The sequence below is a fragment of the Saccostrea cucullata genome, unplaced genomic scaffold, assembly GCF_032062105.1.
Source record: "Saccostrea cucullata isolate Sc308-1 unplaced genomic scaffold, CSIRO_AGI_Scuc_v1 ctg945, whole genome shotgun sequence".
Lineage (NCBI taxonomy): Eukaryota > Metazoa > Mollusca > Bivalvia > Ostreida > Ostreidae > Saccostrea > Saccostrea cuccullata.
Window position 1 is genome coordinate 17,825 of NW_026940741.1, and position 72,089 is coordinate 89,913.

The 72,089-nt window shown below is 34.1% G+C and overlaps 4 protein-coding genes across 5 annotated transcripts in view; 3 read left to right on the forward strand and 1 right to left on the reverse strand.

Annotated features, from left to right (window-relative positions):
• Window positions 1-9,145: 9,145 nt before the first annotated feature.
• Window positions 9,146-10,040, forward strand: LOC134256217 (uncharacterized). The gene has a single exon (XM_062738881.1). It carries the CDS (start codon window positions 9,195-9,197, stop codon window positions 9,987-9,989), a length of 795 nt encoding a protein of 264 aa, XP_062594865.1. The 5' UTR covers window positions 9,146-9,194; the 3' UTR covers window positions 9,990-10,040.
• Window positions 10,041-17,252: 7,212 nt separating this feature from the next.
• LOC134256219 (ceramide glucosyltransferase-like) lies at window positions 17,253-46,847 on the reverse strand. Of its 2 annotated transcripts, none has more exons than XM_062738882.1 (11): window positions 46,702-46,847; window positions 28,983-29,116; window positions 27,610-27,725; window positions 26,993-27,134; window positions 25,159-25,261; window positions 24,123-24,224; window positions 23,863-23,978; window positions 22,701-22,879; window positions 22,464-22,550; window positions 20,748-20,940; window positions 17,253-20,498 (listed from the first exon to the last, which is right to left on the reverse strand). In XM_062738882.1, the coding sequence occupies exons 3-11, from the start codon at window positions 27,720-27,722 to the stop codon at window positions 20,307-20,309; spliced, it is 1,227 nt and encodes a 408-aa protein (XP_062594866.1). In that variant the 5' UTR covers window positions 27,723-27,725; window positions 28,983-29,116; window positions 46,702-46,847; the 3' UTR covers window positions 17,253-20,306. The 2 variants fall into 2 exon arrangements, with proteins under 2 accessions (XP_062594866.1, XP_062594867.1); XM_062738883.1 differs by lacking the exon at window positions 46,702-46,847 and adding an exon at window positions 31,922-32,066 and having other exon boundaries at window positions 28,983-29,104.
• Window positions 46,848-51,502: 4,655 nt separating this feature from the next.
• LOC134256222 (treslin-like) lies at window positions 51,503-68,680 on the forward strand. The gene is made up of 19 exons (XM_062738886.1): window positions 51,503-52,351; window positions 54,184-54,475; window positions 54,713-54,773; window positions 55,052-55,153; window positions 55,769-55,925; window positions 56,524-56,761; window positions 57,065-57,158; window positions 57,569-57,690; window positions 57,936-58,121; window positions 58,249-58,400; window positions 58,488-58,588; window positions 59,159-59,252; window positions 59,597-59,679; window positions 64,246-64,482; window positions 64,732-64,819; window positions 65,551-65,590; window positions 65,805-65,927; window positions 66,311-66,478; window positions 66,881-68,680. The coding sequence occupies exons 1-19, from the start codon at window positions 51,659-51,661 to the stop codon at window positions 68,611-68,613; spliced, it is 4,764 nt and encodes a 1,587-aa protein (XP_062594870.1). The 5' UTR covers window positions 51,503-51,658; the 3' UTR covers window positions 68,614-68,680.
• Window positions 68,681-71,237: 2,557 nt separating this feature from the next.
• The window catches only part of LOC134256220 (uncharacterized), an 11,262-nt gene continuing 10,410 nt past the window's right edge, over window positions 71,238-72,089 (forward strand). Inside the window, exon 1 of the mRNA XM_062738884.1 lies at window positions 71,238-71,456. Coding sequence (XP_062594868.1) covers window positions 71,238-71,456 — 219 coding nt within the window. The remainder of the gene's footprint in view (window positions 71,457-72,089) is intronic.

Here is a 72,089-nt window from a genome sequence, read left to right on the forward strand (position 1 = left end):
GTTTGTGGACGCTACTTCATGCAAGGGGGGGGGGATAAGTTACTCCTTATAGTATATTTTCTTAAGTCTTACTGTATTTCCACATTCTTGAACTATCCATCTGGTCAGTTACAATTAATCAAAAAGCCATTCGAACATCTACTACATGAAAGAAAAGGTAAAAAATGCTTTCATAACTACATGTATTTCGATTATCAAAGTTGTAGCAACAACTTTTATTTTATTAACTTATGTTACATTCGACTACTATAGTAAACAGACGTTTTGCTTGTAAAATATAATAAGTTCTAGTGGTCATGAATCCAGCAAGCTTTAGTGGTTGGGTCTTGTTTAAAAGTTCTTACGAAGTTAATTCAAATTGAATGGGAGGGGTGGGGGGCTAAACCATCAAATAAGGTAAGCCCCGGTTTTCTAAATTCAATGCCTATTTTATGTCTAACTTTGCAAAAAAATTCTGACACCTATGACGTTCACAGCACACCATAAACGTTTGGAAAATACTGTAATTTTGGAAAAAATGTGACAGAATTAAAAATAAGAAAACATTGCATGCGTAGAAATTGCGCGCGGTCCTGACTCAATTTCAACCACCTCCACCTCAAGACAGTATTTTATCAATTTATCAATCATTAACCTACTATAAAGCCTCTTTATTGTAAACCACTCATTTTAGTAATTTATTAGTATTCCTCGCAAATTACCTCACGTTTTAAGACTTCAGACGGGATACAAGAACTGGTTATTTCTATTTCTTGATCATGTTCGAAAGGCTCTGAAAAATGATCCATGCGAATCCGAGACGCTTGAAAATACAACATGGGCGGTACATGTCTAGTCACAGCCACATACAGATATTCCCATATGTACCAGTGCCTTGCTTCCTCTATTTTCCGAAAGTACCCATACAGTTGCGATGGTCAGGCATTCAATGGATGTAATTTGAAAAGCGGTGGAATATCTGACTCCAGGACAAACGCCCGTAATTGCTTTTGATCAGCAGTTTATGCAATGGCAAAAGAAATCCAGTGGAAATGGCCAGAGAAATATGGAGAACATAGGATTGTTATAATGTTTGGTGGCCTTCATATTGAGATGGCTGCTCTAAAATTTCTGGGCAGTTGGTTGCAAGGCAGTGGTTAGGTGCAGGCTCTGATACAGGCGGATATTACGACACCTGGGATAGCCGACTCATTCTTACATGCATCCCATGTTTCTCGTACAAGGAGAGCTCACGAGGTTACCGTCTCTACCTTGTATATACTTCAACAAAATGCTTATGACTCTTACCGTTTAACTTGCTCAGACAAGGGAAACGAAATTCTAGAGTTTGAAGACTGGTGCAAACAAAGAGTTCAATCATGCCCTCATTTTCAGTACTGGTCAATTCTTATGGAACTTGCGCTGTGTGTATTGACTTTTGTTCGATCTCTGCGACTTCGATCTTTTCCGATGTATCTGGAAGCTCTTACAGAGCTTGCAACTTGGTTCCATGCCTTAGATCACACCAATTATGCAAGACGGGTTCCTGTTCATCTCAGGGATATGTCGGAACTCCCTACAAAACACCCTGAAATACTAAATCAGGAATTTAATGATGGAAATTTCACAGTGCAAAAAACCAAACGGGTTTTCGCTGCTGTTCCCATCGACCAGACACACGAACAAAGCAGTGCGTATATCAAGGACGACGAATGAGCAATAGGTCTTACTATATAATAACCCTCCAGCCCTCCAGCCCTTCTTCGATGGATGATATCTGGGCCAGAGATTGCGAGATTGATACAGGTGTTTCAAGATGAACAACGTAACAAGAAAGGGTCAGAAGATACCCGTCATCATGATCAAACACCTAGTATACAGGCTTCGTTTGCTAAAGATGTTCGCTCTCTTGTTTGTGTGATCAGTGACCTTGGAAATCCTTTTGAAGAAAGTTAAGTAAAGATCTTCTAATTCTAGATACAAAAGAACTTGCAGACCAATCTGCAGTAAACGCTGTACAATGTGTTCAGAGAGTTGGAATTGATAAATTTACAGAGTTTTGCAAAGAACGTCTCATTAACAGGTCAAGACCAATCGATGATATTATTCATTGCAATAACCCGAGCTTACTCAAAAACACAAGCAGTTTAAAATCAAGTAAAAAGAAAGAGGATGTAATTTTACTCAAATGTAATGTGGCTCTCTTTTCTAGACTTTACATTGGTTGGTAAAACAGACAAGGTAACCATAGAGAATTCTTTCGACACGAGAATCAACCATGCCTGCCTTCACTCTCTGATGGATGTAACATCCATCTTAGAACTAAGAGTGACCTTCTTCAGTGTTTGGAGAAATTTGACGAGGTACAGTTTGAGCTCGAGCCTCCATTGACAAGCTGTGTAATTCTGGATGGTTCAGTTGTTGTTCAAATGCTTAGGCCAGGTACTGCTAAGACCTTTGAAGACTATGCTCATCAGAACTTCATTCCATATATTTCCTCACAGTTTCTAAGAGCTTCGCGTGTAGACCTGGTATGGGACAAGTATATAGACAATTCATTAAAAGGTACCGCTATAGCAAAGCGAGGCAAGGATGTACGAAGACGTGTGTCTGCCGAGTCAACAGTACCTAGAAATTGGCAAGATATACAATTTCTCCGGGTAGACAGCAACAAGACGGAACTTTACAGATTCCTCTCTAGATCTCTCATTAGTATATTTGATGAAGATGTCAACCAAATAGTTATCACCGATGGTGGATATGTTCTTTCAAAGTCCCAAATACAAGATATCGATTCGATTACTCCATGTAATCACGAGGAAGCAGATAGCCGAATGTTACTACACGCAGCACATGCTTCTCGCCAAGGCCATAACAGAATACTGATCCGCACGGTTGACACTGATGTGGTGGTCCTGGCTGTGTCTGTGGTGCAAAGTTTGAACGCAGAGACGAAACTATGGATAGCTTTGGAACTGGGAAGAAATTCCGTCACTTGGCAGCCTATATAATTGCACGTGACCTTGGACCCAGAAAAGCTTTGGCACTTCCAATGTTTCATGCGCTGACCGGATGTTACACTGTGTCAAGCTTTGTTGGGTATGGCACAGGAGTCTGAAGTTTTTATCGTCAAAAAAAAAAAAAAAAATCCGGAAAAAATTTTTCCTACCCTTAACTAAAAAAACCCCAGGATGGCAACGTGTTTTGGGTAGACCCACCTAAACAAATAGATCTGGGCTTGGCCAGAAAAATCTCGCGACTAATTCAGTTTCCGGAGCGTTTTTGTTATTTATTTAATGTAAAAAATTCAATCTGCTTGACGACTACGGGCCGTTCCTAGCCCCTTTTCCACTTTGACAGCTCATCCTGGACTCCATGCCACTAAACCGGAAGAGAATCTCGCAGTGTATATTTGACGTTTATAAAAACTTGTTCAAATGAAATAAAATAAGTAATTGTTCAACGTTATTTTATTCAGTTATTTTAAATATATTTAAGAGAACTTTAAAAAGTTATTTATTCTTTTTCTTACTTGTACGACGATGTGTACCAAGGACAGATAATTCAGTTTTTACAAGCGCCAAATTTAAATCACTGAAAAGCCATGTCGACAAAGAGCCAAACAGTTAGACTAAGCGCCCTTATTATGTTCCCCAAACGAAGTTGGGGAACATATTGTTTTTACTCTGTTTCTTATTATTATTATGTCGCCCCGAACGAAGTCGGGGACGACATATTGATATTGTACGCATGTTTTTTTTATCCAGGCTGTTTCTCGGAGATGGCTGGGGACTGAAACTTTCCTCAAAGGACAATCACTGGTTGTAGTTGTGCAGTGAGGTCGTTCAGTTCCAATATGTCTACCGTTGCCATGGAAACCTGTAAAAAGCGACGAATTTTGTCCGAGAGTGTTTTCTCTGGTCCATTAAACGTTCGTCATGAAACTCTTTTTATTTTAATGATTAGTATTTGTAGTTGTGCGCCTTGCATTTAAAATTTTCAAATAATCGATTATTGCCATGGAAACCAGGGGAATGTTAAAATTCTTTAATTTCAATTTTCTCCATAACTACTCAAGCAATCGTTCTGAAACGTTCAATGTTAATTCCTTGCAATGTGTCAAAGTGATTTATACTTTTGAGATAATTGTAATGAGTCGCTCACAGTTGTCATAGAAACGAAACAGAAAAAAAGGTTAAGATGTACACATGTGTTCTCCAAGGTCTAGGTCAAAGGGTCAAAGTTCTTTGTGTCCAATAAAAGTTCTTTTCACAAGGATTACATATTTGAAATACGAAAGCCCTAGCCCTTACCGTTCAAACGTAAGGTACTATGTTCAAAACGACCCCCCCCCCCTTCGAAGCGCACTGCCAGTTAGAATACACATATCTAACATATACAACTTACAACTGACGTTTTAAAAATTTCATTCATAAAATTCAGTTCTCCTGATGTGATTTCATAGTTTGCCAACCTTCATTCTTCTTCTGTCTTGTCTCTAGATGTTATAATTATTTTATTTTATCTATATATAAAATAACGATTGTCAAATTCATTTATTAGCATTTCGCATTTTTTTGTATATCTATTACTTGTATATTGTTAATTTCATTAGATAGTGCAAGTATAAATTAGAAAATTGGTACGTTATTTCCATAGTTTTTATTCATTCATAAATCCTGGGATCCGCTCCTATAGGTGGGCTAAGCCTTGATCACTACTGTAAACAAAACATTCATCTCGCCGAAAATGTTCACGATTCCGCTAAACTGAGAAAGTTTACACATGATTTATCATCTCATAAGATACACCAGCCCTGTACAATGAAGAAATGCTCGAATTGACGGTGGCATGTCAGATTTGTTTTCCGGCAGAACCTCTAAAAGTGAAAGTGAAATTTCAGAGTTCTCACTGGCGTTATAATACACGAAATAATTCGGCTGATCTTCTTAAAAAATTACATTTGCCAAGGTTTATTGGAAGGAAAGATACTGCCGATAAACAAGTATGAGGCTCAGTTCAGTACATCTGCCCAATTTCTTTTATACAAGTCTGCAAATTTAGGAACTTGTAATTTTTTCCTGCACTACTTTCTTCTCCTACCGATTCTAAAAATAAAATGGGATGTACCCAATTAAGGTCTTCCGTTTACAACGGAAAGGACTATTACGACTCGATGGTTGTCCAAGCTTAGCTAATGAACCATTGTTTTAGTGATGATAAAAATGAAAGTCTTGTCCAGTATGGGGCGACATATGCTATTGCTTGCAATAGCAGACTTTCTAGTTATTATTATTTTTCTTCTTCCTGGGAAAATTTTGTCCACGAGTGATCTTGTAAACTACACATCCGACTTAGGTGAAACCTTTTTAGGGTTAGTAGGCATGTTATGTAGAGTTGCCAAACAAAGGTCATTTTGCGCGCACGTGCTTGCAAGAGCGCGCACGTGCATTAGGTGAAATTACCAATATAATGGATATTGCCGTAACTTTTCTATTTTTTGATGAAATTTTTTGAAACTCATAATGTAAGGATACATTAGTAGTATAGACAAGATAGCATGGTCAAAGTAGCAAGATTTCACGCGCATGCACGTGCGCTTTGCTCTGATTGGCTGAAACTGTATCAATAACTTTCTTGTTTCTTGTCATAATCCTTTGAAATTTTGAACATAGTCCTACATTATAATGATCTACCGCATAATATATAAGAATTTCATGAAAGCATGCGCATGTGCGTGTGCTGCAAGCTGATTGGCTGAAACTTTAAATGGCTATATCTCCTTTGTTTTTTGACGAAATTCTTTGAAATTTAAAATATAGTCATGCATTGGGATATCCTACAAAATGATACAGAAAAAAATTATCATGAAATCACGCGCATGCACGTGTGCTGCAATTTGATTGGCTGAAACTTTAAATTGATATTTCTCCTTTGTTTTTTGACGAAATTCTTTGAAATTTAAAATATAGTCATGCATTAGGATATCCTACAAAATGATATTTAAAAAAATCATGAAATTACGCGCATGCACGTGTGCTGCAATCTGATTGGCTGAAACTTCAAATGGCTATAACTCCCTTGTTTTTCAACCAAACAGGATGGGATTTAGAACATAGATAGATGTAAGGCTCCTATAAGAAGGTATGATCATCATGCACGTGCACACACGTGCGTGCATTTGAAACGAGTATATCTAAAACTACTCTTGAAAGACAAGATGATATGGTCATAACGCACATGCATTCACATGCACTTGGGTGCAATGCTAAAAATTGAATATAATTGGTATCCTTTTGGAAAAACGTTGTTAAAGTCAAAAATGCACAGAGTTTGTCTTATTTAATGAAGCTTACAGGGAATATGGCACCGAAAGGGAGTTGGGGAGCGTTTGGGGAACATCTGTAACGGTTCCCGTTACAATTAGCACTAGTTTTGTTTGAAAAATATATATCTTTTTATTGATCACGTATGGTAACATAAAATTGGACATGAAGTTTTACATGCATTTTTTTGGTTCTTTTCTTCAATTACGTCATATATTCACCTCGGAGTTCACTTCCGGTTTAGTGGCATGGAGTCCAGGATGAGCTGTCAAACTGGAAAAAAGGCCATGAACAGCCCGTAGTCGTCAAGCAGATTTGATTTCTTAACTTGAATAAATAGCACAAACACTCCGGATACTGAATTAGTTGCGAGATTTTTCCGACCAAGCCCAGATCTATTTGTTTAGGTGGGTCTCCCCAAAACACGTTGCCATCCTGGGGTTTTTTTAGTTAAGGGTAGGAAAATTTTTTTCCGGATTTTTTTTTTTTTTTTTTTTTGTTTTGACGATAAAAACTTCAGACTCCTGTGGGTATGGCAAAAACCTGCATGGAAAACTTGGAAGGCCCTACCTGAGCTCACTGACGCGCTTGTTAAAGTAGTTTGTGCACCAACTAACATTCCAAGCGAAGTTATGCAAACCATTGAAAAATTTGTCATCCTTCTCTATGACAGGACCAGTACATCTTACGACATAAACCAAGCCCGACAAAAGATCTTCGCAAGAAAACCAGATGAGAAACAAATTCCGCCAACTAGGGCTGCCCTAGAAGAGCATGTCAAGCAAATAACCTACCAGGGAGGACATATTTGGGGACAGGTACTGCAACCAAATCCATTATTGTCCTCCCCTATCAAGTGGGGCTGGATTTTAATAGCTGGTCTGTATGAGCCCCCATGGACACACTGTCGGAAGCCTCTAAAGTCGGTTATGAGCTAATAAGATGCAAATGTGACTTGAAAAAGAAAGGATGTGTGTCAAAAAAAGTGTAGTTGCAAACTTTCAGATCTCAAGTGCACTAGCATGTGTGGATGTGAAGGAGCTTGCTGAAACTCAGGACAAACAACTTCTTTGTCAAAGCTTTTATTGTGGTCGCCTGATATTTTGTCTTCCATATAAAAACATGTTGTCTTTAATCTGTTTCATTACTTAACAGTACATTGAATTTATAATTAACCATAGGGTTAGTCACGTTGGGTGGTGGTTTTGTTCTGAATTAAAGCTGTGAATTAAGAAATTATTACAATGTTATTTTCAACCCAGTGCACGATGAGACAAAGTAGATATAGAAGTTTTGAGTCGAAGAAGGCGTTGGCGTGAAAAAAAGGTCCAACACTTATGAATAGATTGTGCCGCGTATATATTGGTATAATTTTGCACACACACACACCTCACACCACACGCCACGCAGCACTTGAAGACGTTAGTACGAATGAAAAATTCTGGAAGGGACAAATAATGCTCACAAATAAACATATCTAAATCATAGAGAATATGCACATCAAATGCAGATAAATGTCTTTTAATGTTAAATATATTAAAGAAATGTTTTAACCATTTTATTTCATTCAAAGCATTTTCTTTTTCTTTTCAAAGATCCAGAGAGTGTTTTTGTTTTCTGTATACCATGATAATCACTTATATTGAGAGACGCTGTCATGTCCGCTATGCGTTATTCTGCGATGGCCCAATATCCAGATTTGTTTAGACAATAAATGTCTATATTTGTACAAAAAATGGTGCTTTTATCACAAAATGCACAATAGGTTACCTATGCCGCCTGACTAATAGTGTAAGAAAAAACATAGACTTCACAAAAAAGTCAGAAGTGTCTGAAAACGAGTTAGGAATCTTGTGGCTATAATAAGTAGGGATGTCCTGTATACTAGTATGAAACAAATGTCGGTGAGGTCCACTATACTTTTTGTTACATATAATAAATGTTGGCGAATTGTCGTCTTGTGTCAAGGTGGTGTCCATTTTGCTCTTTCATACCGGTAAATATGAGCAAAGGAACATTTTATTGTTTTAATTTGAGTCATCCACAGAATCTTAATTACACCGTTTATTTGTGCATCTCTTAGTTACATCTTGATTTGATTCATTTTTGGAGTTACAATGACAAAACAAGGACACTCCGATTCTTTCTACAAAATTAGCGATACCTGTCTCATATCCGCTACATTTTCAAAAGCCTGTATCTGAACTTATCATCAAGCATTTCCTTAAAACTTTAGTGGTCTTTCATTATTCAGCAATATACCTTCATCAGCTGCATACGGAGTTTATATATCTCAGTTGATTCGATATGCAAGATCATGCTTTACGTATGAACAATTTCTAAAACGGGGTAAATTACTGACAAACAAGTTGATGAAACAAGAATATCAGAAGTCTCGTTTAAAGTCATCATTTCGTAAGTTATATGGTCTATACACTTTTGATCTTGAATACTGTTGGTTATCTCCATATGTTTCATTCCTTAAAACATACTAGTAATCAATGATTTTGGGGTTGCTAAGGATTTTTGCTTCCATGACAGTGGACCTAAAAGTTGAACAAATATTTTATTTGTATACTTTTTTTAATTCTTCTGTCTGCGGTTCATTTGCAACACTAAAAAGGTTAGCCGGGTTTTGATTTAGAATTATATGTTGAAAGAAATTAACCATTCTGGTATACTTTATTATATTTTTAAAATATGTAGGTTTTGTTCGAATTGTGTGCATACCTCGTTCTTGGACGTGTATCCAATTTTATGTGTAACATTAAATGTTTTACCTGAGTTTAAGAAGTAAGAACTACATGACGACTATCAAGATAAAATGTTCCTTAGTACAATCAATGTGTTATCTCTCTACGTCTTCACAGGCCTCGCTGGAATACAAACATGAAGTGGACAATTATTTTGTGCGTTTCTCTGTTTCTTGAATACGCACAATGTTCAAATCCCAATGTGCTTTGCATCATTAAGAACTGTGCAAAACAATCCGCAGAGTGCGTTGCAGACGAGGGGTGCAGATCAGCCATGATGTGTATAACAGGATGTGCCACCAATAACCAGACATGTCTGTTTGACTGCATTTATTCCTACGAAGATGACGCCTTCGATGCGTTTATGAAATGTGCCTCAACCGACCATCAGTGTATTACTAACGACCCACCCAATCCCCCCGTGGTCTGCCATCCTCCCCAAAAAGTGGAATCGAGCTTCATGATAGACCAGTTAAATGGCTCATGGTACATAGTAAAGGGTCTTAATCCCCTCTATGACTGTTTCGATTGCCAAATAACCACCTTCAATCCAAGTCTGAGTAGTAAGACAGTGTTCGATGTGTTTGAAAAGTTTGATGTTAAGACAGTTAAAGGTGGAGTTAGACATCGATCGGTTAATGAAACTGTTGCCCAGGTTTCCGGTGGTATTTTCAATTATACCAGCATGATGATGGGGCATAATACGCAATCTCAATGGCGAATTGTACATGTTGGTACCGGAAATGCTTTTCTCCTGGCTTACTATTGCGGATCTATCTCAGCTGATTACTTCTACGAAGGAACGGTAGTATATTCAAGGTCGCCAACCTTGACAACTAACCAACTCGTAGAACTAGTTGCCACATTTAAAGACCTTGGATGGGATTATTCTAAGTACTGTACTCCACGTACACTTAACTGTAACATGTGACTGAAAGATTTTTTCTTCCTTGAGGACGATTATTTGTCCATGAGATGAAATAAAATTAAACTAGTGTCTATTGTTGTGGCACATTACAAAAATGATCATGCAAGAACGATCGATGTTAGACGGGATTCTACTTCCCCCCCCCCCTTTTCGCGAAAGGGAGAGGACATTAAATCCTATTTGTCTGTCTGTCTTCTTGTCATAAAAAACATTGGTCATACTTTTTGATTGACTGATTGTATGTGTTTAACGTCCCTTTCGAGAATTTTTTACTCACTTGGTGACGCCAACACTTGTCGGTGAAGAGCTGCACATTTTGTTCTATACTCAGCACTTACGGCCATTGAGCAGTAAGGGATCTTTTTCCTGCCAGCACCTAATGCGACACGGGACCTTGGTCTTATCCGAAGGACTGGTCTCCACGTCCCACAGTGGGATTCGTACTCGCGGCGTAAGGATCAACTCCTTACTTCACGACTCTAGAGCAACTGGTGCTCTACGCTGGCGACCATAACTTTTGAATGAGAAGGAGATAGAGCTTTCATATTTCACATGAAATTTACCTGTGACAAGACCGTTCCAAGTGTTTTATGATTTATGACCCAGTGACCCTGAAGTTTGATCTACTTTTTAAAAAAATTAATATTATTTTGAATTGGTCATAACTTTTGAAAGAGAGAATATAGGGCTTTCATATTATACGAGACATGTACATGTATAATACATGTGACATGGCCTTTCTTTATATAATATGATTTTTGACCCTGTGGCCTTGAAGTTTGACCTGCGATTCAAAAATGTTATTTTTCCTTAAAACGTTTGGTTGAGAAGAGATACGTGTATAGCTTTCATATTTGACGTGCATTATCTATAACATGATATTTCCGAGCATGCTATGATTTTGTTCTCTTGACCTTGACCTAATTTTCAAAAATTTTAACTTTGGTGATTACTTTAAAAGACATATGATAGGGCGTTCATGATTGACAAAATATGTCATAACTAACGCCATCCCACCGAAACCGGGAACCACAATTCTTTGAATTTGCTTGTTTCTGTTATCTTTGCAAATACCGGGGATAACATAAACTTTGATGAAGGGAAATCATAGGAATAATTTCAATCGGGAAAAATTGATTTGATAGGAATATGGGGAAAGCTTATTAAATTTTTTTAGAAAAAAGGAGATTTTTTTAATGTAAAATGAATAGTTGTGCATGTGCATCAACTAAAGTTTGTTTATTCTGTCAACAAGAGAGAAAGGAATTTATTTCAGTTGAAAGTGCAGATACCATTAGATACAAGCGCAGTGAAAGATGCAGGTAAGATCTTCACTTTCAAAAGAGTATCACAGAAAGTTGTAAACAGTTTTTTTCTGTTCAGTATATACGTAATAATTCCAGAGGCTGCCATTGACAGAGATTTGTTTCAGTTGTCTACTGCCACCTAGCCCTCTGAATAGAGTTAGAAACTGAAAGTTTATTAGAAGTTCCTTTCCAATTCTTTGTTCTTTTTAAATATGAGATCAATATTCTTTCTTCCAATTCCTGTATTTTTCGTCTACTGTTAGATTTAAAAATGAAAAACTGGAAAGGAACCTAGGGGTCATGCTCCCAGTTTCTTTGTTTTTACTTTGCAATACTGTATACAGGGTTATTTTCGCCCCGTGTTATTTTCGCCCTTTTGCACTTGCGAAATATTTTGCTCCGTTTTAAATTCGCCCAGTCTAAGTTTTGTTTTAGAAATTATGCTGTGTAATTTCAATTTGCACCGTTTTAAATTCGCCCAATCAGGAAGAGGGCGAAAGGGGCGAAAATAAACCGGGGGCGAAAATTTCCCTGTATACAGTATTTATCTTTAAGTTATATGATTGTTCTTCTTTGCACCCCGAGACTGGTTGCATCTAAGTTTAGAATTCTCTGTGTGTCCTCTACAAATTAATTCACATGTATCATTAACAATTTTCACCTTTGACCATAAAGTCAACATGCCTGTTCCTCTGACCAGTGTACACTTTTGCAAATGTGGGATCGAAAGGTAGTCACACTAATACTAAGTATCCATACTAACTATCCATACCGAGTAATTTTGAATTCTCCAATCGCTATCTTTGACATTTCACCTTAAAATCAAGATTCTTTTTCCGATATCTTCCATTTATGCTGAAACTATGAGACTAAAAAGATCAAGTATTATTTGTAAATCGTAAAAACCACTCACTATGTCTTGTATTTCTTTTACGTAGGGATATATATATTTTTTAAATTTTAAAAAAGCACACCGTTAATCTAGAACGAAAAATCTGACGTTTTCCAGGCCTTTTCACGATTTTGATATTTTACGTTCCTGGCAAGTAAAATATCAAAATTTAAAAAAAAAGACCTTGGTAAGATACTTTTTTCATGAATAAGCATTTCGAGATATCAATACATCTTTGATAAAATCATAAGGAAAATATATACAGAGGACGCTGGATCCATCTTTGGAATTTGGCCAAAACTTTTGTATTGTTAGTGGTTGGTCTTCCATATTTCATGTGACAAGACCTTCGAATTCATTTGAACACCGTTATTAATTCTTTGATCTTAGAATTTGACTACTTTTGAAAAACTTGAACCTTGCCCATATATTTTAAACGACTGGTGTAAGGTTTATATTTCATAAATATATTCCAGTGACAAAAACTTTCTTTGGATATCAACATTTTTTTTATTTCTTCAAGTAGACCTTGGAGTTTGACTTGCATTTGAATCTTTAACCTTCGCCATGAGTTGCCTTACAGGAACGTTAAAGTTTCACAAATTCATTTTATTAATCCGATAAACATTCTCATGGTCACCTATTATTTTTGTTTTTATATTTTGCTGTACATAGTTGTCGATGCGTAAATTATAAACAACATTTAACAAATATCTTCTTGCAACTCTTTTGCGAAGTGTATATATTTTTTGATCTATCAAAAAAGTACAAAAAAATGTATTCCTTGTGACAAGACCTTTCTTTGGTACCCAAGTAATTGATCTCTTGACATTGATCCATTTTGTAAAAAACCTTGACCATAACTTTATAGCGGTTGGTGTTAAATCTATCATTTTTAGTGATTAGACCTTGGAGTTTGATCCACTTTGCAAAATTTCACCTCGGCCACTTTCATATTTCTAATGATAAGAACTTCCCTTGGTACCATTATTTTTTATTTTTGGAAGGGAATGATTATCCAATTTTTTTAAAATTAAAACTTGGCCATTAATTTTGAGCTGTCTTTGCTAGTGTTTTCATATTTCACAAAAGCCTTCCCTTGGGTACCAACAATTTTGATCGTTGAGTTTGATGTAATTTTGAAAACTTGGTCAGACTTTTTGTACGGTCTGTGCTACAGCTTTAAAATTCAAAGAGTATATTCCTTGTGACAAAAACTTTCGATTGGGTAGCATTTCACATGTACATGTATATTTCATGCAACAAGACCTTCTATTGGGCACCATTAATATTGACTCTTTGGTCGTGACCTTAGAATGTGACTACTTTTGAAAACTTATGCATCTCCCATTTTTCATATTTGATAAAAACATGAATAGTCTACGTGACATGATCTTTCTTTAGATATCAACATTTTTTATGCCCCCGTAAACGAAGTTGCGGGGGTATATAGTTTTTGTCGTGTCCGTCCGTCTGTCTGTGTGTCTGTCTGTCTCTCTTTCTGTCTCTCTGTTTGTCTCTTTGTCCGCAAAAACTTTAACCTTGCTCATAACTTTTATTTAGTGGAGCTATGACTTTCATATTTCACATGTGTATTCCTTGAGACAAGACCTTTCTGTACCACCAAATTTGACCTTTTGACATTGACTTTGGAGTTTAACCCCCTTTTATACAAAACTTCCAAATTTTTACTTTGGACATATCTTTTGAGCAGTAGATACCAGGACATTTATACTTCACATATATATTTTTTTTGTGTAAAGACCTTTTATTGGATACCAACAACATTGCACACTTGACCTTGACCTTCGAGATTTCAGTATTTATGCAAAAACTTTAACCTTGACCATACCTTTTGAACTCTAAGGGCTAGGGCTTTCATACTTCACGTATGTAATCCTTGTGAAAAGATCCTTCATTAGATACCAAGAATGTTGACCCGTTGACCTTGAACTTGGAGTTTGACCTACTTTTTAAAATTTTTAACCTTGGCCATAACTTTTGAAGAGTTAGGGCTAGGGCTTTCATACTTCACATATGTATTTTGTTGGCAAGACCTTTCACTGGATACCAAGTATCCTGATCTTTTGACCTTGACCTTGGAGATTTCCATTCTGTGAAAAAACTTTAACATACTTTTATATTTCCGAATTGTATTTCTAGTGAGTTTGCATTTAAGACAAGTTCAATCAGTGTTTTACAAACACATCTTGTTTTTGATTATTTCTTCGTCTAGACCTAGGAGTTTGACTTGCATTTGTATCTCTAACCTTCCCAACGAGCTGCCACTAATATATACGGGAACGTTAATGTTTCACAAACTCATCTTATGAATCCTGTGAACATTCTCATGGTCACGTAATATACTTGTTTCTAACTTTGTATATTTTGCTGCTATGATCGATGTTTCCTGTTTCAAAAGTTTTATATTTGCCATTATCAAATAATATAATCTTAATTCTGGATACATTGCAAACGATCTAACCTCATTCAATAAGTCCTTGGTTTTAATTTACAAGTTAGTTGGTTTACATAATTATATTTTTTAAACAGGAAGTTTTAATTACCTCCATCCTCGCAATGCCAGGGGTCGTGTGGCAATATGTTGACTCGGGATCCCTGGCATTGCGAGGGTGATTAACACCTACACAGGAAACCCTCAGAGTTTAACTTCTAAATCATCTTTATACCTATATGACTTTTCGGAAAAACCGTATCACAAATCCGTGTTTCCCACGAGGATCTGCGTTTTCAAATGGGGGGGGGGGGGGATTTGGAAACAGGTCACTTTTAGTTGGATTAGTTTATTCACTTAACATGCTTAATAACTCTGTAAATTTCGGGGGTGGTGGATCCGGATCCCTCCCTCTCTAGACCCGCGCATGCTTTTAGCCTCTTAGAATCTGAGATAAGATAGAAATACTTACAATTCAGTAAGGAATGAATTTTATAGCTACCCAAGTTTTAAGCGCAAAGTAACAACTGTAGTGAGCATGCAGGGTGAGAAGTGTTATAAGCGAGATAACTCAATTTAAATATGAAAATATAATATAGCGCGCTGAGCGCTGAGGTGAACAACTTCATGCACTTCGTCTTGTCTCCCTCCAATCACACTGGCGGATTTAGAGGAGGGTGGGTGGTTCCAACTCAAAGGAGGGTGCTAAGCTTGTCAAGCATTGAAAGAAATACTTAGACAGTACATGGACCATGTGGAACCTGATCTCCAGGATGCGCCATAGTTAGACTGACTTGGACAACACATGACCCATGTTGAACCTGATCTCTATTAGATACGCTATAGTTGGACAAATTATGGCTATAGTTGGACAATTCATGGCTATAGTTGGACAATTCATGGCCCATGTTGAACCTGATCTCTATGATGCGCTATAGTTAGACAATTCATGGCTAGAGTTGGACAATTCATGGCTATAGTTGGACAATTCATGGCCCATTTGGAACCTGATCTCCAGGCTGCGCTATAGTTAGACCGACTTAGACATACATGGCCCTGATGGGCCCATGTAGGACCTAATCTCTAGAATGCGCTATAGTTAGACAATGCATGGTTCATGTGGATTCTGAGAGGGCTTATAGGCTATGTCAGATAGCCGGACTACTATCGTTAATTGAAAAGTTTATCTTGTTTATATGGCACGCCGAATTCACAAAAATGAGCTAAACATAGTTTCGCAGTTGATAAACTAGGTGTATCGACTGTAAACTATGTTTACAAACCGTAAACTATAGTTAACAATTCGTTAACTATAGTTTTCATCTGTAAAACTATATTTAACGGTTGTTAAGAATTGTAAACCATAGTTTACAAATCGTGAAAATGTATTTATCAGATAATCTATGTTTTGCAATCGTAAATGATTGTTTTCAGTGTTAAGTATATAGTTTACTGTTCTGAAACATAGATTATCGCGTTAACTATGGTTTACAGATGTAAATTATAGATTAGCGTTGTTAACTGTAGTTTACAGTCCGTAAACTATAGTTTACAGCCGATAAACGTAGATTGTCGACTGTGAAACTATGTTTAGCTCGTTTTTTGTGAATTTGGCGTGCCATACGTTTACCATCAAGACGTGTACTAATTTTACAGAGAACAAAACCTGTACAGAAATATCAGTTTTTCGCGGTGCATATTCCGTTAAATGGATTAATCATATTGCATGGAGGAGTGAACTCCTTTGCACATATATTTATTTAAAAAGCAACGAGTAAAATAGACGTATTATACTAGTATATACATACGACTTCTTAGGTAGACACTAAACCATTCAGTATTGTTGTAAACGTTTGATATTAAAGACACCCATGCACATAATATTTTTTAAAAAATCACCACCAGAGATATAGAAAACGATTTTTTCTTTGGCCATTTATTAGTATTAAAGGGCATTTTGAAAGTTTTTCAATTTGTATATTAGAAAACTGTGTTTATGATTTCAGAAATTAAATACAATGTATTGAGATAACGAACAGTATTCAAGCTAAAAATCCATTCAAACAAATCGAAAGCATGGCAAACACAAGCCTCAAAAATATCAGAGACAGTACCAGGTGCTTTGGAGGGATGAGCATCAAGATAGATCGAGATCTTATGACATGATTTCAAAAGATACTGTTGATATCCTTGTTTCATCCAGTTTGTCTCATTTTAAAATTGGTCATACTTGGAGCATGCTCAACGTACCCAATGGAGACAATTAAAAAGCCAGACGGACGACAGGTGATCAGAAAAGCTCACTTAAGCTTTCAGCTCAGGTGAGCTAAAAATGTACGTTAACTGCAAATAATTGGAATCTTTCTAAGTCCAAGGGGCATAACTCTGTCACAAATTGCTCAATCTACCCCAAACTGAGCCTGACCTAGATATTCTTATGATAAATCTGTACACCAAATTTCATTTCAGTATGTGCAACCTTCTGCAAACAAAATGAACGGAAATTGTTTGTTGACCAACAGACAGACAGACCTACAGACAGTAGCAAAGCAATATGCCCTCCGTAGTCCCTTCTTCATGGAGGGGAGGCATAAAAAACAAAAAACACACTCTACATAAATAATATTTTACTCTCACTGTCATGTACATCACATATTTTCTCATATGAGGCTTGCAATAAAAGTAAAATATGTGGATTGGAATGTCTCAAGTTATCAAGGGTTCACATCAAAACAGAATGTATCCCTGTATTGAAAAAAACATACAAATAAATGGAAAATAATACCCTTCAAAAGTATATGATAATAACTATGTACGTGAATTTTATAAATATAATTCAATAAATATGTAAGCTTCTACTTACAAAGATGTCAAATATATTAAAATATTTCTTCTTTTAAGAAATTGATTCATGCCTCTAGGAAAAAATTAAAGCATTCTAAATCCTCTTGGGGAAATGAATATAGAAATATTATGCAATTCTGTCAACAGAGTAACTTGCATAGGATTTTCCACTCAAACTTTATAATGCCTCAATGGACAATGCAATTGTACAGGTAAAAGCACAAAAACATGCCTCCTGTTTATATATAGGAACATTTATTGACTATTTAAAAAATACCCATATCATTCACATTTATTGACTATGCTAACGAATACCCATATCATTTACAAAATCTCTGTGTTTTGCAGGTTAAAACAAAAAAAAAAGCTTTTCTCTGTGTTGAATGTTTCCCACTTGCATTGCTTTTGATGCATATTTTATGAAGCTATAGTGTGTTTCTATTCTGAGTTTCTCATTGAGACATTTGCACAGATAAACTAACAACATACTTTATTCCATGGGGTCTTAATTCTTCAGAATCACAATTTCTATTCAATTCACGAAAAAAAGATTACATGGATTTCTTGGAATGCCATTGTTTACCTTATTTTCAACATTAAGTACACTTTGGAAATTTTTTTACTGAAAAAGTGTGATTGCATACATAGCATAAATTAATCTCACCTGTAAAAAAAGTAATTCTACAGCAATATAATTTACTAATAGTGATACTATCAAGTCCATTTCCTATTAAAAAAAAAATTCAACTTCCCTAATATTAAGATGCAGAGATTCTGAAATGTGAGTGATTTTTTTCTTAACAAATTTTATTACAACTATGAGAAAAATAACTATTTGGCATTTTACCTTGTACATTCCAAAAACAAACAAACAAAACAAAAGTTCTCTACACTACATATATTCATTGCAAGTTACTATAAGTAAAAAATATATATATACTGTAATATACATACCACAACAAAATAGAAATTGTCATGCTACCCTTTAAATACATATACGTAACAATTATTGATATAAATATCAATACAGTTTGCATGGACTTGATAAAATTGAAAAATTTTTATACATGTAGCATATATACATGTATACCACTAAAGCTGAAGATTCTATCTGAAAGAATGTGGCATATTTGACAAGTCAATATAAGTATAAAGTTTACAGCTGTTGGTTTGACATTCTCATTTCATTAAAAAAAACTTATATTCAATTTCCATCTACTTACAATAGTTTATACATAAAACACTTTTTTGAGACACTCTCTAACATTCTACAACATCAAACCACTGGGAGTATTTTTTAATTACATTTATTTTGCTTTGCAGATAAAAAACATAAAATTAAACTGCAGTAAAACTTGCTTTTTACAAAAAACTTGGCCAGAAAGCAATTGTGGTAGAAGTTATTTTCAATTTTCCTGAAATTTCTTAAGGCATTTTTGATCACTTTATGAAGAAAATATTTAAGGAATACTTTCATATAAAATTCTTAATAATGTTACCCAACATTGTCAAACCTTGTTGTAAAGAACCTGCTGGAACTGACCAAAAAAAATTGAGATATCGAAGCTACTAGGTTACAAGACACTGGAGTTTAAATTATACACAAATGAAAAAAAAATGCTTTAATTTTCCAAATCACTATCCAAGGTGTTTGAGATACCAGTGTTAATGGTATCAAAATTCAGCTGTACTTCTAACAAAGAGGAGAAAATGAAAGTAATTTCTTCATCTTAATAAATTGAATGTTTTTTTTATGAAATCAGTTTATGAAGTGATTTTAAAATGCTTACATGTTATTCATTTGTCATTCTCTCTTTAACAATCATTAATTGAAAACATTTTTTTTTTCAATTTCCTCATGTATAACTTTGACATACGGTTTCTTAGAATCAATGGATATAAAGATCACCTATACAGGAATTTAATCCTTAAGCAATTTTACTTCAAGACTAAAACAAGTTATAGCTCAAACATTGGTGGCAAAATGAACAATTTTGTCATCTCCACTAAAATACAGACATTTTTACTTGCAGCTCAAAACACATGGCTAAACATTCTTAGAGATACATTTTAAGAAATAAACAAGATTGTCTTAATTAAGTGACTGCTGATAAGTATATGAAATATGGATTAAGGTGAAATAATATCAAAACTCTCAAAAACATTTTTTCATTCAATAAATCCTTAATTTATGCACTGATCTAATTTTTTCTCTCAAATTCTTTGAGTATTACTGACTGTAATGGGAAATAAAACCAGCAAATTATCCCATATACTTCATAACTTCAGAAAATTATCTGTCAACAATAAATAGAATTCTTGCAAAAATAGTTTTCTTTTATTTTATAGGCAGCTTGGTGTTTTGAAAATTCAACAATCAACCAATCTGATGTTAAAAATCAAAAAATAAATAGTTCTGTGACAAATCAATGCACCTTAAATATAAATATCATATCATAAGATCTACAAATACAAATGTAGTTACATATATATAAAAACAACTATAACAAAATATTGCTGATGAAGGGATTGAAACCCAGATTCCTTTGCTGCAGTTTTGGTTCCGAATCTGTCTTGAAAATGGAAATGAGTTAAATATGATAAAAGATTTCAATGGTTCTAAATGCTAACACATGCTTTCTACCTGTAGATCAAAATGATTCACATATACATGTTTCTCAATGATATGTCATCTAGTCTGCTTGACATAATGTTGGAATGCCACTCTGCTAAATCTACATAAATGTGTATCAAACACACCTCTAAATATCAGCTGCTGGACATGAACCTATGATATGACAATGTAATGAAGACACGGACAGCTAGGATTTGGACTTTTTGGTATCGTCCCTCATTAAAGTCACCAGTCCTCCTAGTCTTACTTGGTAAGTGCGTGCTCCCCAGGAAATAGTCCTGGGTTGAATGAATGCCTCTAAAAATGTCCATGCTGATAAAATTTCACGAAGTAACCATACAAAAATATACTGTAGCTTTGAAAATAGTAATGGTCCACCCTAAAAAGGAGAGAAAACAAATAAATGGTGCAAGGTTATGCAAAGATTCTGTACATAAACTTCTTTTAAAATGTTATATTCAGACAACTGTTTACAGTAAATCTGCATTCTTGCTGTTGCGATGAAGATACTATGATCAATTTCATATATTTGCCATTGCAATAAAGATATAAGGTACAAAAATGATTTTCAATTACAGTTTAAACATACCCGGATATAATTAGCTGGCTATAATTACAAATATCTTACCTGTATATTACATAGCTGAATGTAGTCCAACACACAGTTGAGTATGACATGGCATGTGAAAAAATAATATGGATTGATGCCGAAAAAATGATAGAAGGCCCAAGACGAATGAAGGGAGAGAATAAGAATTTCATGTAGAGGTTCCAGAACCCCACTTACTAATGGCATCATATTGATACGTAGTCGGATCCACCTAAAAATGAAAAGACATACAATTACATGCACAATAATAATTTGGTTTGCCTTAAAAATAAGATATTTTCAATATTGAAGTACTGCAAATTTTTCAAAGAAATTTTTATTCATTATTTCATTAGGCTATGAGATATGGTGTACGCAGTTTTGAATTAAGTTTAAGAAAATTTTTCAGATAAACACATCTCTCTGTAATCATCCAACAGTTTAGGTGCTATTTATTTGTCAAGATCAAAATATAATGAAGATATTCTGCATAGATAAAATGAACTTTCAATATACACAACAAAGCCACACCTTGGACTTGAATCGCTAAGTATTGCAGGGGACATGAATGCATATTTTGGAAGTTAGAGGATTTCTGTTCACTATAATATAATTATATGATCAGTTAAACAGCTAATGTCTATTAGTGAAGAGGAATATTTTCTGCTCTTTGTTTACTGTTGCTTTGAAATATTTGCTGAAGATTTTACGTTTTCAAAAAAAAATATCACATATATAATAAATCTCTACTAAGTACTACATAGAACCGACATATACTTGTATATACACTGTCCGCGAGTGTCTACTGGTACAATCAAGCATGCATTTGACCAAGCCCCATCCTTCTTTTTTAAAACTTACAGAAACATAATTTCAACCTCTGCATGTGCCAAAGGCATGTATTAAGAAAATTGATTCTTAATTACTTTTCACAGCATTGCATAAAATAATTGCTGGTACAATAAATACAAGAATCAAGAAAATATTCCTTGCATTACATTGATATTGCACCTAATTTTGCCCATTTATAGCATTATATGATCTCTGATGATGCATAACTTGGAATTTCTGACATAACAGTAATTTACACTATGTCAGTTGACAGGTTTTATTAACTGATAATGACATCAGACAATGCCATCGAGTCTAGCTCTGCTTGTGACCAATGATCCAAAATTGAATCCAAGAACCTTTATAATTTGCCCAGTAAAGAGATATTATAGTGATTTTTCTCTGGAACTAATTTTTTTTAATAAAATATAATACTGTGTGCTAAAAAGTTTGTGAAAAAGTGTCCATTTTAACAAATTTAAATCTAAGCTTATTCATGGGTTAGGAAAATTTCTGTTTGGAATTTTAAAAAGCGCAATGACAATGATTTTCACAATGTACTTGTTATTAAAAAGAGTGTATTAAATATAAAAAGTACCATTCCCCTAGAACTGTCTAAGATGGTATTAAAAAAAAGACAGCATATTGATGTATTAGGCAGTCTTTAAAAAATGTTTGTTAGCCCCCTACCAACTGACAGGTCCAAAATGGCCTGACTCAAAACTTTTTTAACCTCCAGGAAATCATTATTTTTTATGCATTCCAGAAAACAAATTTGAAAATTCAGCATTGTTGTTGAAATTTTTCTGGGGAAAAAAATATACATCTATTTTCAAATCCAAAATTTTCATCCTGAGTTGGGAGAGGCCAAACAAACATCATTTCAAAGTTTGCCTTATTACTCTGTATTTTTTGTGTACTGACCTGACCATACGATCCTTAAATGCTCTAATTGTCGGTGCTGCCACGTTTTGTTGGGCTGGAAATGCTGATAAAACAAGCTTATATCCCCTACAAAATCAAAATATTTTTAATTGCATATATTCATCTCATCTTTATACAAAAAAATTTTCTACATTAAATTGGATGTCCTTGATGAAACTCAAAACGGAAGCAAATTTTGAATGTTCAAATCTGATTAAAAATGTGACTAATTCTTACTTATTGTGAATAGCTTGTGTTAGGAAGAAGTCTTCTGCCAAGTATTTTCCATAATAAATCAATCCATTGACATCATCCACTACTGACTTCTTAAACATGTAGGACATTCCTGTACAGCAAGCCTGGCTTAACTGGTTCAGGGCAATGTAAAACCGGGATAAGGCACAACCAAAGTATACCTACAAAACGAACCATACAAGTAAGTCAACATATTCATCAACATTATTCACCTGTCTCTTACAGTCTTCACTCTTTCTATAAAACAAAAGAAGTGGGGACAAATGCAGAATTTGTTTATCTTTATTTCTGAGTATATAGAGCATCGCAACGTAAGACACCCCTTCTCCAGAGGCTCTTAATTACACACAATCATAGACATGAACCAAAATCTTTGACTTCCATCTTTCAGATTTCATTCTCAGGAAGCTGCCCCAACAACATACATTTTTATAGAATTTGCTTCTGCCCCCCTTAATGTACATGTGTCTTTAGATAGTGAACTTTAAACTTACAAATTTCACTGGTAATTAGTGTCTATTGCATCTAATGTCAAACCTTTTGGGGTTTGAATTCTTAATTTGACTTTGACCTATATAAATGAAGTCTTGTTTAACTCCAAATTCAATATCTTGTCCCTCTATACTTACTTGTATTTATATACAAGCACATTGATATTACCAGTACACATTTATATTGTACTCTACAATGCATAGCTGCAAAATATTTTGCTGATTTTTACTTTGTCTTATAACCCTTACATCTTAAGATCTAGATTAAAATAGGCTCCTGCTTTTGATATCATATTATTTCTCTAGCAGCCTCTGGGTTTTTATTTCCTTCACAAGACAGATCAGGCATATTTTTCCTCAAATTAAATTTTTTTTAAAGATAATGACATTTTTGGTGTTAAAAGATATAAAATATCTCTTTTTGTGCAATATGAAAGAAACTGAACATAATGGATCAAGAAATTGAATCAAACATTTTTTGCCCACATTGGTTGAAATAATTAGCCTATCTGACCCCTGTAAGGAAGGGGTGTATATTCAGTGGTACAATGTTAATAACAATGCCCATCAGGTATGATAAGTTATGGATAAGAAATTTTTTTCTTATTCAATTCCAGGGAGATTTTATTTTAGCTTTACATGCATATCCTTACTTTTTCTAAGCTAGCTGCAAATCCCTTCTGGTCTGTAACAAATGGCATTTGATGAACTAATCCTACGTTTGGTTTCTTTAGTTTACAAGCAAGATCTAGGATGATTTCTGATGATGCTGTAAATGAAAAAAAAACACAACATTTTTGGTCTTTCTCAATAACCAGCTTTTTGGTGAAATATTACTTATCTATGCCACATTAATTATTAAAACAGATACCTTCCAAACACAACAACCAAAAATAATAAAAATCCTTCTTACCTTTGATCCGACTTGTGCTAATCCAAACATTGGGATATTTGGCATTCTCATATGCTGGAGCCATGTTAAATACCATTGGATTAATTATTCCTTCCTTTCCACCTTAAAATATAAAGGGAGATAATTTAATGAGTATATAATGGTCAGGCTGGGTGAGGAAAAAAATGACCATTTCTTTAATTATGCATGTGACCAAAGCATACATGTCAATACTGATGTGAATTTCCACTCTGATTTGAATATACACAAATGCAGCTACAAACAGATATAGGGATAAATAGGATTGATTGATTGATTGTATACTGTTTAACGTCCCTCTCCAGAATATTTCACTAATATGAAGACGTCACCATTGCCGGTGAAGGGCTGCAAATTTAGGCCTATGCTCGGCACTTACGGCCTTTGAGCAGGGAGGGATCTTTATCGTGCCACACCTGCTGTGACACGGGGCCTCAGTTTATATGGTCTCATCCGAAGGACCGCCCCATTTAGTCGCCTTTTACGACAAGCAAGGGGGTATTGAAGACCTATTCTAACCCGGATCCCCACGGGGTGGGATAAATAGGAAGTTGACTTTGGATTTGTACACAAATGAATCATATGATCATATGGCATGCCTAAGCAAAGAGTGTGCTAAAAATTTTTAAGCATCTGATTAGTTGTTGAGAAAACTGACAGAAATTTGGTATGGACAGACACATGGATTAGCAGAAAGTTGACGTTAAAAATGAATCACACTATGCCCAAACAAAGGAGTCTGCTAAAATTTCAAGCATCTGAGATGAGTTGCTGAGAAAACTGAGACAAAAATTTGTTACAGACAGACAGACAAACAAGGGTAAAAAAAAGATACCTCCCCTCTCCTTTAAAAGTGGGTTTAAATATATTTTGTTGTGTGTTAACCTTGAAACAATGTTCCAATAGACCTTATTATACCAATCAACAGTTATAAACCATCAGGAACATCACTTTTTCCTGTCTGTATGCTTGCTCACCTTGTAAGTGATAAATGTACCTGACTCCCACCAGAACTTACCAATAAAAAGCTGTGAATCCACATTAGGGTATTTCTCCTGCAGCCTTTTCACAAGGTTAATGGCAGGATCTTGATCATCTGGCACACAGAACAGAAGTTCAAACTAAAGGAAAAATAATAATAAGTCATACATCAGCACAAAAATCTACAACTTTTGAAAAATTATTTTGTGCATACTTTTATTGCTATTATTCAAGTGAAGATTAATTTTTTTTTATTCACCCTCTAGTCATTTATAATACTTGCTTAAGCATCCTAAGGTTGTGTTAGTTTATGGCAAAACATGCATATAAATACAGTTAAATCTCATTATCTCAAACAGTGAAACTCAGTGAGACCAAAGAAACTTTGAATTGTCTAATGAATCAATGATGTCAAGGTTAAAAAATAAGTGGTTCAGGTTGGGACTTTCACATCACTTTGGTATCAATCTAGGTTTGTTAGTTTGTTTGTATGTTGTTTAATGTCCCTATTGAAAATTTTTCACTCATGTGGGGATGCCACCACTTGCAGGTGGAGAGCTGCAAATTTTGTCCTAAACTCGGCCATTGAGTAGGGTGGGATCTTTTTCGTACAAGCACTTACTGCGACACAGGACCTTGGTTTATACGGTCTCATCCAAAGGACTGATCTCCACACCCCACAGTGGGATTTGGACCAGCGACGTAAGGATCCTACACCATGTATTTGAGATATCAGATTTTGAGATGGAAAAAAAAAGTGGTTAAAACTTTCAATCACTTAGACATCTATATGGTATTTGAGACAACAGTGTTTTATGCAAATACAATCCTGGGTTTGTAATCACTCAAATTATAAGGTAATAAAATATTGGTAAATGCAGTTTATATATATATTTTTAATTCACATATATTCTAGCTGTGATATTTAATCTATTTTGTTCTTTGTAGAATGAAGTTCAGGTGAAGCTGAATAATTTAGTGTTTATAATATTCTGGCTGATGAGACACTTACGTATAATGAACATTTAAAATGTTGATGCAGTTACTTAGTCTTATAAGTCCCATGCAATTACATACAGCTAGTCAATAAAGACAAAACAAAAAGACAAACACTCTAAAAGGTTTGCCAGATGAAAAAAATCACAGGTTTCAAATGCAGTCTGCGTTATATGTAAAGTGTATTGATTGTAGCATCACTAATTTAGTTCATCCTTTTATAGCTGTAGCCTCTAGCGAAGTTTAAGCTTAGCAGTAAATGGGGTGATTTTCAAACAATTATTTTGTGTAAAGCAGAGCATTTAACCATGGAAAAAATGGTTGAATTATAACATTGGTTGGGATTTAGGCAAAACATGTCATTTACAATTTTTACAACAATCTTGCAATATTTTATTCGGTTTATATCACTGATATACATTAAAAAAAAATTTACTAAATAAAAGTTACTTGTATATTAAGCATGGAAGGATAAAGAAATATAAAATCTTCGTATCATACAAAGGTATGCAAAAATTGCATAAACTATTCCCTCCTCTTGTAGTACAGCTTTGGCCTATCTAAAACAATATTCATTTAATTTTAAAAAATGCTTTTAAGTTAATTGATCATGCCAATTTGATGATGGAATATTAAGACTTCACAAAAGATATTTAGAACTCAGAGAGGACATAGTGTTTGTATATGATTCTTTGATAATAGTACTGACCAAATAAGGTACAACAATTAAGAGCTGATCCAGTTTATCACTATTGGGGATTACTTTTAGCAATTCTAAAGAGGTGGAAAGGATGTATGCAAACATATTTCCTTGACCTGATGGTAAAATGCAAATAACCATCTTATGAATTCAATATGAAGCTATATAAGCTTACATTGGGATATTTCATAGTAAAATGGCTCTCTAGATTTTCCTCCAGTAATGGATCTACTCCCATCAGTGGCTTAACGACAGACACTCCTGCTAAATTCTCATCAAATGAGATCAGGTCCGACTTCCGATACAGAACACATTTCCTGGTAGAAAAATAAAATCAAGTTAAAAGACAGACTGCTTTCATTTCTGAATATATACTTGATGTAAATGAAATGAAAATGTTAAAAATCAATATTACAAAAAAAAATAAAAATGGAGACATTCTCAAGTTTCTATGATTTAAATTTAAATAGCATATATCTATTACTTTTTCTTTTATAACATTTTATTACCCCTTCTATAAGAGCTTCACGTTATCATAATGTCAAAAATGCACTATTGCAACGTCAATCTACCTATCAGTTGAAAATCAATTGTTTTAAAAATTAGTTATATAAAATTGTAATTAAATTTTTCAACCTGTACTAATCTTTATTTTGTTCCATTTTTTAATTAAGTGAAAAAAATGCTTTTAAACAGTAAATACGCTTCATTTTGATATGATGTGCGAAATATTGCACAATGGAAACCACAGTCAGCCCCCTTAAATCTGATGAAATAGTTTTAAATACTTACACTCCTATGAAAGACATAATGGTCATGAACCAGAAAATAACAAAGAAGATTATGGAGACCGTAGCCAGAAAGAACAAGATGTAGTCCAGGCTCTGTGGATCCAGGTAAAACATTGTCTGCGGAGGAAATACAATAGAAACACTTAATAAAATATGTTACTGAAGAAAATATCAGTGTTGGATTTACAGAGGAATATGAAATTTGCTACAGATAAATCTATAATTCGCATCTTTCTGTTTCATATATCAAAATAAAACTCCTAAATTCCTCTGTCAAATTCTCGTCGCATTATATTATATGCCATTTTCAAAAGACACAAATTATTACTATTGTCTGCATGGTTATAAAATCAATCAATTTATGCATTCAATGAATACACACCAATTTACAAAGATAATAATCCTTTTAAAATTGTCCATCTGTAACAGGCCAGACAGTACAGAGTCTTATAGACAAGATTTTAAATACCGAAACATACACTTAGAAAATCCAATTCTATTTATAAGTAGTCTTCACCAAATCATTACACGTCTCTGCTTGAAGCCAGTATTAAAGCTGAACACTTCTCATAAATAGGCACTGTCAGACGGGTATATAAACCATTCGCTTTCGTTACACCCGATTGCACACTCTAAACTCGTGGCCGACATGTAGTACTCCTATCGTGGTCTTAGATTTTTTACGTTTATTTCTTGTTTTTATGTGCATTTTCTGTTTGTAAATAATGTATTGACCTGCATTTTCCATAATATTTTGTCCTGTTTCGGAAAAAATGCGTAAAATTTGATAATTTCATCGATATTGAGTAGCACGCTTTGTAAGGTGTACGTCAACACTCTTCGGATCTCTATAGTGAAATACATTGAACTGACTAGCGATCTGCTCCTTATATACGAGTTGTAGGGAGAGCGTTGAAGAACGGGAAATATGGCGGACTATGCCTATTTACGAGTAGTGTTCAGCTTTAAAGAACTTTTAAAGTACCCATAGCTGCTGCACATTTTCTGAAGTTAAGTGATCTACCTAATACCCAGGTATATACAATCTGGAAATGTATGACCTTCCTCAATAGCTTAATTAGACATAATCTGGACATTTCAACTCTATCATGTACATGTATTAAAATGATCTGTATATCCTTCAAGTTTTGACTGATATGTGTGTTAATATAAGGACAAATATACAGTAATTATAGTACATTGGACATTTTAGATAATTTCATAATAATTGAACTATTGCAAGTTCAAAATTGTAATGATGAATCATCTTACACCACCCTCCCCTTTCCCAACACACTCTAATAAAAACATTGTATCATTCATTAAAAGTTAATAGTCATGCAAAGAGCTGGTTTCTAGAAGATTCTTTCTTACCACTTCTTCACAGAAGAACTGTAGATCTAGCCAGCTAATGGTGGTGATGATGGTCACTTTGTATACATGGACACTCCTGACATCAAACCAATTAACAGCTGTAGAAAATGTGTCAATGACGCCTCATTCTGTTTCTAAAAACATTAAAGAAATAAATCATAGCAAATAGTACAGGAACTGATGCGAAAGTATATTTTAATATTACTAGTACATGTATGTGCTCTTAAAACAGGATGCATCAAGTGAATTTTACAAGACCTCCCATTATAAAAATGAACAAAAAATTCTAGGTTATTACTTATTAAAAATCATTTGAATAAATCGAACTGAAAGTAATTAAGCTGATCAATAGAGCTGAATCTGCACACAACGTTGAATTAAACCAATTGCACGGTAAATTTGAAGGATTCAGTCCGATCCATTGCCTCAGGAAGTTAACGGAAGAGAATTTCATATTTATAACACAGTCATTCGATTAAAGTTTGAATTCCGATCCAAGTTTAAACAGGTAACAGAGCATGATCAATTAAGAACAGAAAAACCAATCATCATATCTATTTCTATGCTAGGATTTAAAACCTAAACAAACTTGGAAACTTTCCAGGTATGTTAAAACCTTCATCAAAGTGAAAGTAATTACGTGACATTTATACAGGTACTCGTTAAGTGTTTCAACAAGAAAGGTGTCGCAAGTAGAAATGACTTACAAAGTGATAATAATTTAATGGAAAAGGTCTTTGATTCAGATCACTTAAAATGATTTCCACATATCTATTAAATTGGCTTGGGAAAAAATCTTTTACATATATAACTGAATACATGATGTACATCTGTCAGTATACATGTGATAAAAAGGTTTCTTTTTTTAAAAAAAAAAATCATAATACAGACAATATAACCCCTTTTTAAAGCCCAATCTTTAAACTATGTTAAATTTGCAAAAAATAAATAACATAAGAAGGATATGGCCCATAATATTCAATAACCTCTCAATGAATCATATGGCCAAGCATGCATGCATAATAATTTAATACATGTATAAATCAAACAAGATAGACAATTATAAACATACCAAATAAACAGACTTCAATTCCGAGTCAATGAAATACCTTTGTAATTGTTAAACAATACCAATTATGGCATATTCTTTTCATCTCAGAGTCATGTGAGCCTCGACATTTTGCAATATCTACCTAAAGATTGCTTGACTTGAACCTGAAAGAATTCTGTGAACTCTGAGTCAATACTCATCGAACGTTCAACTGGGAATGTCAACATCTGCTTACGGACAGTGAAAGGGACTTATTTATTTCCATTTAAGCAACTGAATGCTTAAGCTACCTCAAAAGGGAAAACAACATGTTCTACCTAATTATCTGCAAGAATATGCATATATAATTTTTAGAAAATGATATTTCCTTATAAAATACTAGCCAATTTAAAAATTGCTTAATGGATGAAATTTACATCGAACAAATTAATTTCTACTTCAGAATACTAGTATTTTGAAATTAACATTGAAACAAACTAATTTAAATTTTACTTCAGAACATTTTTATGATAAATCTGCCAAATCTTCTAGAGCAGACAAACTGTATTAACCAACAGCTTAACTCTTCTTAATTTACAAGATTCATTCAATTCCAATACATGTACATGTATTACCGAATTATAAGGCTGCATGCCCTGATTTTCTGTAAATTCAAACATTTCAGTTCCATATATACAATTCCTTGACTAATTCATGTTGCTTTCCTGGATTTTTTTTTTTACCTTAGTTGTATGTAATATCTCCTTTTATTATTTGATATCTCTCCCTTCCATGATTTTTTTTTCAATGGCCACAGGTAAAACTTAACATAAAACAGTTGTCAATATTTACCTGTATTTCCTTATAGAATTTTCGTCATTAGTAGCAAGAATGAACCCTCAAGGAGAGATAAAATTTCAATAAAATGAATTTTGCAATTTCACAACTGGTGATAAGTTTCAGAAGTCATCAGATTTGCTCATATTGAGACAACTTTAACTCAGGTATAACCAATGTATTGTATATATACAGTAGAACACATAGAAAACTCAAATGTTAACTACTTTTTAAATAATGAATATCCTCTTTTCTTTGAGAAAATATGAAAAGATGCAAAAGGAATTTCTTTTGCAAGATATCTAGATTTTTAAATGAGTTATGGAAAACCAAATTAAAATAAAATTGCAAAAATGGCAGTTCAAGAATTGTGGCAAAGCAGGGTCTGATTTTTCCATGGTAAAAATTGAGTTGAATTGTAGAGAAGAAACTGATGGTTGATATATGACAAATTTTGCAATGTTCCAATTAGCAAATATGTAGCTTATATGTAAAAACTTTTTCAACAATCCCCATCAGAGAAGGTTCAATAGAAACTACACCACTATGCTTCATCACATATTTCCGAACACAAAGTAGATGTCACCTCCAATCACTTTTGATATCAGCTAGTCTCACTTTTACAATATATACATTTGTCAGTGTATACTTGTTCATATAAGTCTTTTATCCTTAATATCTCATTAGCTATTGGATATTTTTTTTCTTGGTCCCTGGTCGAATATGAAATAGTTCAAGATACTGCTGAACTAATATTAGGTATTGAAACTAAAGAATCTTCATTTTTTGCTATTCTTTAAATTCTCACAAAAATATCTTTTTTTATTTAACAAATACATTAAATTAAAGATTTCTTTTCATGTAGCCATATAATACTGCTTCTAAATTAACTTTTAGTACCAGTAAATTAATCTATATACTCCGGTACATCAAAAAATTTAAGTTTCCTCAACTAGCTGAATGTGACTATTGGTCATACTGCATTATCTTTTATTACAGAAATTGATCAAGTAATTATTATTGATACCAATATCTTTTTTTTTTCCTTAAAATATACAGATAATATGAATACTACCTGATGTTGTTTAGAGCTTGCTCCATTCAGTGTGAGACAAACCTCTAGTTACAAAGGAGGAGACAACGATTATTTCCTGTTGGTAAGACAATCAAGTGTAAAGACTGTACACTGATACATCTATATGGAGTAGGAAGGCTTATTCCCTTCCTGACACAGAGACTGAGATCAGCTTCCTGTATTATGTTCTTTTTAAGAACTCCATTATCACTCCATCTTTTATTGGAGTAAATATTTGAATGATTAAACTTTTGTCAAGTACCAACTAGGGTATTACAAATACTTCCAATTCTCCTTCAAGGATAAATTTCTTATATATAACCCACCTATACACAAAGTAATCACTATTATCGATAACTGGTTAAAAAAAATAACAAAATCTTCTTTTTAAATTTAGCAATTTGCTGCATATTCAATTGTGTATGTCCTTAAATCTTGACTTTTGGGGTCTTCATTAACCTACTTTTATGAATCATTTCATTAAGATGTTTATTACATCTTCTTTGCTTAAGGTTTTGTTTATAATTAATTACAGATGTAAACATAAATTAAAGGAAACTTCTGCATAATCTTATGTAAAAAAAGCATCCAAAATATGCTAGAATAATAGGCATGACAAACCCATAAGTACGTACATATATATTGTTTACCAGAAATGAAACACCTCAATCACTGTCACTTTATTTCATAAATTCAATCAGCTTTTATACTACATACTATTAAATCTGCTCTGCTGTTATTGCAAAATTTCACTCTAGGGTATTATGCTGCATGTATTGCCTTCACTATAGCTTACATTAAATTAACTCAAAAGCATTATGCAGTTAACTTTATAATATATATTAATTTAAATCAAATCTAACAGTCAACAGGTCAAGGATGTCATACACAAATTTCATAAAACCACAACATAATCTCCTGACATATCACAATGACATAACGAGATGACATGAACAATTTGACCCGGTAGTTCCTGGTCTTATAGGATATACCACAAGTGAACGGGAGCTATTCAATATGCCTTAAATCTACAAAATTTTGAAATCCATCCAACATTTTTAGTCATGAATAAATATGTCTTACACAAAGATACCAAAGTACTGCATTCAAGAACACATTAGTAAACTGACATTTAAATGTGAATGTGTATATATATTCCAAGGGTCAAATATATGTCCCTAATATTGTACCTTGTACTTGTAGTTAAAGAATGGATCGAACTACATATAACAACATGCATACATATAGCATTGTGGGGAGTGGGGATCCCCCTTTTTTCAAGCAAAACTTTTTAGCTCACCTGAGCTTTTTTGTCACTTGCAGTTCACTGTCCATCTGTCTGTCTGTCTGTAAGAACAACTGGGACTGAATTTTACCAAAATTCGTACATAGCATCCCTATATCTGCTCTGAAAACTTGAACTGTTCCATCATCCAACAAATAAAGGCCAATTTCAGCATCCAAAGCAGGTCTGGTCTTGTGCATCTCTTTACTGTTCATTGTGACAGGTATTACTCAATCCTAGGGCATGTTTGAAAACAATACAACACAGTTTTAAAAACAATATCCAGTCAGCATGTTTTTGAAATCCATCCTGCATGATTGATCATTATATAATTCCTTCATATTGACATTCCACATCAATGGTTTTTACTAGAATTATCTTTCCAAGTTTGATCTGCATGCACTTTCTTACATCGGGATCATCAAGTTATCTCAGATTAAATGTCAATGTGCTGTACAAAAGCACACAGTCTAAATTATAAATGAAATGAATAAAATGAATATATTTTGTTTATTATGGCCTTAAGTAACCCCTTCCATCTTTCACATTTCTGATATCCATATTCAACTTATTTCTCCAAAACTAATCAATATATTGATTTTCTTCATCATTTCTCTCTGTAATGTAGTGCAATAGAATCAATTATAGTCAAAAGTCACATCAATTCCCTTGACTAGGTATTTGTATATTCACTTAAAACATTGTTGTGACATCATGCCTTTGTTCTTGCAGTCTAAAAATTTACCTGTAGCCGTCCGATAATAATAATTACTGTTAAAGTGAAATTTGTGTGAAATTGTTTGTATAATTAATGCTTGATTTATATTATCTTAATCTTGTTGATTTGTAGTAATTGCTCTAAGCTACAGACTGCAGTGATCTGTTTATGTGATAAGGTCTTGACCGCTCATTAAGATTTGGCTGGGAAATTTAGCTCTTGTATCAGCATTGCTGACTTTTATCACCCGAGTCTCAGGGGAATTGAATGTCCGAAGTGCCGGCCATGAGAAAATGCAGAATTCATAGTGTTCACAATTAACGGGTTAATTTAGCAGTGATTGACAGTCTGTAGGTTGGGCAGTTCTTAATATTTAGCGTAGAATTTGTGTGTTCAATTAGTTACTCAGTCGGGTCCTGTGTGTAAAGTGTTACACGGGAATACAAAATAAACTTTGTTGGAAACTTTGGGCGTTTTTATTTAAAAACAGAAAGTTTCGGTGTAACATTTTAAGTGGTGGCAGCGGTAAAGGATCCTAATTAAATGTGAAATATTGTTTGAAATTTAATACATATATTTGGATTTAACAAGCGGAATTAAAATGCCAAGGAAACGGGACTTGGAATTGGAATTACAACTTTCTAAACAAAAACAGGAACATGAATTGCGTTTAAAAACACTTGAATTGGAACATGAAAAAGAAATTTTGGAATTACGTGTTCAGCTAGAGAAGGCCAATTCAACACCAGGAGCACATTCGACAGGAATGCCAAAAATTAAATTTCAACCATTTAATCAGGAAAAGGATGACATTTTGTGCTATCTCTCTGAATTTGATGCGGTAGCTGAGCATGCAGGTTGGACTGAGAACTCAAAGGCTTTACAGCTTAGGTCACTTTTAACCGGAGAAGCTCGAGAAGTGTCGCAGCAAGTGACTTCGGGATACAGAGATCTGTATAAGGCTCTTTTGAATCGATTCGGCAAGCGCCCAGCAGACTACTTTCAGTTCCTGGAGGAAATTAAACGTAGACCAGGAGAAACTTACAGAGGATTAATGTCGAGAATAGATCTGTATTTGAGTCGTTTCATTGATGAGAAAGATCCTGTACAAAAGTTCCGAGAAGAGTATTTCTTAAAGGCGTTATCTCCTCAACAAGCCCAGTGGATTAGACGGAATAAGGGAAGCAGTGAATTAGTTGAAGCTGCTGAGGATTACATTCTACCAACAAAATCGGCCGAGGACAGAAAACTTCTAAATCCTAAAGTGTTAGGTGAGAAGAAGAGCCAGGAACAGGGGAACTCCGGAAAACAGAAAAGTTTGGAAAAAGTGAAATGTTTTAGCTGTGGGAACTTTGGACATTATGCAAACAAATGCCCAAAGAAAGGTAATCTAGCGTCGTGTTTCGTGAAAGGAGCATTATGGGGTTTACATTATGTTCCGGGGAAAGTGGATGATGTGGAAGTGTCAATGGTCAAGGACACTGGAACATCTATGACGCTATTGTGGGAGGATCTTGTTGATCCAAAATGTGTTCTACATGGACAAACTACTTCCTTGGTTACAGCTATTGGACAGCCATTCGAGGCTAAGTTAGCAGTGGTTAACCTGGAAACACCAATGTTTAAGGGACATGTTCAGGTAGGTTTAGTACCTGATCTGGTTGCAGATGGTTTATTGGGAATAGATGTTCTGGAGAGGAACAAAGTTGCAGCTGTGGTTACGAGAGCCAAAGCAAAAGAACAAGAACAAAATGAATTAAGTGCCAAAAATCGCATGAATAAATGTGATGTCGAACCAAGGGACTTAAATGTCGTGGTAACTAAGGATGAGGCTGATGAAGTGAACCTTGATTTACCGGAAACTACATTACTGGCAGCAACAGAAAATGAAATTGGAATTGAGCAGGAATTTCCTAACGACGCCACAGAAACCATTTCAGATCTTGTCTTTGGACATGGGCTGACACAAATGCAGAGACAGAGTTTAAGGGATGTCTGTCAGAAATTTTCAAGAATTTTCACATCAAAGCCGGGAAAGTGTGATGTTATCTCACATACAATCAGAACAACGTCTGAGAATCCAATTACTCAGAGACCTTACAGGATACCGGAAGCTAAGAAACAGGAAGTGAAGGAGTCTTTGAATGAAATGTTAGAACAAGGACTCATTACAACATCCAAAAGTCCGTGGGCCTCACCAATTGTCCTTGTCAACAAGCCTGATGGGACAATTAGAATTTGTGTTGATTATAGGAAACTGAATGAAATAACTCTCACGGATCCTTATCCCATTCCACGCATGAGTGAAGTATTTGAGAAAATTGGAAGTGCAAAATATTTGAGTAGATTTGATCTAACAAAAGGCTACTGGCAAGTTCCGCTGGCAAAGGAAACGCGCGAGAAATCCGCCTTCATCACCCCATTTGGCCTTTTCGAGTTTACAGTGATGCCGTTTGGTATGAAGACGTCTCCAGCATCATTCATAAGACTTATGGATCGTATTTTAGATGGAACTCAAAATACTGTTGCGTACTTTGATGACATAATTGTTTACAGTCAGACGTGGGAAGACCATATCAAACATGTAACAGAACTACTTCAGCGTATTCATGAGGCCAATCTTACCATCAGACCATCAAAATGTAAGTTGGGAGCAACAGAAATCATCTGTTTAGGACACATAGTTGGTGGAGGGACAATTAGACCAGACCCTAGGAAATTGAAGGCCATGGAGGATTTTCCACTTCCCTTGACAAAGAAGGAATTAAGATCATTCTTGGGATTAACTGGATACTATCGCCAGTATATAGGAAATTATGCGGACATAACTGTACCACTGACTGATCTACTGAGAAAAAGTCAACCCGCAGAATTAAAATGGACGGAGAGGGAAGTGCAGTCATTCAAGAAACTGAAGGAGGCCCTGATGACAGCTCCTGTTTTGGTCAATCCTAACTTCAATTTACCGTTTGTACTACAAACAGATGCGAGTAATAACGCAATTGGGGCTGTCCTGAGCCAACAGATGCCAGATGGTGATCACCCAGTTGCTTACCTTAGTAAGAAGTTACTTCCAAGGGAAAAGAACTATTCAACGATAGAGAAGGCATTATTAGCCATCGTTTGGGCCATTGGATCGTTCTCGTATTACCTAGAGGGGAGGAAGTTTTACGTAGAAACAGATCACAATCCACTAACATGGTTGCATCGCTTGAAGAATAAAAATCAGAGACTGTTGCATTGGGCCCTCGCACTACAATCGTACACCTTTGAAGTTAGATATAAGAGAGGAAGCAAAAACACAAATGCAGACGGATTATCAAGAATCTGAAAAGTGAAATGTGTTTGTGAATTATGGGCAATTATTGTGAAAATTTTATATTCATAAAATTCAAGTGCATTCAGTTTGGATTTACAGTGAAATTCATTTTGGATTTATATTATTCTATTGATAATTAATTGCTATTAACTGTTAAATACTAGTCTTATTTGGACTGGTTAAAGTGAATTTAGTGACTGGTTAAATTTAATGTTGCTCTATACAGAATTATGAACTTGGAAAAAATTCAACTATTGACAGTTAAATTTTTATCTTTGGAAGGGAGGTGTTAAAGTGAAATTTGTGTGAAATTGTTTGTATAATTAATGCTTGATTTATATTATCTTAATCTTGTTGATTTGTAGTAATTGCTCTAAGCTACAGACTGCAGTGATCTGTTTATGTGATAAGGTCTTGACTGCTCATTAAGATTTGGCTGGGAAATTTAGCTCTTGTATCAGCATTGCTGACTTTTATCACCCGAGTCTCAGGGGAATTGAATGTCCGAAGTGCCGGCCATGAGAAAATGCAGAATTCATAGTGTTCACAATTAACGGGTTAATTTAGCAGTGATTGACAGTCTGTAGGTTGGGCAGTTCTTAATATTTAGCGTAGAATTTGTGTGTTCAATTAGTTACTCAGTCGGGTCCTGTGTGTAAAGTGTTACACGGGAATACAAAATAAACTTTGTTGGAAACTTTGGGCGTTTTTATTTAAAAACAGAAAGTTTCGGTGTAACAATTACCAGTCTGATAATATATTATCGGACGGCAATGATAACAAAATCGGACGGTATTTAAAAAACAAAATGAAGAGTGAAATAAAGGTTAAACATGTCCAAAACCACAAAAATTTTAGGTGAAAAAAGCAATCGCAAAGAAATCAAGTTGCTATACAAAATAGCAAATCCATGAAGAAATCGAGCTTAAACCTTCCTCCAAATGAATACTTCCCACCATTTAACAGTGTTTTTGATACAACACTTTGAATAAGCGAATTTAATCAATTTCTCTGAGAAATAATCGGCAAATCTATTAATTTTAAAAAGATTGTTTCCAGGTCGTTGCACTTTCAAAACCTGAGAATTTCCATTAAATAGACTAAAACTCCTGGATGAAAATCTCCATTTTTACTTTCCATGGTGATGGCAATAATATCACAAAAAAATGATATCTGTATCAATTTGTGCACAAATTAAATAAAAAAATTCCAAATTTAAAAGTAATTCATCACCACTGGACCCCTGTCCTGCTTAGCTAAACGACTGCCATTGAATGAATGAAATGAAACAAGAGTTCACTCACTGTTTTACTGTCTCATTTCTTTTGTCTACTTATTAGACGGGTAAAAAACAATTGATGCCTGAACTCCCATTGTGTTATTATCGGACTCCTCCAGGTAACTTTTGGACATTTAAATGGCAATGTTTTAAGTAAGATATATGCCTCATACTATTCTATATGTAAAATTATCAGACAGTTTTCGGCCCTGACGGGCCTCAAACAGTCTGATAATTTTACATATAGAACAGTATTCGGCATATATCCATTACATAATTTATAAACCCTGAATAAAACAACTGGACTTATCTCTGATAATGGTATGTAGAAATCAATTTAAGATCAAGCATACGACATTAGTAAAACTTAAGAAAAAATTAATGCATAACTTTTGGATTTCTATGGGGTTTTTTTATAAACCATTGCATTGATAAAAAGTATAAACTATTCTGCAAAATACATGTATTCAGTATAAAACATAAAAGAACAAGAAGGTCCTTGGATCACAATGCTTACCTCCAACACTTGCAAGAGCATGATGAGAAAAGATTTAATTTTTAAAATTATTTTCCTCTTTACTCCTACAAAAGTTTTGACTGTAATGCCTAGGTCACATTTAAGCCGATGGTCGGGCGACTTATTTTTTCTGGTCTTGTCGGCTGAAAGAACATGATCGGCCGACACAGAATCGGGCGACACGGAGCAGTCACATTATTTCCTAGGGACACCGATAAATACATGTAACACAAAAATCTTTTTTCTTTAGAAATCAGCAATATTTTTTCTTAAATCTATATTCAGATAGGTGACGTGAGTAATGTTTGCAAGGAAAAGTGGCAGAATCTTACAAAATTGTGACTCCATGTTGAAAATGTGTGCAAAATTTTGCATGGAATTGCATAAAAATGACAAATGGTGCATATATAAACAGCAAAGAATACTTAAGATTTCTTTATTATCTTACGGATTAATTATTTATTTTATTTCCGTTCAAAAAATATATATCAATCCATGCATCAAAATTTTGTTTGTGTTTTGTATCCTTAATAGGTTAAATATTCACAAGTCGGCCAATCGTCGCCCGATCATCGAGCTTTGAGCTACAGTTTGATTTTAAGCGTCGGCCGAAATTTTAAACACCCTAATTGTCCAACGACAGACGACCGACTTAATAAACTGACCGCTGATGGTCGGACGATGATTGAAGGTTGGTCGACGGATAACTTCAATTGAAAAAATTGGCCACCGACGCATAAAAATTATAACTTGGACCGATGGACAAAAAATTGGTCGGCCGACAAAAAAAGAGATCAAAATCGGCCAAGACAACGACCGATGAACTGCCGACTGTCACCCTAAGAATCCCATTTTTGCTTCAAAACCCATCGGCCGTTGGTCGTTTTTGGAAATGTGACGAGGGTTTAAATGGTGGCCCACCTAATCCACTGGGGTTATGATTTGAACAATCTTGAATCTATAGTACAACCTGATGTTTCCATAAAAATATGACTAATCATGGTAAATTTGTTGTTCATAACAAGATTATTAAAAGATTTTTCCTATGCATTCCTGGTGCACAGTAAAAATTTGATCGCCAATATGTGGCCCCAGCTTTTGGCATTTGGATTTGAGCAAATGTATTATTCTACATTATTTCACAATGGAAGACACTCAGTCCATCAGAAAGACTCAGCTGAGTCTTTGGCTCATGCGAGTTAATAAAAGAAATTTAATTTTTTGATTAATTGATCATCTTATGTACTGTAGATCTTTCAGTCTTTGTACTGAAAGCTGAAGTTAATATGCTATTCAAGGTTTATAAGACAGCTACTATACTAATTGTAAACACTTGTATTTATAAAAACGTTTCTCACTTAAACTAAAAATTGTTCTAGCGAATGGCGCAGCGGCTTTCACTTAATTGCTGTTATGCAACAATTTAACTTTACTAAACTTTACTATAATGCAATAATACACTAAATTAATTCTACTAGAACCCTTTAGTCTTGCACATGATATACATGTACTAAAAATATACTAAAAAATAACAACTCTATGCTTATGTACTCTTCATACCGATCAAATTAGCAGATGCATAAATCCTAGCATAACAAGAGGCCCAGGGGCCACATCGCTCACCTGAGCAATTGGCTAGGAAAAAACACAGATCAGATCAGAACTGAAAGTAAACTGGGGGGGGGGGGGGGGGGGCACTTGAATTTCACACCCCCCAAGGGGGTCATGATTTGAACAAACTTGAATCTACACTGCCTGAGGATGATTCCCTATAAATATAACAAAGCCTGGCTTTGAAGTACTTGAAAAGAAGATTTTAAAAGGTTTCCCTATATGTTCCTATGTAAAACTTTGATCGGCCATTTTGGCCCCACCCTATCCCCGGGGGTCATGATTTGAACAAACTTGAATCTACACTACCTGAGGATGATTCCACATGAGTTTCATCTTTCCTGGCCCAATGGTTCTTGAGAAGAAGATTTCTAAAGATTTTTCTTATATATTCCTATGTAAAACTTTGATCGGCCATTTTGGCCCCACCCTACCCCCGGGGGTCATGATTTGAACAAACTTGAATCTACACTACCTGAAGATGATCCCAAATGAGTTTCATCTTTCCTGGCCCAGTGGTTATTGAGAAGAAGATTTTTAAAGATTTTTTCTATATATTCCTATGTAAAATTTTGATCGGCCATTTTGGCCCCACCCTACCCCCGGGGGTCATGATTTGAACAAACTTGAATCTACACTACCTGAGGATGATCCCACATGAGTTTCATCTTTCCTGGCCCAGTGGTTCTTGAGAAGAAGATTTTTAAAGATTTTTCTTATATATTTCTATGTAAAACTTTGATCGGCCATTTTGGCCCCACCCTACCCCCGAGGGTCATGATTTGAACAAACTTGAATCTACACTACCTGAGGATGATTCCACATGAGTTTCATCTTTCCTGGCCCAGTGGTTCTTGAGAAGAAGATTTTTTAAAAATGCCATTAATTTTTCTCTAATTCATAATTATCTCCCCTTGGAAAAGGGCCTGGCCCTTCATTTGAACAAACTTGAATCACCTTCACCCAAGGATACTTTGTACCAAGTTTGGTTGAAATCGGCCCAGTGGTTCTTGAGAAGAAGATGAAAATGTGAAAAGTTTACGACAACAACGACGACGACAGATGACGGACAAATTTTGATCAGAATAGCTCACTTGAGCCTTCGGCTCAGGTGAGCTAAAAAGTTAATATTCGCAGCAGGTGTTGACACTGATCACTGGTGATTCAGAGAGTGTCCCCAACGATTTCAAATAGACTGAAATGATATACATAAAATCTGTTGCTGAAACAATTATGATCTAACTTAACCATATTATTAAGCTTACGAACAAACTGTTGGAGAATAAAAGATCCATTGGACCTATGATTGTCAACTGTGTTTGTCTTAGTTTGAATAAAACAAAACAGAAATTAATTATAATTCATGCAAAGACATGGAACAGGTAAAAACAACTATTAGTCCTACAAATCTGATAATAAAAGATGACAACAGGTAGTTTACTTAAAGCAGATTGGTACAAAAATCTCAGATATAGGATACCATAATGATATTCTTATATCTAAGAGACCACAACTGGTTAAAAATACAAGTGACAGTAATTTTTTTATGTACATAACATTTATCTCCTTATGTCTATAAGCAGAATAATAAAGATGAGTAAAGACATACCCCATTTACCTTAAAAAATAATTTGACTAGGATTTATCCAATACAATCCATGCCCTCAGAATTATTTACTGGTCCCTTATATTATGTTTATACTCAATTAATAGCCCACACTTGCCATAAAATATACCAGCTATTAGGGTTCCTTAAGTCCAGAAAATCAAGAACTGCACGGCATCTTCATTTTTTAAAATCTACTACTGCATGATTATTAAAACATGTGCACTGTATAGGCTCATATAACAGTTCAATCCAATGGTAGATGAATTTAAAAACTAATTGCGAAATTCAGAAGTGCATGGACTATATCCAGAGAATATCATTTAAAAAGGATCATGGGATTTAAACCAAATATTGATTAAGGCTTTCAAGGTCACTTACTACTAACATTGTAGTGTTTGTAGGAATGAGATTCAGAATTAAATTCATTATGTTCTTTACCTAGGAGGGGTTCTTTCAGTAGTTTACAATGGACACATCAAGTGAACACATCATGACTGAAGCACTCTACATCAAATTATGCCACGTACACTGGCACATTATTAGACAGTAAATTTTACTAAAAAATACATTACAAAACCATGAAAATAGTTCAGATATCACTAAGTGGATTTTTGTAGGTATAACACCTCATTCACACATTAATTTAAAAATTGTTACATCCGTCATCTAATTCCTGAATATATAATTATCCACTTCAACTCTGATGTTGACAGATTAAAAAATATGCACCTGTACATTAGTGTTGAAACAGATAGTCCATCCTATTTCACTATTTCCTATTGACTTCAGATGTCATCAGATTCTATCAGAAATATCTGAAATACAATTACTTTATCAGGCCTCGCAGATATATACTAACAAAAGGAGGGGAGTTTTATTTTTTGACTATATTTTTTTTTTCACCACACTATATACCAATTCATTATTATTGGTCCTGTGATTAACATGAACATGCTTTTGCATCTTTGGTTGTGTTGAAATGAGGACTATATGGCTACAATTGCAGGTTCAATTTACTCAATAATTCTTTTCTAAAGATTTTTTCATATCCCAAACTTTATAAGGCAATTTAAGTTTTAACAAACTGGTTTACAGTTCTACATGTATATTTACAACTTTAACAACTTATGATCAACATAAAAAAGTTTTCTTACCAATGACTTTGTGATGACATAGTGTGTCCCCACTTTTTTACATGGCTTAATTAGTTTGAAAAAAAAAAAAAAAAAACCTTTTTGCCCTTGTTATTTAACAATGATATACCAATACATGTGCAATGTAAGTCAATTGCCAAAAAATACTAAACAAACATGACAGTGTCATCTTTTACTTAGCTTATGAATGATAAGGAATCATTATTTCTGATTTGTTTTCACTTTCTAAGAATCATTTTATTTCTAATCTGAATATCACTCATTTGACTACATTGTCTTGTAATGACACTACAAAACATTTCTGTGATATAAGAATCCTCTGTCAGTCAACATATAATTAATGACAACAACTTTTAACATGTTTAACTTGATGAGAGTTAAATATAAAGAACTGAACGTAAACATGATTTATAAACAATAGTTGTATTGATCAGTCCCAATATTATAAGTTGATCAATGCAAGTTAAAGTACCATTGGAATACAAGTTATCTTTACAAAATATTGACATCTTGCAGTTGTGTTTTTTAATGTTTAAGGATGATAATTAACATTAATGAAGATGCAGCTCTGTCACAATTGTATATATTTGTAACAGGAAAGAAGAAAAACGCAGCAGACCAGACCAAGACTCACGACGAACCCGGGCCCCCCGAATCTCCAGTCAGTTGCTTACTGACTAAGCTATCTGGCCACTAGCAATCGAAATCAGCTGACCGTCACATTCTTCCCTCCTTAGAGATCTTTGCCCCCCCCCCCCTCCCCAAAGATGGGCAAAGACCCCAACCAAGGCTCATCCCTAGCAGGCCTCTCACCTGTCACTTCAAGAGCATGGCATGGAACCAAATGTTACGGGATAGGAGAAAGTGTATAGCTGGACTGGGAATCAAACCCAGGACCCCTGCATCACTAGTCAGATGCTTTACCGACTGAGTTATCCAGGTTGATATCCACGGCCCAAACTATTACATATTATATGTGAAATACTGGTATACCAGGGGTATTTCACTCCAATATTAGTCATTTAGTTATCACATGTCAGTGTGACATATAAACTCCAAATATCTATGTGAAGAAGTACATTTTAATTAGATAATATGAGCAAATTAAATTTTTATTAAAGTATAAAATATGTCCAAGTCTGTAATTTACATCATATTCTGGCAAAAAACACCTATCTAATTTGCTTGAACAATTCTTCAAACATGTTTTAAAACAATCTGAGCTTATGAGCTTTTAATAATACAAATGAATTATACAGATAGCGCTGTTCTCAATGTACGTGATATATGTTAGTTCTTACCACAGGATTCAAAATTGTTACAAATTCCTTTAATTTTTTGTGCGACTTATTGCATATGCATTTTTGCCAAGTCCCATACCTTATATCTCAGAACTATTCAAAATTATCTGGTACCTGTGGAGTGAAGTGAAAAGATATAGCTTGAGGGGGAAGGGGGGGGGGCTAAGTGCCCATAGATCCCCAGAAGCTCTGAGGCAAATCTTGCACTGCGGACATTTCCTGGCACTTAATTTTTTAACCAAAATTATCTCTTTAACTTATTAATTTGAATTACATTTTACTGGTACATGTATATGGCATTGCAACATTGTATTGACCTTTAATTCTCTTTTTTTTTTTTTATTTTCAGAGTTCCATTTATTTAAAGACCTTTCTCTGATTCTGTGATCCAAGGTTTTCAACAGTAGCTAATTTCCCTGGCAAACTCCTAAATTCCAATTTATACCCTGAATCATATAATAAGAAGGTAAAATTTTGAGCCATGACAGATTTATCAGTGATAAAATTAAACAGTAAGCTCAGAAAATATCAAGAAACTTACAAAAAAAAAAGAAAAAAGAATACAAATGAACAACCTATATGGAATTCTGATTTAAAATAAAGCCAAGAAATCCATGTCTGAAAAATACAGTTCATCACCTGAGTACTCTGGTAATGTTGGTGATAATGGGTACTTCTGGTGATAACAAGTAATTGCCATGGATAGACTTACAAAAATACTGTATGTATCACTGAAAGATTGATTGATAAATGTTTTGTAGTCCTCCATCATCTTAATATATTTAATAAGCAGAATAGTGTGATTGTGTTGTATTCTGTAACTGGTGGCTTCAAAGTTGTTCTTAGGGGGGTGAACCTGAGGAGCAAAATTCGAATTCAGAATAGAAAACATATAACATACCATCGAGCTGCATGAAAATCCATGGGGATGTATGATATATATTAGAGAATATGTGGTAAAACCCATACTGCCTACCCCTTTTGTTTTCAATATCTTATTAATATTTTTTTTTTATTTATGGCATTTACGTAAGTAAATGATTTTTTTTATCATAATAACATGTTATGTACAATGTAACAAAGTACATTTTTATAATAGGGGTTTAAACACTCCGACCATCAGGCCTGTATCACTTGATATATCATTCAATAAAAAGTGGTATTATGCATTGTGTTTATTATGTAATAGACTGTAAGTATATGATGAGTACTGTGAGTAAAACACACTTATAACCATGCAATAGGCAGGGACGGGCAATTTTGCTTCATTATAAACTAATAATTTGTTATATTTGTTAGCTTCACAATATGTTTAAAACCCAAGAGTAATGAAGATCACTATGCTATAAGCCTCAATTAATGCATTATAAGTTTGCTTTAAACATGTTTTACTAGCTGTATTCAGAAATTGGAATTCTGTCGTTTTCTGAGACCCAATACTGGAAACAAAAATTTTTTCTGTAAAAGTAACCTAGTCCTGTCTGGACCCTGAGGTGATATAGTTCAGTAGCAAATATTTCAAAATATGACTAACTCAACATTTTTAGCAATTTTTGGTGAACACAGTATATAGTTGACACATCACAGAGGGTAAATTTCTGGGCAGTTTTCAATATAAGATATATAAACAGATATATACATGTATATGCTACATAACATTCTCAACATTTATCAGAGCATTGCTAAATTAATAACATCTTCAAAAGTAACTTTACATGTAATATTCTCTACAGGTAAAAGTAATACACGTAAATTAATAACAAGGTATTTTCGTGAAATATCAGAGCCACATTTTCGTTCATCCCAAGACTGAAAAATACAGCATACTCATGGAGAAAATGGCATGAAACCATTTCTTTACGAAAGATCAGAAATATTTGTACGATGACAACATACCTGACTGTTTACATCTTACATGTGATAAGAAGTGACGTTGCAACGTCCCGAATATGGAACATTAAAACTACTTTAAATTTTTACTTACCGACTCTTTTCAGAAGCTAAACTTAAAGCTGAAAAAATATGAATGGACTCATCCCCTCTGATTCATAAATGGACAACATGTCTTGATTTGTTACGATTGATTGATCGGAACCCGATCGCTTGTACTAGCAACGCACACGGCGTGAATAAATGGACCAAATTCATTGGTCCGTGTCCAAAAGAAAAAATATTAACTCGTTCCGTGAATGGGAATTCAAGTGTATTTCAGCTTAGTATCCGAGGTGTTTTTTTGGAAATGTAAATAAATTAAAGATGATACACTGATCACCAAAAATTTTCTTCTTTTCATCCCAAAGATGAATTCCTGGCTGCAATAATGTAGCTACAAGGGGAGGGGGGGGGGCTCATATTATTATAGCAAATGAATTCCATGTTGACCAGTGGTAGCTGCAGATCTGTAGCGTTATGGTTTTATATATTTGTCTTTGACCATAACGCTACAGATCCCGTAGTGCAAAAAAGGTGCAATTTACGGCGCAATATTTTTTGCGCTCTTTTGGGGAGAATTTCTCCACTTTCTTGCATTGGTCAATCAAGTATACTTTCACGTTCTAATTCTAGACACATTCTGTAGCCAATATGTATATAGTTTATCCACCTCCAAACCATTTATAGTTGTCTCTACAGGCAATAAACTCGCTGGATATGAATTTTCAGTAATCTAACAGATAATTTTAATCAAGCGAGTTTATCACTTGTAGAGACGACTATAAAGGGTTGGGATATGGATAAAATATACAGATTAATTAAATAATGTGTCTAGAATTAGGGGTTGAAAGGTATTTGATTGAACGATGCTGGAAAGTGGTGAAATTCTCCCCAAAAGAGCGCAAAAAATATTGCGCCGTAAATTGCACCTTTTTTGCATTAGGGGATCTGTAGCGTTATGGTCAAAGACAAATATATAAAACCATAACGCTACAGATCTGCAGCTAGACCAGTGGGACAACAACAACGACATATATGTCATTTAAATTCATATTACGTTGCATTTTGCATGCATGTATGATATCATATATTGATATTAGTAAGTTATTTTTCCAATATTAATATTATAATAAGATTGGTAACTTGGATGTTAACATTATTTTCTGAAAGTGCAAAGAACAAAGTAGGGTATTGGCCAAAAAAATGCCGGATGTCAGAACTGCTCCGTTCCAAACATTTTAAAGAGCTTAGAAATTTTAGAATTAAATGATATATAATTTATATACCTGACTCAAAAGTATGCATTGGAAAAATAACGCTCAATGCTGTACCTTTTATAGCAGAACGTCGAGAATTTACGAAGAATTTTGACGCGACGTCATACGTTTAACGTGTAGTAAGCGTCATCTGAAAATCCTAATTTACTCGCTAGGACACAGTTTATTTTAAATATAAATTTAAGAAATTAAGTTGTTGATTCATTAATACGTCACTGTTGTTTTGTATTTGCTTTTTTAAAATTTATTTTTTAGCATTATTATATACTTACAATGTAATCATCCACGAAGGTGTCTCCGCTTTAGATGAGAATTATTAAAAGTCTAACAGAGGAAATTGGAGAAAAAGAAATAAACTGTATTTTCTTTTTGATATTTGCTTTCATTTTATTGCAGTGATTATACGCTCTAAATATTTTTTAGCCATTTCTCTAAAATAAATTGAGAAAAATTTCTATATCAGATCTAGTGAAAAAAAAATGTACTGATGAAAAAAAAAATCGATGTTTCCCCGGCACCAAAAAAGTTCAGTTCTCAAGACTATGGGAATATGTAAGGTGCAAGAACAGAAAAGTCAAATGTCAAGATAATATCATTTATATTATATATCTTTATTGGAACAGTACTAGTCGTATAGAAGACTATTGAAATTGACAAGTGAATATATTTAGTAGTATTTTTCTTGCATGTTAACATAATTTTTCTTGCATGGGGGGGAGGGCAGAAATATGCCACCATATAATGCTATTTAATCAACCGTGTGAGATAGTTTCCCCTTGTGGAGTTTTACACTATATGTTGATTATTGCTTTTAATCTCTCTCTCTCTCTCTCCCCACTTCCCCTCTCATCTCTCTCTTACTCCCTCTCTTCCTCACAATCTCTCCCTCCATACTCCCTCTCTCCCTCACAATCCCTCCCTCCACACTCCCTATCTCCCCTCCCTCACTCTCTCTCTCTCTCTCTCTCTCTCTCTCTCTCTCTCTCTCTCTCTCTCTCTCTCTCTCTCTCTCTCTCTCTCTCTTTGGGAGGGGGTGTGATAAGGTTAGCATGCTCATTCATTATTCAAATGTTATAAAAAAAATTAACTTTACTATTTTAAGCAGTTAAATGTGGCAAAAATAGCCATAATGCAGGTTTTATAAATGAAAAGTTTATGTTGTTTGTACTATGATGTCAAAAAGAAAAATTAACGTGGAAGTTTTGCGAATGATAAATGCGTGAAATTTTCGCATCATAACGCGAAACATTCGCGAAGAAAGCCTAACCTTCGCTTTACAACGCAAAGCTTTCGCACCCCCCCCCCTTTGAAAATTTCAAGTTACTACGCAAAACTTTATCGAAAACCAAATTTAAAAAAAATGATTTTACTAAAACTTCGCAATTTCGGTCCTACTAAACAGGTTGGGACCAATCGCCCAAATGGCTATAAATTTACAGTGCAAAAATTGGAAATTTTTATTTTGGTAATAAATATAAATCCGCATCAAAAAGGGGACCGACTATAGTTTTATTGTGTGAAAACTACAATAGGGAAACACTTTATTTTTATACCACATATAACTTACATTAACCTCAGTGTACATGCAAAGTTTGGGGGAAATCTACCGTCCAGGTATTTTTGAGGGACCGTCTCAAAATACAGGTACATTTACTATAGGATTATATAGGAAAATGCCAATTTTTAGCACTCTAAAGCAAATTATACAAATACTACAATAGACATTTTGTTCAAACTATAATATTTGATGAGTAATACTATATTATACACACGAAATTCTACCGTTTTGTTACCAGGGGGCATCTCAAAATGCAAAAAATTAGCAAATTTTTCTATTTTTATAGAGAATTACAAAATATGACGTACACAATGGATTCACATGAAAACATGACAAAAATATTGGAGATATTCTCGAATTTCTATGTTTTAAATTTCAAGAGTGTATGTTTATTACTTTTTTCTTAACAATATTTTTATTACCCCTTTCTTTAAGAGCTACAGATTATCATAACGTCAAAAACACACTCAACGACGTTAACCTACCTATTAATTGCAAAATCGGTTAAAAAATCAGTTATATCAAATTGTAATTATATTTTTATACCTATAATTTCTTAATTTTGTTTAATTTTATAAGTTTTTCTGCAACCCTACCGTTTGTTAGATTGATCCCCAAGAATTTAAGGAACTTTCGAGGGATCAGTTATAATCTCCTATAAACAATGGGCATACAGGAAAACTTGTCAACCAAAAGTTATTCCTTTTTAAGTGTCCTGATGCAGATTTATGATATTTACTACCAAAATAAAAATTTTCAATTTTTGCACTGTAAATTTATAGCCCATTTGGGATATTATATCGCAAATGGACTATTATATCCCATTTGGGCGATTGGTCCCAACCTGCTAAACAGAGTAAGCTAGTACGTACGATACACAGGTGCTTGAGGACAGGACCCCCCCCCCCCCCTTCGATATAGACCCCTGGGCTTTTTCGATTTTTTTCTTATAAAAAATCTTTCGTTGCCATATTTGTGATAAGATCTTTACCAGCAAATCGAAAAATTACCTAAAACAAACGTTCTATTAAATCTACCCTACATTCTCTATATAAAAATCAACAATTTATATATAGAGAGGGTAGATATTTTTATAAAATGTAAGTTTAAGCAAATTTTCTGAATTGATAGGATAGATTATATCACAAATATGTCACCCATATATAATTTATGTGAAAAAGTCCAACAGGCCCGGGGGTCTGTATTGGGGGGGGGGGTCCTGTCCTCAAGCACCTGTGGTACGATAGAGTACTTTAGAGTACATCAGTGGCGGATTCAGGGTGGGGTGGGGTGGGGGGGTCTTTTTGTTTTTTAACAAGTGTCATTTTATCATTTTGTTGCATTGATACATGACTCCAATAAACACGAACCCATTGTTCTGTACAACTGTGAAATATACATCAACTACGTAACAGGAAATCACTTTCCGCTTGACCGCACAGGTAATCAACAGAGAGATTAGGATAGTCCGTGCATCTTGTCACAAGGTCATATGTGTACAGTACATGTAGTCAGGTACATGTACCAACAACAGAGAACTGCATAGTTACGGTGCTGCTCAGCAATATTCTTTTGCTGATAAAATGCATGTTTTTTAAAACTATTTGAATAAACTACATGTATTAGTCAACACTTTTTTATCGTTTTTAAAATTAAATTAATACTTTTTTTTTTTTTACAAGATCAGATGGGCTTAGCAAAACCCTCTACATGCTCTAGTTTTGACATATTCTTCAGTTTATGTATTTTTTTCTTTAGTTTGAAATATCACTAATAGCAGGGACCTATAATATACCAGCTATGTAGGTCCCTGCTAATAGTACATGTGTTTTTATATTGCAGATTATATTGACAGTATATACTCAAGTAAATTGAAAAGCACTAGTTAGGGGTTCTGAATAGAATTCAATTTTTTTAATTTTTGAAAGTGTTTTAAAATTGCATAGATCCTAATAGGCTTTCGTGAAGTGTGAGCGAATCGAAAATTCCTCGTACGACTATGTAGCCGGAAGAAAAGAAATATGGCGGCGGCAAATTCAACTGAAAGTAAAAACATTGTCTTTGTATCATTATCTTAACCTGTAAACTATTCACTAGGAATCCTACATTGATCATCAGACTGTTTAAAGTCATAACAAGAAAGATGAAGTAAGAATAAAGGTATCTTTTTAAGGATGTCAGAATCTTCAGTGAAATGTAAAATACTTTTTCTGGTTGATGGCAATCAAGGCGTTTGTGGACAAGACGTGAAAAATGAAGCGAAAGTTTTGGCTAACAGAGTAACTCTTTCAGCCTTTCGAATCCTGACCGCTTTAAACGACAGAGTCACAAGTAAATCGAATTTAAAAAGAGGTAACAAAACCCCACACTTGAAATGGAGTTACAAGATTTACAATTCCTCACAATACAGATTGAAGAGACTTGTGAACCTTTTCAAAGAATTCAAAACCAGGTACTTTGAAGAATTTGAAAATGAAGTTGAGAGAAATATCGAGACGTCAATACAGGATATTCAGACAGATATTGACTCTGAAGGTCATAAACATGGAAAACAGTACCCAGCGAATATACTGAATAAGGTTCTTAATGAAATTGTTCTGGATTATCAGTGGGAAGATCCTGATATCTTCTCACCAGTAAAAAGTCGAAGAAAGAGTGCTAAAAATGAAAATCACAACAAAACAGAAAATTTTGTGTTTTTATTTGCGAACAGTCCAAAAAATCCTATAGGATTAAGACAGTTTTCAGGAAAAGTTGTACTTGATGATGAAATCTTTCTGGATTCTTTCATGCCTCCAGACTTAATAAGCACATTTTCTCATAAAATCAGGCTCTCACTGAACTGGATAGACACTGATGTTTTCTTTGTAAGTATACTTCAGTCAATAAAAGAATGATTTAATTGTTAAACTTATAATTTGTAACACAGTCAGGGGTGGTACTGAAATCAGTCATTTTTGAAAATGATGGATAATGGTCATTTCTTCTAAGTATATAATGTACACAATTTTCTGATTTTTGTAAATATGACGTCTTTTCATCATATTTCCATTCTCAAGTCAATTTTCCCATCCCATTTACTACAGTAATTAGATATAGTACACTATCCTGCCATAGACCCTTGTGTAGAGAAACATCTTGACAAGTAATTGAAACCAAAATAATTTAGTGCGCCCCGTAAAACTAATGAGATAATTAAGTGCGCTCATTTTTAATATCAGAGATAACTCTATTTCTAAAATAAATTTCAAAATAGAAATGACTGTTTTTCATCATTTTACTAAAAAAAGATGAATTTCCATCATTATTAAAAATCAATTTAATGACTGAAAATCATCATTTTTAAAAATGATGGATTTCAATCACACCCCTGACTGTAACAGGGATGGGGTCGATTACTTTCAAAAGTAATCGATTAAATTACAATTACTTTGGATTTTAAAAGTAATCGATTACTAGCTGATTACAGCCATTCTTAAAAGTAATCAATTACATCTGATTACTTTTCCATCATGTAATCATGATTACTTGTGATTACTCTAGATTACATTAATTCAAAAAAAAAAGTTTAATGTTCTGAAAATTTATTTTAATCATTCACATTTTAAAGGAAGCGTTCAGATCAAGCTTGGTTACATATGTCTTTATATAGATGCTCAAGGTGGTTAATCTGATCATCTTATTTCTATCATATATACTTGTACTTGTAAATATCTGTGTTATTACTGAGTAAAAAATATTTCTAATTTGTCAATCAAATGAGACATATTATAGTTTAAGGGATTCAATAAAGATCTGTTGTATGTGTATAATTGACCATTTTGATCTGTGTGATATACCTTTCAATTTAACTGCCAATTGCTCAATGTTTTTACTAGAATTAACACATGGACAAGCATAATTAGTTCACTATTGTTATCATTACCCCAGCTGCCCTTCTTTAGTACACCTGTGTTTTTTTTGCTAATTAATTAACTTATTTTTAGTAAAGTAAACAAAGTTACAATTCTTATTAGAATACACATCAGAAAGATACATTGGATAAAATTTATTTGTATATTTAAAGATTTACTGTGTTTATATGAGGTAAAAAAAAGGTGCATTGCATACAACATGTTCATGAAACAAAAAAAGTCAAAATTTAAAATGATCCTGTGGCAATATTCCTCAGTATATATATCTAGTACCACAAGACGAATTGCTTAGATGCAAAAGTATTTGAAATGACAACTGAATATAGCTAGGAACTGAGAGATTTTACTAATTGCCTAGTCAATGAAACTGATTGAAAGTATTTCTGAAGGCAATAGAAAATAAAGCTATAGATATAGCCTATAATTTTTATCAAAATTTTTGCTTATAAAAAAAAATTGCACACTGAAATATATTTTCTAAATATCATTTAAAACCATCATCTTACGAACTTTTTTATTCATTGTAATCATAAAGTAATCAAAAAGTAATCATGATTACAAGACTTTTTTGAGAGTAATCGATTAAATTACGATTACTTGTAATCAGAAAAATGGATGATTACTGATTACTCATGATTACTTGGCAAACAGTAATCGATTACAGCTGATTACGATTACTGATTACGATTACCCCATCCCTGATTTGTAATTTTGTTTATATTGGATCAAAGAATTTAGAATTTAAAACACAAATTTGTATATATCAATCATGTATACTTCTGCAGTTTGATGTAAACCCAGAGAGTGTCCAATTTGTGGAAACTGCCATCCATAAACTCCATGGAAGCCTTATACCAGTGGAATCATTGGTTCAGTCGAATAGACAGTGCATTGGAAATATTTTCTCAAGTCTAACTCCAGTTGAAGGTGTTCCACACACCCAGAAAGATCCATCGGCTGTCATGGGACTGGTTTCCTACACCTCTGTGATAGAATATCATCTACAACAACATCAGTACAAGTTACGAGCTGAGGCTGTCAAATCCTCCACAATCAAGTGTACTCTCACATCAAGTGGTATGAACCATGATAATTGATATCATTATACTTTGTATATTTTCAATAAATTAATTACTTATAGATGTATAATGAAACCTACAGTATTTATTATCCTGTGATGATACTTTATTGATTAAATATCAATTTCATTTAATTCACTAGGTTTACTTTTCAATGATGGATATGGTACAATTAATGATAAGGTGATGAGTTAGTTTATCAGTGCCTGTTTTCAATGATTTTTTTTTTTGACAGAAGACTCGCTGATGTGCCAATTCACAATTTCTCCTACACAAGCTACAACACTGAATGCAAGGTGACTGAACACAGAGTTAAAATTGTTGTTAGTCAGCACTATGATGCTTTCCATTTCATTATTGATTTAATGTAAAAAATGTTTTGTTTCCTTAGAGTACAATTTGATATTATTGAATGTTTTAAACATGCTTTTTTAAACATTTTATTCCTATCTTTTAAGTTTGAACATGACCATTCTATAAACTCATTACTGGACTATTCATTTATATGCTTTGAATATAACTTGTTAGTGGTTGAAATCAGTTAAAAAAAATCATATATTTTGTTCTTTTACAGTACAAGGTCGCCTCAACGACACAAAAGTTGTCCAAAGGACAATTTAACTGCTCAGGAAAAACATTCTTTGTTACCTCTAAATGATAACAGCATAACTCTAAGGTATAGTAAAACTGCAGGGAGGCAGAACTTGTGATGGTTCATTATATGAAAGCCATTTGTAATCTTACTTTGAATTAATACAAAATTGATTAAGAGTCTCCTATAAAATACAATATACAGTTGAAATCTGGTAATATCTTGGAAGTTTTTTCTTAAATACATGTACTTTATGAAATATTTATGAAACACATCTGAAATAGAATATGCCAGTGGACCAATTGCTATTTATATCAATTCATCATGTTTACTGAATAATATGATTTGTTTCTTAAGTATTTGCAGCAATTTATTGAAGTCAAAAAGTGTGACACTTGTTTGTTGGTAATCTTACAATGTACATGGAAACATTGTATTTGTCTATTACAGATTCCTTATTTTTCGCTAGTACTTATAATCACGAAATGTCTCTTAAACATCAAATTGCAAGAATAATGATTCACAAGGGCGCTTGCTCAAGAGAATTTACATGGATTTCATCACCTTAAAAACAAAAGGGACACATTTTATTTCATGAGTGATTCTTCTCGCGGAATTACCCAATAATAAATTCCTCATGTATAATTAGGAATTTACAGTATTCTAATCAATTATGAGAATTTTTTGTTTTTCCTTCAGGATGTATGCAGTTCTTCCTTTAAGAGATACTGAATTTGTAATGCACAAATATGGAGAGGATTTCATCTGTTCTGGGGATGATACAGAAATGGAAGGCATCTGTCTGCTGCAATTTGAAGACTTGATAAGGAAGCTAATAGCATCAGCTCAAGCTTTGGTTTGTACTTCAATGTGGAAACTTTTGTTTGAAATCAAATTTTAGATAAAAAAAGAAATAAGAAAAAAACACCATAGCCATTGAAATCTTTTGGAAATTAGGCCAATTTATCTTTCCTAACAAAACAAAATTCAGTAGCTAGTACAATACAATGTACTATGTCATACCCCCGGTCAAAAGTTTTTTTTTAATGTTAGGGCTGGTTTATTTTCTAAAAGCACCTGTAGTAAAGTAAACTATGATTCAAAGATAAAGTTACTCAGGCAAGCTTTGTGACCCAAGAGCCTCCTGATAAAAGCTGTTTTAGAACACAACTCTGAAAAAAAAACCAAATTAAATTTCATAACAGGTTTATTGTGGAATCTGAGATATAAGTTATCGGTCTGCTTAAATTCATGAAATGAATGGTTCTTTTCACAATCTTCCTCCCCTCCCCCTAAATAATACATTACAAATGGTACAAAATTTACATGAAATGCATAATAATGACATTACCTTCCTTTGTAAAATTATAAAGGAATTATAACAGAGTGATCTCTTACTTAACTAATGTACTTTCTTGATATGTGAACATGTATTATTTATTAAACCATTTCAGATTTTAGTGACAAAGAGCACCCCTGTCTTGTTTGTCATGCGACCTTTGACCCCCACATCAGCTACACTGAGTTCACTTTGCCTTAGCGGATCCCTGGATGTGGAGAAAAAACTTTTGTGCTCACAATCCTCACCTAAAAAGGAAGCTAAAGTTATGAAGGATAAATCATGGGATCAATTGATATCTAGAGCAGTTCAACATAGCAACAAATGTGCAGACACATCCATTGATCAGAAAAGTATTACAAAAAAATTTACATCAAGACTCTGTACTGTAAATTTAAAGTATTTGTACTTGTTATCTCTATGTATAAAGCATGAAACAAAGTGACCAAGATTAAAACCCAGAAACTGATTAAGAGTTGAAAAAAGTTTTTCTTTTTTTCAATAAGTTTCTAATATTCACAAACTTTAAATTACTAAAAAACATATTTTAAGATATGTTAATCTTTTGCATCATCAGATTTTGCTTTGAATTTTTACAGCTGTTAATTGTCAGATTTTGCAGTCTATATAATTTTTTCCCCTTTTCTTCCTCCTAGACAAACAGTGCTTTGATCCCAATGTGCTGGGGAGGACACATTTACCTGGATGTAGATCAGGTCTGGTGTCTCTAATTGAGAAACTCAACGACAGGTACGTTTTACCAACAATGTGGCAGCATTTATTGAAGCTAATGAAAACTTGCAAACATATTTTTTCAAGATTTTAAAAAATGTATTTTGTATGAATTTTGTTATAGCAGTTCTTCCAAATATGTCGTTGCCAAAAGATAAATTTTTCAAGTAAATGTTGGCCTACTTACAGACCATACAAGTGGAAATTTTAGCGAGACGCAAATTTAGCGTTTACTACCTAAAATCAATATTTAGCAAAACGTAAATTAAGCGATTTTAAAATGCTAACTAAAGAAGCTATTGCAAATAATATGCAATTAATTTTTCACGATATTCAATTTTAGCAATTTCAGCACCATCGCTAATAATGGCAAAATTAAATCCTTGCTAAATATTCTACTTATACGGTATTCTTTTCTATTTTCAAAGAATATCTCAACTGGAATTTCTGAATGAAAAAGAAGTTGAAACTTTAAAAGAACTACAGCAAGTTTACCGACAAGAGAATAAGCCCATCAGACCAAGAGAGACTTTACAGCCCCAGACGCAAGGTTAGTAATCATGCCAATGTATTTTAACATCAGAAATAAATCATCATATGAAGAATTTTAACATCAGATATATTATTTAGTAATACAGTAATGTTATCAAGGAAAGTACTGTGAAAGGATTTCGAAGAATAAAAATAAAATAATACCCAAGTCCAGTGCCAGAAATTACTGAAAATCAAATGTACATATATTTTATAAAGAAGTACGACTCATTGGTATCTTTCAATTATTTTTCAATGTTAAAGAATTTGGAGAAGAGACTCCCTCTCAGCCGGAATCAGACAGTACAGATACACTGCCATCTCGTGGTGTTCTAATGGTGAACAAGAGCAGGCGATCATCTGTGTTCAAGGAGGACAACTCTGCAGTAACGAAAAATCAAGAGACAGTCAAAAATAATACCAGTGCAGATATGACCAGCTTTCAGACTGGTAAATATGCATGTTAATGACATGCTGATGGATAGAAATCTATGCTAAAGAAAAGAATATAGAAATTGCTTTGTTTTAATATGACCCCATCTTTCAATACTGTAAGAGTACTTTTATTTATTTGTAGAGTTTGCATCAGAAGAAGAACTTGTAGACTACTTGATCAAATCTTACAATGAGAGGGTAGTGGAAGGATGTGAAAATTTTTACTTGGCAGCACAGAGTTTAGTGATGGTGCCATTGCATTACTTAAAAGATAAGAATGTGGAAAATCCCCAGGTAATTTCTGACTTATCAAACAAAAATTGATGTGTGATTTAGTTATACAACTGATCTATAGAAGATAAATATTAATTTTCTGTTTAGGAAAAGTGTATTGAGCTTTTGGAGAGAGGAGTAGTTATTCCTATTGGATCCCTGAAAGAGAGACATCAGAAAGAGGAAAGCAAAAGTCGGACACGAACAGAGTAAGTCTCTCAGACTGAAAATACTTCACATATACATGGATATAAGACAATGTATATCAGACTCGGCTAGAGTAAGTCTGAAAATAGATACATGTAAGACACTGTACTGGTACATGGATAAACATGGATAGAGCAAGTCTCTGACTGAAAATACATTATGTATACACAATGTGTTTAAAATAAAATTGAAAGTAAAATTCTCATGAATTACATTTAAAAGTGACTAACAGTACTTTTAATATCTGTTTCTCAATTGAACATACTGTAGAAACACTTATTTTCATGAGGATCAAATTTTATTGATTTGTTATCTTAAATGGTTTCGTTGGCATTAAAACTCGTCGTTTTGGAAGTAAAACTATTCAATATATAGACATATGAAAATTGCGTGTGGGATTTAATTTAGATATCATTGATAATTGTAAATTACATGTATATAAATTGATAATTGTAACAATGAAATAAACAAAAATTAATCCTTAACAAAATTTTCTGTTTTTACAGTCGTAGGTACAAGATTTTGTATACAGATAATTTGCACTTTTTAAACCTAGCTGACGAATTTTGTAGACTACAGCTACAGACAGTGCTGAGGTTTGAGATTCTCTCGGTTCTACAACAGGGCGACCAGTCCATGACAGAGGAAGATAACAGACTGAACGAGGTAACCAACAGTCTTCATCCTCTAGTGTTCACACATTAGAAGTATACTACAGTTTTACATGTTTTGGCATGTTTAAAACATGGCAATTTAGTGAATTTGTCATTCAGAAGTTGGATCAATAGGTTTTATATGTACTGGTATATTATTGCAAACCACACATGTATGTACATGTATTTTACTTTACATTGATCATGAATTGCAGAACTAATACCTTAGTTAAATTCATATGTATTTGAACTTTTCAAAATTACATGTTTACACATACATGTATACAGTACCCATGGTCAAGTTCTTACCATATTACAAGTAGCTTTGAATACACATTTTTGTTGTTGTTGTTGTAGATTGTGACTCTTTTGAGGACACTCAGCTTTAACACAGATCCTAAGTCCCTGTCTGACTTTATGAACAACAGTCTTGTTGAAAAGTAAGACATAAATCTCCTTTCAGATCAATAATACTAGTAAGAAAAATGAAGAAAATTACATGCATGAGTAATGTTCAGTTGTCACTTATATTGATAAAAAAGTGTTCTGACTGTACTTTTGAATAGATCAACACAAATGCAAATCTCAATTATTTCATGCATCTTAGAATAGAACATTGACTTTTTAGCTCTTCTGAGCCAAAGGCTCAAAGAGCTAATGCTATGGCCATTTGTGCGGTGCGTCGTGCGGTGTGCGTTAACTTTTTAGAATATGGGCCATAACTCAAGAACCCCTTGGCCAATCAGTGTCAAATTTGTCACAGGGTATCCTTGGCCCAAGGGCTACCATTTATACTAAAATAAGGGTTGGGACCCTAAAACAAGGGGAGATAATCAGGAAAACAAAACCAAAAGTACTGGTTGCAAAAAAATCTTCTTCTCCAGAACCACCAGGCAGATTTTCACCAAACTTACATACAATGATCAGGATATGTTGAATATTAAAAATTGTTCAAGGCATGACCCTGGGGCAAAGGGCGTGGTCTCAAGGTCACTTCAAAGTTGACCTAAATTTACAATTAATGAAAATGTCTATATTTTGCTTACTATAAGGACTAGGATCATCAAATCTTGTAAGTAGATGCATCTTAGGACTTCACATTATGTTAATTCAAAAGTAGGTCACGGTGACCTACTTTTTTAATTTTGCGGGCATTTGTTTTCAAATTGATTTGAAGGCATATTTAGGACACTTTAAGGCCTATGATCATCAAACTTTGTCAGTTGATGCATCTTAGGTCCTTGAACAACGTCAACTTAAAAGTAGGTCACCGTGACCTACTTTTTGAACTTTATGACTTATCCTTTTTAAAACATTTCATCCCATTATTTCAGACACTGAGAGGGTTAGAATCATCAAATCTTGTAACTTGCTGCATCTTGGGACCTTAAAACATATTTAAGTAAAAGTAGGTCACTGTGACCAACTTTAGAATTTTGCAGGCATTTGTTTTCAAATTGTTTAAAAGACATATTTTAATTACCTTCAGACCAATGATCATCAAACTTGGTCAGCTGATGCACTTGGGACTCTAAAAAATGACCAAAATGTAGGTCACTGTGACCTACTTTTGACATTTTATTGCTATATTTCAGTATCTTAGGTATTTATTGGCTTAGAATCATCAAACTTTGTGAGTTGATGCATCTTGGATTTTCGGAGAGTGACGACCAAAAATTAGGTCAAGGTGACCTACTTTCAATATTTATGGCTATATTTATGTATCTCCAGTACCTATCGGCTTAGAATCATCAAACTTTGTCAGTTGATGCATCTTGGGTTTTTGGAGAATGTCAACCAAAAAGTAGGTCACGGTGACCTACTTTTGACATTTAATGGCTATATTTATGTATTTCTGGTACTTATCAGTTTAGAATCATCAAACTTTGTTAGTTTATGCCTCTTGGGTTTTCAGAGAATGTCGACCAAAAAGTAGGTCACAGTGACCTACTTTTGAATATCTCAGGTATTTATTGGCTTAGAATTATCAAACTTGGTCAGCAGATGCATCTTAGGCCTCTGATAAATGTCAACCAAAAAGAAGGTCACAATGACCTACTTTTGACATTTAATGGCTATATTTAAGTATCTCCAGTACTTATCTGCTTAGAATCATCAAACTTTGTCAGTTGATGCATCTTGGGTTATCGGAGAATGTCGACCAAAAAGTAGGTCACGATGACCTACTTTTGACATTTTATGGCTATATTTAAGTATTTCCGGTACTTATTGGCTTAGAATCATCAAACTTTGTTTGTTTATGCCTCTTGGGTTTTCAGAGAATGTCGAACAAAAAGTAGGTCACAGTGACATACTTTTGAATATCTCAGGTATTTATTGGCTTAGAATCATCAAACTTTGTTAGTTGATGCATCTTGGGTTTTCCAAGAATGTAGACCAAAAAGTAGGTCAAGGTGACCTACTTTTGAATATCTCAAATACATATTGGCTTAGAATCTTCAATCTTAGTTTGTCTATTAATGCATTTTGAGTCCTCAGAAAACTTCAATCTTAAAGTAGGTCACCATGACCTACTAATGTTTTTAGCTCTACTGGTCAGAGACCAGAAGAGCTTATGCGATAGTAATGCGTCCGTCGTCCGTCCGTCCGTCCGTCTGTCTGTCTGTCCGTCTGTCTGTCTGTAAACAATTTTTTCAAAATGCTACTCCTCCTACAGTTTTGGTCTGATTTCAGTATAACTTGGCACACAAGTAGACTACACTAAGATACATAATTCTGTGTATCGGTTTTTGATTTCGATGAACGGTGTTGCCGTGGTTACTAAAAATAGAAATTTCTGTGAAATTCTTTCAAAATGCTACTCCTCCTACAGTTTTGGTCTGATTTTAATATAACGTGGCACACAAATAGACTACACTAAGATACATAATTCTGTGTATCGGTTTTTCATTTCGATGAACGGCGTTGCCGTGGTTACTAAAAAATAGAAATTTCTGTGAAATTCTTTCAAAATGCTACTCCTCCTACAGTTTTGGTCTGATTTCAGTATAACTTGGCACACAAGTAGACTACACTAAGATACATAATTCTTTGTATCGGTTTTTGATTTCGATGAACGGTGTTGCCGTGGTTACAAAAATAGTAATTTCTGTGAAATTCTTTTAAAATGCTACTCCTCCTACAGTTTTGGTCTGATTTCAGTATAACTTGGCACACAAGTAGACTACACTAAGATACATAATTCTTTGTATCGGTTTTTGATTTCGATGAACGGTGTTGCCGTGGTTACTAAAAATAGAAATTTCTGTGAAATTCTTTCAAAATGCTACTCCTCCTACAGTTTTAGTCTGATTTCAGTATAACTTGGCACACAAGTAGACTACACTAAGATACATAATTCTGTGTATTGGTTTTTTATTTCGATGAACAGTGTTGCCGTTGTTACTAAAAATAGAAATTTCTGTAAAATTCTTTCAAAATGCTACTCCTCCTACAGTTTTGGTCTGATTTTAATATAACGTGGCACACAAATAGACTACACTAAGATACATAATTCTGTGTATCGGTTTTTGATTTCGATGAACGGTGTTGCCGTGGTTACTAAAAATAGAAATTTCTGTGAAATTCTTTCAAAATGCTACTCCTCCTACAGTTTTGGTCTGATTTCAGTATAACTTGGCACACAAGTAGACTACACTAAGATACATAATTCTTTGTATCGGTTTTTGATTTCAATGAACGGTGTTGCCGTGGTTACTAAAAATAGAAATTTCTGTGAAATTCTTTCAAAATGCTACTCCTCCTACAGTTTTTGTCTGATTTCAGTATAACTTGGCACACAAGTAGACTACACTAAGATACATAATTCTTTGTATCGGTTTTTGATTTCGATGAACGGTGTTGCCGTGGTTACTAAAAATAGAAATTTCTGTGAAATTCTTTCAAAATGCTACTCCTCCTACAGTTTTGGTCTGATTTCAGTATAACTTGGCACACAAGTAGACTACACTAAGATACATAATTCTGTACACCGGATTTTGATTTCGATGAATGGTGTTGCCGTGGTTACTAAAAATAGAAATTTCTGTGAAATTCTTTCAAAATGCTACTCCTCCTACAGTTTTAGTCTGATTTCAGTATAACTTGGCACACAAGTAGACTACACTAAAATACATAATTCTGTTTATCAGTTTTTGATTTCGATGAACGGTGTTGCCGTGGTTACTAAAAATAGAAATTTCTGTGAAATTCTTTCAAAATGCTACTCCTCCTACAGTTTTGGTCTGATTTTAATATAACTTGGCACACAAGTAGACTACACTAAGATACATAATTCTGTGTATCGGTTTTTGATTTCGATAAACTGTGTTGCCCTGGTTACTAAAAATAGAAATTTCTGTTAAATTATTTCAAAATGTTACTCCAAATACAGTTTTAGTCTGATTATAATATAATGTGGCATGCAAGTAGACTACACTAAGAACATAAAGAGACTTAATCAAGGATTATTATTCTATTTATTGCTATTGAAAAGTTTCAATTCCCAACTGCTTTTAAGTACTTTTCTCTTCCTTTGCTATAATTACAAACCAGTAGAGCTTCAGTCTCGACAGAGACTTCTGGTTTTTTTAATAGCTTTATTAAAATATCTTCAGTCCTAATTGGCTAAGAATCATTAAACTTTTTATCAGTTGATGCAACTTAGGTTTTAGGATATTTAGGGTTAGAGGCTTCAAATACAAGTGATAGGTTGTACAATTTATCAGAAGAGCGATTCAAGGCCCTTGGGCCTCTTGTTTATCCTTTCCTTCCGATAATAATGTTGGGATGGGTCACACTATTGAGAAAAAAATTTAAACAGAGAAAAACACTACAAATACAAATGCCTATTTCTTCTGATACAGTATAAAGTTAAAACTGTTGTATGAGAGACTTTTGGTTTTGATGAGAATGAATATTTCTTTTTTATCATAATATTTACTTATATGTTGTGTCAAGTAAAAATCTGTCCACAGTAAAGGTCAGTTTTAAGTAATTTATTATAGTTACATCCACACACTGCCACAAACTCTGGGTAATGTTTACGATGAACTGATGCAGCCACTTCCTGTTGCCCTGGAAGCCATTCTGTCTCCTGACAACAGTGCTGACCAATCAGTGTTCAGCAAATCAGCCCTGGAGGCGGAGCAGCTTGACAAAAGTGCAGCCCCATCGTCCTCACAGCCTCCGTCTATCTCAGAGGAGTTACCCAAGTCTAATGATGTGCCAGTTAGTAAAACAAGGTAAAGTAATTGTCTTTTACTGTGAAATCACTTTCATGGGGTCCTGGTATGTAGAAACTCACAAACTGAATGCCTGAACAAAATGTAAAAATTTCAAATTTTTAACAACTCAGCACTTTTCAACCACAAAATTAAATTTCTCAAATGCACAAAAATGTGACCCCACAAAAATGTGATTTTACAGTATTTTCTATCATTGTGCAAAGGAAAATAGGCAAAATTTAAATTTTGTATTGTATTGTATTTTAGGACCAGAAAAATCATGCACTACCCTAGTTTGTCTGATATTGGATCGAAACGTCAGATATTTGTCAACACCTCTACATCAAATGTTAAGGTAAGAATTAAATGACTTTGTCTTAGTAATTATGAGTAAGTATTACTGTAAATCACTTTTTATTCGCAAGAATTAACTGCAAAAATTTCATTCTCGCGTATAAGAATTCCTTAAGATTATATCAGTGACCACAATTCGTGAAAATTGTGTCTTGCTAATAAAGAGTTGATCGCGAAAATACGAAAATTAAGTGATCTACATACAAGTTACATCTTTGATATACATATACAATACATCGATTATTTAGGTTTGTAACAATTGCTAAATAAAATGTGGAATTTTACTCCATAGGTTCAATTGCGATTTGAAAAACTGCTCTAAATTGTGATTTTCATGCCCCCCTTTGAAGGGAGGACATATTGCTTTGCTGCTGTCTGTCGGTCAGTCGTTCTGTCTGTTGGTCCACCGTCAGTTTCCATTCATTTTCTTCGCAGAGGTTGTACATATTGAAATGACATTTGGCACAGATTTATCATAAGAATACCTAGGTCAAGTTTTGTCTTGGGTATGATCAAGCAATGTTTGACGGAGTTATGTCCCTTGGACCTCAAAAAATTCCAATTATTTGAAGGGGGGGGGGGGGCATTAGTGTTTTACAAACATCTTTTTTTTTTAATTCTGTGATTCATAAATGCACAGCTAGTGTCAAAATAATTTCCAGGTCTTTAAGATATATACAGTACATGATTGCCAGTATAATTCAATAAAAAGAATGTATGTTTCATTATTAGGAGCCTTCTTCTTCACGGAAGAGGAGAAAATCAAAAAGAGGTATGGAAATTATTGCTTATATGTGCAAGTACAAAAAAATAAAAACAAAACTTGTTCATAGGGAGGAAAAAAATTTCATTCAAGTATATGAATATGAAGTTACTGTATATGTTGGTTTCATAAAGAAAGTCAACCCTGGATAATAATTTTGAATTTCAAAATATTTTTTAATTCTTTGTAATTAAAAAAAAATGTTTTAAATTGTAATATTTAGATTTAACAAAGCAGTTTAAGAGCAAGATAAAGCTAGAGAGAAGACAGTCAGTGGCAGTGATGGAGACCATCAAGTCACCCAAAGGAAGGAAACTGGCATCCTCAAAACTCAAGTCATCTAAATGTAAATATAGATTTTAAAAAACAGTTTCTAGCGTAAATATTTTTTATTGTTGTCAGGGGAAATTAAAACTATTGAGTGATTAAGTTAAAGTGTTAATTCACTGCCATAACTATTGTGGTATATCACGAATACTCCTTTTCATCTGATCATGTAAACCTATAGTTTCTTAAATCACTGCTTTTAAGACTTGATTATGTTAAAAATCAATTTTGTTTACAAGGCATAATTTTATGGCCCTCTTGCAAATAAATTTTTAAAATATTGATTCCTTAAAATACATCTTCTGATTGGTCTAAACACTAAATTGTTAAATGTCTCTGAAAGATAGACATGTATTATATCCCTCCAGTGAAGAACACTTGTGTTTTCTTACTTTCTGACAGACCTATTGTCTCCACCATTCAAGTCTCCAGTCAGAAAACCTCTGGTTTCTGAGACCCCGTCACACAAACAGAAGAATTCAGCTATGTGGAAACGACTGGAGGCAGAAAGAAGGAGATCCCTGAGCAATACTGCAGTAAAGGTGGTAAAGGAATCGCCCCTCAAATCAGGTCAGTGCTCATCCCTTAAGTAGAGATTCCATTCCTGAACTAAGATCAGTCCCTGTTCCTAAGTCAAGTCAATATCACATAGGTTTGATTAAGTCACTTTTCTCGAGGTTCGTCAAGTTAGTTAGGTTCCAATTCCTCGAATCAGATCAATCTCCATTCTTGAGTAAAAAGTCACCATTCCTGAAATGGGGAAATCATAATTGAGTACAAATGGTATTTTTCATGGATTGTCAAGTAATCTGATCAAACTTGAGAATGGTGAATGATTTCATGAGTCACCATTCTTCCAAGTCAGGTAAGTCTTCAGTTTCATTTCCATTAGTCTCCTTGTTCAGTTGCAAATGCTGTATGCTTTGGAGACAAAAGTATTTTAAATTTTTTTCCATTTCTTTCTTTTTGCAGAGAGACCATCAATACTCAGCCCATCCCAGAATAAACGTGCTCTGCATAAGGTCAGACGTTCATTTTATTCAGCCTCAGCAGGTCCTCTGATAAGGTCTAGGTCGATGACCCAAGCAAACATTGAATTGGGAGATAGAATTGCAGGCAGGAGTCAACACTCTTCAGGAACACTCAACAGTATTCTCAAAAAACCTCCAAGTCAGTCAGCTTTATTCAAGTCACCAGACAAAAATTCTTCATTCTTGCTATCACAGTTGATGGGAAGTCCAACTCCACAAAAGAAAACATCCAAGACACCAGGAAAAGGAACTCCAAAGAAAGTCATTGCTGAGTCCCCTAGTATGTTCACAAGGTCCAGGTCTCCATGTGTATCCAAAGGTTTTCCTAAAGCTTTGTTTCAGGAGAGTCCTAATTGTAGAAGGAGTCAACCAAAAGTTGTTCGACACTCACCAAGACTAGAAAAGTCAGAAGAAAAAGACAAAAATATAAAATTTACCAACACACCCAGAAAATCTCCTGATATGCTAGTAGCTGAGTCTCCCAGTAATAACACTAGATCCAAGACTATGATGACCCCAACAAGAAAATCTGTCCGTGCTCTTTTATTTGGAAAAAGTCCTGAGGGCAAGCCCATGGAAGACAATAAAAACAGAAAAACTCCATCAAAATCAACCCCAAAAGCTCGAAGATTAATACTGAGTAAAACACCAGTGAAAGGTCAAAGAACTACCACTATTGACAAAGACAATGGCAACACTGAAAATCTGACACCAAATAATTTAGATGAAAAACACACAGATGAATCATCAAGTTCAACATCAATAAGTGATGGAAACAAAGACGTAAAGAAATCACCAGAAAAGAATAAAACTCCTTCCCCTAAAATCCAAAGGAAAATTCGGACACCAAGTTCTCTTAACCACTGGCAAAGAAGGAAAAGAGGCAGAGATGAAAGCATGTTATCTCCCAAACAATTGGCAAGGAAGTTTGGTACTGATAGTACTCAAAGCAGCCAGGAAAGCAAGGCAGCTGAAGAGGACAATGAAACCATCTTCTCTTCCCTGTCACAGGAAGACAGACAAATAAACAGCAGAAAGAGAGGCCTGGAGTGTACAGAGGACCTGTCAACCATATTCTCACCAAGCAAAAGGAAGAGAACATTGTTAACAAACGTTGATCAGAGTACTTTAAGAACATCATATACCCTTCATCACAAAATAATTGAAAAGAATACTTCATTGCTTTCTTTTGCTAGTGGAAACAGTGAGGGATTTGACACAACAGGCTTGACAGATTCCCAGTCTAGCAGTCTGGGTTTCCATTCTCACTTAAGTAGATTGTCTCAAGCTAGTACCTCTTCCATGGAGTTTTCCAATACAAATGATGAAGTTTTCTTGTCACAGAGTCAAAATGGGGAAAAGATGGACACAAATATCACAGAACAGAACACACACACTGACATTGGTTGTAATTCTCCAGTATTTGGATCCGGGAAAAAAACTAGAAAAATACATTTGTCAGGTTCAAATAATGGAGGAAATTCCGGACAAAAGGTGTCTCCTTCTGGTAGGAAATACTCTCCTAATGTCTCGGCCAAAAGTCTGATGCATCTAATGAATTCTCCTCTTGTCAGCTCTGATATAGTGGAGAAAAGTCCAAACGTTAGTAGGAATGTCGCCATTGTGAAGCATCAAAGACCCCGATCAAGACGCTCCTTAAATCTTCAGCAGTGATTTCAGTATAATTCATCTAGTCATCCTAGATGACACTGTGTCTCAAAAAATAAGTGCTGGAACAATAAACCCATGTGAAAATATATATGTAAATTATGAAATAATATTTTTTTTATATAGATTTTTAAATCAAGTGTACATCTCTTATTAGAAGTGCTTTGAAAATGATACAGGCACAAAAATTTTGTAAAATGATCATATTTAATCAGATTGAAAACAATGATATATAATTATCTTTTTGCTATTGATCTTAAAAATATAAATAAAGTGAAATATACAATCTATGAAACTTTTCTTTTATATATAATAAATAGTTGCTTTTTAAAAGTAAGACAAAGATCTAAATACAATTAATACATGTATGTGGATTTGGGAACTATATAAGTACTAATCATTTAAGTCAGGGCGTATTGAATCATATCTAGCCTTGAAGCCAATTTCACATTCATTAGGGCCCAGCTGGAATATAGGTGCTATTTAGTTACCATTATCTACAAAGCTGCATTTATTCCTAATGAGCACATCAATCATTTAACGTCAATGTTTGAAAGGATAAGGTATGGTAACGGCCGAATCTGGCCCTTTATTTGATATGATGGGCCAAAAAACGGTCTTAACCTATCTTGTCCTTTGTTAAGGTGCTTAAAAATTAAAATTGCTCAAAAGTTATGGCCAAGATAAAGTTTGGTAATTTTTTGTAAAAGAGGTCTAAACTCCAAGGTCAAGAGGCAAAAGAACAAGATAGGACAAGTAATGTCGCATGGCCCCCAAATTGAAATTGACTTTAAATTCAAATCATGGTTGTTATGTTTGATGTGTTGCTAGGCAACCAAATTACAGGGATAGGCTTGGGTGTACCCTTGGATTACATATTATATAAGTTTCTTTGAAGAGGGGGCCTGGATTGGCTGTTGTCCTATCTTATTCTTTGGCTGTCCCCAAAGGAAGGTCTTGTCATGAGGAATACACCTGAGACACAGGCGCCTGTGAAATATGAAAGCTGTAACCCTGGCTTACTCGCTCAAACGTTAGACTGTAGGCAAGGTTAAGTTTTTGCAGACAAACAGCTAGACAGACAGATGCACGGACAGTGAAAAAATTCTATATCCTCGAATCTTCTTCGGGGGCATAAAAAGTAGATTTCATTATCAAAGACTTATTTGACTGCATGTAAAGACTTTTTATGCCCCCGTAAACGAAGTTTCGGGGGCATATAGTTTTTGTCGTGTCCGTCTGTCTGTCTGTCTCTCTGTTTGTTTGTCCGCAAAAACTTTAACCTTGCCCATAACTTTTGATTTAGTGGAGCTATGACTTTCATATTTCATATGTGTATTCCTTGTGACAAGACCTTTCTTTATGTACCACCAAATTTGACCTTTTGACCTTGACCTTGGAGTTTGACCCACTTTTACATGAAAATTTTAAAATTTTACTTTGGCCATATCTTTTGAACAGTAGACACCAGGACATTTATACTTCACAAATGCAACGTTTGTTAAAAGACCTTTCACTGGATTCTAACAACCTTGACCTTGTAGATTTCCGTACTTGTGAAAAAACATTAACCTTGGCCATAACTTTTGAACGGTAAGGGATAGGGCTTTCATACTTCATATATGTAATCCTTGTGAGAAGACCCTTCATTGGATACCAAGAACTTTGACCCTTTGACCTTGACCTTTGAGATTGACCTACTTGAAAAAAGCAAACCTTGACCATAACTTTTAAAGAGTTAGGGCTAGTGCTTTCATACTTCACATATTTGATCCTTATGACAAGACCTTTCATTTGTAACAATAACTTTGACCCTTTGACCTTGACCTTGGAGTTTGACCTATGTTTTAAGGAATTGAACGTTGACCATAACTTCTGAACGGTTAGGGTTAGGGCTTTCATGCTCTACGTAAGTATTTTATGTGGCATGACCTTTCATTTGATACTAATTACATTGACCTTTTGACCTTGGAGATTTTTATACTTATTTAAAACTTTAACACTAGCTTACTTTCAAATTTCACAATTGTTTTCCAGTGAGAATACCCTACTACCAATTGATTAAATTTGCATTTAAGAAAAGCTTAATCTTTGCTATGTTGCCATACGGGGGCATCAGTGTTTTACAAACACATCTTGTTTCCTGAAGAAGTAATCATTAAAATGAGTGCAATTTACTTTCACTTTATTCAACGAGATCCGCCACATACATGTACTAGGTGAAAATATCAAGACACGTTGTTTATACCCTATATGAAAGGAAAGGTCCTCGTTTCACCAATTTATTACACGTATTTTTGCATAATCAATCTTTGACATGATAGTCAAATAGTTCTTACTATCTTTTAAGTGAAAGTGCTCACTCCTGCAACACAAGGAATGAAGCTTTAACTTATTTCATCGTAATGAAATCACTTCTAATGAGCAATTTTACGCCCTACTTACTTGATTTATTAATGTAATCTTGGCCACCCGTCAAGTTGAAGGCTTAATGCTACCCTCAATTGCGGACCTGGATTATTTTATATTATTGAGATGACCATAAACACAGAGAAATTTCGTCCAAAGATCAAAAACTTAGGATTGCAAAATAATGACAGAGGACAAAAGTTAACAGAAAAGGACTAAGGATGCAATGTAACGTTAAACCCAAACAAAGACGCGTGTCTCTGAAATACTTCCACCGGGAGGATAGTAATGTTAAGAAGGAGGAGAAAGAGAGCAGTGAAGACGGGGATAAAGACAAAGGGAATGTTAACTCTGGTGGACAATTCTTCCCCAGCCACATACGACAGCATACTACTCACTTTGGCCGAGACAGATTGAAGATGTCCATGTTAACACTAAAGGTAAGTCTTCTTTGCACTAATCCTTAGTTATATGATTCTAAAATTAATGTTGCAATATATGTGAAATACGATCCATTCAAAATTTGAACACTAAACAAAATCTTAGTGGTTTAAAGTTTTTACTTATGGAAATTTAATGAGTAGAGTTTTATTTTATATCTCTGTTATATAACTTAGAGTCATTGTGTGACTCAGAAACACCTATCATACATTGCATAAAAAGCTTATGCTGCCTTTGTCATTAGGGATGTGAGATTTTATCGGTATACCGGTATATCGCGATTTTTTGTTGCGTGATACGTATCGTGATACGGAGACCTAAATACCGGTCTTTAGGTACATATTATAAAGTCCAGAAATTATTCATTTATTTGTTCAATCTTTCAAATTACAATTACAGAAAGTCTAAAAAATGTTGTAAAAGGTGAAAAGAACGGCATTTTACCATCCAAACAGAAATAATTTTATGTACATAATGATCAAAAAAGTGAATTTTTGTTTTTCTAGCATATTTTAAGAAAAAAATAATGACTTTTCATTTAAAATCATTGTAAAAATTGCTTGTTAAAATATCATGATATTATCGTGATATTCTCGAAAAAATCGTGATATATCACGATACGAAATTTTTGG

Excerpts from the sequence above, each read along its gene's own strand:
- LOC134256219 (XM_062738882.1), bottom strand. The coding sequence starts at position 27,722 with ATGTTTTACCTGGATCCACAGAGCCTGGACTACATCTTGTTCTTTCTG. Across the intron at positions 27,135-27,609 it reads ATTATGTCTTTCATAGGAGT|GAAATGTGTTCTGTATCGGA; the intron begins GTAAGTATTTAA and ends TTTTTCTACCAG. Across the intron at positions 22,880-23,862 it reads TTGCAGCTAGCTTAGAAAAA|GTATACTTTGGTTGTGCCTT; the intron begins GTAAGGATATGC and ends TTCGTTTTGTAG.
- LOC134256222 (XM_062738886.1), top strand. The coding sequence starts at position 51,659 with ATGTCAGAATCTTCAGTGAAATGTAAAATACTTTTTCTGGTTGATGGC. Across the intron at positions 59,253-59,596 it reads AAGATAACAGACTGAACGAG|ATTGTGACTCTTTTGAGGAC; the intron begins GTAACCAACAGT and ends TTGTTGTTGTAG. Across the intron at positions 65,591-65,804 it reads GAGGAGAAAATCAAAAAGAG|ATTTAACAAAGCAGTTTAAG; the intron begins GTATGGAAATTA and ends TGTAATATTTAG.
- LOC134256217 (XM_062738881.1), top strand. The coding sequence starts at position 9,195 with ATGAAGTGGACAATTATTTTGTGCGTTTCTCTGTTTCTTGAATACGCA.